General features: G+C 42.7%; 3 protein-coding genes across 4 annotated transcripts in view; 1 reads left to right on the plus strand and 2 right to left on the minus strand.

Moving 5' to 3' along the window:
* The window catches only part of BATF3 (basic leucine zipper ATF-like transcription factor 3), a 15,097-nt gene extending 2,373 nt beyond the window's left edge, over nt 1-12,724 (minus strand). The window contains exons 1-2 of the mRNA XM_081904549.1: nt 12,569-12,724; nt 7,391-7,495 (exon numbers count right to left, since the gene is read on the minus strand). Of these exons, the coding sequence (XP_081760675.1) occupies nt 7,391-7,495; nt 12,569-12,634 (171 nt within the window). The 5' untranslated portion in view covers nt 12,635-12,724. The remainder of the gene's footprint in view (nt 1-7,390; nt 7,496-12,568) is intronic.
* Nucleotides 12,725-19,820: 7,096 nt separating this feature from the next.
* Nucleotides 19,821-40,259, minus strand: NSL1 (NSL1 component of MIS12 kinetochore complex). Its single transcript, XM_081904413.1, has 6 exons — nt 39,978-40,259; nt 35,340-35,418; nt 32,800-32,930; nt 30,723-30,777; nt 21,091-21,158; nt 19,821-20,190 (listed from the first exon to the last, which is right to left on the minus strand). Exons 1-6 carry the CDS (start codon nt 40,158-40,160, stop codon nt 19,915-19,917), a joined length of 792 nt encoding a protein of 263 aa, XP_081760539.1. The 5' UTR covers nt 40,161-40,259; the 3' UTR covers nt 19,821-19,914.
* Nucleotides 40,260-40,280: 21 nt separating this feature from the next.
* On the plus strand, nt 40,281-52,360 carry TATDN3 (TatD DNase domain containing 3). Of its 2 annotated transcripts, none has more exons than XM_081904407.1 (10): nt 40,281-40,415; nt 42,073-42,105; nt 43,416-43,489; nt 45,042-45,126; nt 46,771-46,833; nt 47,901-48,010; nt 48,918-48,973; nt 50,633-50,745; nt 51,157-51,237; nt 51,961-52,360. In XM_081904407.1, exons 1-10 carry the CDS (start codon nt 40,365-40,367, stop codon nt 52,096-52,098), a joined length of 804 nt encoding a protein of 267 aa, XP_081760533.1. In that variant the 5' UTR covers nt 40,281-40,364; the 3' UTR covers nt 52,099-52,360. The 2 variants fall into 2 exon arrangements, with proteins under 2 accessions (XP_081760533.1, XP_081760534.1); XM_081904408.1 differs by having other exon boundaries at nt 51,160-51,237.
* The last annotated feature ends 9,361 nt before the right edge of the window (nt 52,361-61,721 follow it).

The following is a 61,721-nucleotide window of genomic DNA, read 5'->3' on the forward strand; positions in this document are numbered from 1 at the left end:
CAGGATTTAGAACCAATCTTGATAGAACCCACCATGTTGAGGATGAGCATGAATAATTCCCGACTGAGAAAAACTACATTTTTTGTGTGCTATGAACAAGATTAGTGTGTACACAGCCCTCAATTACTGCGGCCTTCACTAATGCAAATCTACTGTTTGCGTATCAGAGGCGTTGGCCCTTTGCGTGTTGAGTTCCACAGTGCCACCCACCAAATAATTCACACTTCAATTTTTGTTTAAGGTTTTTGGCATATTTTTGGCCACAACTTTATTCAAATACAAAATTTGTGAGTGGTTGCTTAGGCATTGGTTATGACTATCTGTCCTTGCCCCCCAAGGACAGAGCTGGTCCCTTCCGGACACCACCGGAAGCCAGCGTGGGAAACAAGTATTGGGTGAGAAAATGAAGCTGGGACACAGACCCTCACCTCTCACCCTCATGTTCCGGTGGGGCTTGCACGGCCCGAGTCCGGCTCCACGGACAAGGACGAAAGAATGGCAAGCCCCTGGATTCCTTTAACGGAATTCCCTTTCACCTCATTTGGAGGGGTAGGCACCTTACCCCTCCAAGCACCAATTAACCAATGCCTAACCGCCAACCTTACAAGTTGTGACGATTTGCTACGCAGTAGGCAAAAACCAAATGGCACCAGCCAATCAGCCAAATGGCAAAATTCCTACCAGGCCCCTGCACCAAGGCGAACGACCCCATGACAGGCATAGCAAGGTCAACTAAGCAAGACCACCCTAATTAAAGGGAGGGAGGGCGGGTGATCCGATCCAAAACGGCCAAGAGGACGTCCCTTCGACTGGCCCCTATATTTAAAGCCTCTGACCCCTCCTCCAAATTAGCAACATCAAAAAATCCCCAGCAACCCATTTAACCTTTTAAAGGCTGTGTTCTACCAAATTTGCCTAATCATGCCAAGGTGGCCTGTTCCCCAACCGCAACACGTGCTCTCTGTTAGGGAGAACACGCTTTGTGGTAGCTCAGAGGGGATAGACACATTCATGGCAGACAGACCTATCCCCAAACTATTAGCCATGACAGAGAAATGACGATACAGTGGGAATCTACCACCCAAGCAAGAGAAGACGCATGAAGGCACTGATTTGCATTAAAATGTACATGTACTAATTTATACATGTAGAGCAGCCTGCACAATCTGTGGCCCAGATGCCGCTAACTGTTGATGTGCAACTTCAAGATTCTTCCTGCTCTCCCTTCTTATCTTGAAACTGGACTAGGACCAGGCGGCAGCCCTTTAAGACAGAGGACACCTTCAAACGGAGGCCAGTCCTCTTCAAGCAAGAAACACAGCCCCTCTACATCTGTCCACATTACAATAGTCTTATGAAAATAGCTGTGCACACACTGCGTTTCCAGTGCTGGGTTTTTAATTCACATTCACACATGATGGCCATCAAAACACATATGGATCCTGTCCTCTCTTATTTTTCTTTTTTCTTCTTTTTATAGATTTTCTTGGTTTACAAAAGTACACGCCTTGCCTCTTTTTTCAAGTTGCACAGTCGTTTCTACAGATCAGTTGCATTTGTTATGAGACATTAGTGTTGAGTTCCTGTCCCCTCTTATAAAATAATACAGTTTGATGCACTCTCAAATTAGCCGCACATCAATTGGATTCCTTAAGCTGTTTCTACTTTGCCTCTAGTCAATGACCCCGGTGCATTCATAAACAGAACTGAATCTGACACTGATGAAGCTGTGCTGATGTGAACAGCCAGGGGAAGAGCTGTGAAACAAACACAGACACTGATCGCAAAATACAACTTCGTTGTGCACTAATGGGAACACACCCCGAATCAGACCATTGGCTCATCTAGTTCAGTGTTCCCTACACTGGTGGACAGCAGCACTCCAGGTGTTCAGAACATGCCCTACAGTACGTAGTGATAGCTGGGACCTTCTGTATGCAAAAGCAGATATTCTCTCACTGAGTTATGACCCTTCCCTTTCAGCTGCTGGAGGGGGAAAGGCAACAATTGCTGTCCTCCCATGTTCTGAAAACCTAGCAGTTACTTAGATCTGCTGCCATCAGAAACTGGCGCACACAAACATGTCTGTTATGAGCAAAGGAACCAACTGGAAATAAAGAAATACTCATAACTGTAGAGAGGCTTGCAATCAAACCAAACACAACCCAATATCCATCTCTTGTGATCTGTCAGTTTTTGTGTTGTTGTTTTAAAAAAAGAACAGGTGAAAACCAGGAGGCAGGAAAGTTTATTAAGCCCCCTGGTGAGCTCTGCACATAGCACTCTCCTCTTTCAAATCCTTCCACAAAACCCACATCATTTGCAAACCCTTTCCTGGATCATCACAGCTTCCATTTTTAAAATGAAACAATCTTAATAATCTGCACTTCCTGTAGTCTCCCATCCTCTCTGCTCCTTTATCAAACATTATCTGCTTTCTTCATCGGTGTGCTTGTCAAATGAAACATAGACGCAAAGCTGCTTTTTAAATTATTATTTTTTAAGTGCAGGTGGGGAAAAGAGATGTGGTTTAGGCACCAATGCAAATGTACAGCAGGTTGCTGGTCCCCCCCCCCTGATTTGAATGTGGCTAGGAGAATTTATAGCAATACACCTTAAAAAAGAAAAGTAGATAGAAGCAGTTGCCTGGAACAGCTGCTATGGTCACTAAGTTCATTACCTGCTTGAAGCGTGCCACGTATCACACATGGAGGGGATGAATAATTTGCCCTCTTCTATGGAAATGTCACATTAATCTCTCTGGTTCTCCCCCCTAATTTCCTAAAATGCATTCAGGATTGCTCATAAGAAAGCATTGAAGCACTAAATGATAAAACTCACAGTAGTTGTTACGACCTCACTGAACACAGTCTTGGCCAACACCCTTCTTATTCTAGTTTTGAGCCTCTCTTCTAAAGAAAATCAGCTTTACAGTAATCAGTTACAGGAGTGAAAGGGAAAGGAGTTAAAAGGAATGCAGAAATGTACTCCAGGGGAATGTGAGACTAAAGAAACTACTACTCTAAAGTTGCAACATGGTCCCAACCGGGGGCTCTCGAACAACAGACCATTCAGGTAGTCTGCAGGAAGTTTGTAGAACAATGAAGAATAGATGTTCTTGGTCTGACATTTGATTGATTGACTTTTTCTGATAAAGGAGATTGGGACAGCTTTGATCAGGGACAGCTTATTGACTAATCTCTGTGATTTTCATAATATAGTGGTACCTCAGGTTACAGACGCTTCAGGTTACAGACTCCACTAACCCAGAAATAGTACCTTGGGTTAAGAACTTTGCTTCAGGATAAGAACAGAAATCACACAGCAGCAGCGTGACAGTAGCGGGAGGTCCCATTAGCTAAAGTGGTACCTCAGGTTAAGAACAGTTTGAGGTTAAGAACGGACCTCCAGAACAAATTAAGTTCTTAACCCATGGTACTGCTGTACAGTACTGATGCAGCCTTAAACTGATGAGGACCGCAGTACCTCAAGGACCACCTCTTCCCATATAAACCATCCCGGACTCTGCACTCATCATCTGAGGCCCTTCTCATAGGCGCCGACTCCATGGGGCCTGAGGGGGCCTGAGCCCCCTCAAAAAATTGTTTGGGGGGGCTCTGCCCCCCCAATAATTTAAGAAAATTATTAGTTATATTATGCTTTGTAAAATCACAAAATTATGTTGGTATTTTTTATTTTCCTTGTTTGACGATAGATAAAATACATTCAGTAATGAGTTAAAACAAAGCCACTCCCGATCTAGAGAGGGGGTGGGGTTGCGGGCTCTCGACCCATCAACAATCTCGCGGGGCTGGCGTCCCCCTAGCTCATTAATATTCACTGCCCACGGCAGCAGCCAATCGGCTGCCGCAAAGGGCGGGCACTCAGAGGTTCACTTAAGGTTGGGGCAGCCCGGGGCTCGCCCCTTTCGTTCCCCCAGCAGCAGCGGTTTGGAGGTCTTGGCCCCCCCCCAATATTTTTTATAAGTTGGTATGGGCCCCCGCCCCCCCAATATTTTTTATAAGTCGGCGCCCCTGGCCCTTCTCCATGTGCCTCCTACATGTGAAGCTCAAAGGGTAGCATCGAGGGCTGGGCGATATCAGCTTTTCAACATCGCGGTATATCACCAGTCAAACATCGTGGTCTGGTGATATATCGCGATGTTGAAAAAACAAGCTGCATTGGCCTCAGCCTGCAAGGCGCCGGGAGAATTTGTCGCAGCTCTCACTGCGGAAACTGAGACGGTTTCACCCCAGTGCCTAGCAGGCTGGGCCAACACAGCTTGTTTGTCTAGCTCAGCTGGGGCGCGGGAGGGTTCCCCAATCCCAGAAGAGCCATCCCTGGTCCTCCCCTCCAACTTGCGCAGGAGCCAGCGTTGGGCTGGGGGATCCTTTAACTGCTCGGCCGAGGGGAGCGGCAACCACACACTCTTCAGCCAAGCGGTTTAAAGATGCAGAGAGAGGCACAAGCTGTATCGACGCCTCACCGATGCATCTGTTTTCTTCCTCTGCGCAGTATGAGGGCAGCGTGAGATAGCGGTTTCACTCAGTGATGCATCGCTGGTGAAACCGCCCCCGCTCCTGAGTCCCTCTGCTAGTAATGCTCACTGGAGGAAGTTGCTAGCGGAGGGACTCAGGAGCGGTGGCGGTTTCACCAGCGATATATCACTGAGTGAAGCGGACATTGCAGTCTGCTCCTCATACCAGTCCTGGGCGATATACTGATATATCACCTAGGCCTAGTGGCAACACAAGAAGGGGCCTTTTCTGCAGTGGCTCCTCATCTGTGGAATGCTCTCCCCCGGGAGGTTCGCCTGGTACCTTCATTATGTATTTTTAGGCACCAGGCAAAAACATTCCTCTTCAACCAGGCCCTTGGCTGATTTATATCCTACAGCCTTTTAAATGTTGTCTGTGAGAAGGGGGCCATTATTGTTTTGCTGCTTTATTTAATTATTTACATGTTTTTATCCAGTATTTTATTCTGTGAACTGCTCTGAGATCTTATGATGAAGGGTGGCATATTATTATTATTATTATTATTATTATTATTATTATTATTATTATTATTATTATTATTCCCCTTTATATGTTACTAGATAAAGGGACATTTTCATACCAAAGCAATTATTTTGACAACAATGCCAACATTGAAGGGGAAATGTTATTAAAATCTGAAATCTATGTTTTGATTTTTAGAATAACTAAATATTTACTAAATGGTCTCCTGAGGGGCCACTCCCATGCCAGTAAGTGGCCTGCAAAAAAAAAAAAAATGTTGGATAACTGCCATGACTCTGGTAAAAAATAGTTTCCGCAGAAGCTACACCTGTTGAAAGCTCCTTTTCTGTACACCAGTTAACGTGTAGGAACCCCGTCTTCTTCCGCTCTACTTGTTACATAGAAGACACATTGAAAAGAGCAAAGGGAAAGCCTTTGGCAATCGGGGCTTTATAGCCCTGAAAGACACGCAACAGCAAGAAGGGCTGTGGCACAGACTTCTAATATCATGAACATTGCAGAGAGAGTGAACAGTGAAAAACACACCAATTTTGACTCAAAACATGACACGCTCCAGGATCTTCTGAACCTGGCAGGGTGTGTAAGATGCAGGCCAGTCAAAACTGTACTTCATGTGGTTTGTAATTATTATGCAGAATTCACTGCCCCAGGCTGCATTGAGAACCACGAGTTTAAGCATCCTTGAAAATGTGTTTGCAGAGGAAAGAACCACCTAGGAGCCTCAAGGGTGAAGCATGGAACATCTGTGATCAGAGGCAGTCTACCACTGATCACCAATGCCCTGTTCAAACAGCTGGGGGTGTTCAGCTCCACTGCACCTTGCCTTCTGAGCATCCTGCTAGCCTCTCTGTCAGAAACAGAATGCAGAAATAGATGGGCCTGAGGTTTTCTGACACACCAAAGCTGAGCTCCTTCAGGAAAACTGGCAATGGCTAAATGCTACCTCCAAGATGAGAAGCAGTTTGCCTCTGAATGCCAGCTGCTGGGGAAGAAAAATGGAAGAGGGTTTCTGCACTCATGCCCTGCATCTGGGTTTCCCATAGGCATCTGGTTGGCCACTCTGGAATAACATGTGACAGACATTGCTCATCACATTATGGACTGCCTGGTCACAGGATTTACTGACTCCAGCTGCAGAAGCTGAAGTTGCTGAAGAGACCAGAGACCATCTTGGTTGTGAGTCGTGGAAGACCTGCTCCCTGCCTTGCAGGCCTTTTCCCACCTGGCCTGGGATGCTGGAGCCCTGACTGACTCCAGCTACAAAAGCTGAGGCTGCTGAACAGACTCTTGGGCTGGAGTATTGTTTTGTTGTAGGGAGGAGAGTGAAAGGTTGTTGCTGCTATTGATGTTAATTTTTGTATCTTTACTCTTCGATCTTGTTGTGATTTAATGTGGAAGTTGTTCAGTTTAGTTCTGTACTTTTTAATGTGTTTCGTTTATTGTTTAAGACCATTTTTATTATATTTGCAATTATGTAATGGTTTGAACACTAGAAATATGGCATACAAATAAAAGGATGTATTTATATATGAACATTTATAATAATTTAAAAATGTCATCTACTTCAGTCATGCAAGGCAGTGTTTGCCACATCGCCAAACTGCTAACACGGTAGTGACTGAACAGATGCAAATTGGTAGAAGGGGACCATGAATTCCACAGGTGTTTGCATGTGAATATCTTAAGAGTCCTAGAACTGGAAGGAACCTTGTAGGTCATCCAATCCGTTGCTGAAAGCAGGATCTGTAGTGCAGAATGCAATTGCTGCCTCCCTGACAGATGGCTGTCTACAACCTCTGCTACACTACCACCAGCAAAGGGGAACCCAACCCCTCCCAAGGCCGGCTGTTCCACTGTCAAACAACCCATAACCATTTGGATGTCTCACCTAAATGTTTAAGCCAAAATCCGCTTCCCTGCAATTTCCACCCATCAGTTCTAGTGCCACCCCTTGCAAGTAACAGAGAACACACCAGCTCTCTCTTCGGTTTGACAGCCCTTCAGATACTGCAAGGCAAGTGATTCCCCTGCCTGTTCCTTCTCCATACAACACCTCCCCCTAGCTGCTTCTCTTCCAGACTCATGTTTGCTGCATCCCAGGAAAAAGCAGCAGCGTGGGGTGGGAGGACAGTAGTACCAGTAGGCAGAGAAAGGGTTAAGCACCCCCCTCCCACCAGCTGCTTTTCCGCTACAAAACACACACTCCCCTTTGCTACTTTACAGCTGCTCAACAACAAGCCAGGTTGCCCAGCCCTGACAAATGCTGCCATTTTGTTCAGCCCTTAAATAAGTATGAAGAGGGCCTTAATTTGCACTCAGGAGTGATATTAGTGCTCTTCCCTCCCTCAGGGATCCACAGCAATATTCACCTCGTGGAGTTTATCTGCTTTCTGTGTTTGTTTCTTTCTGCTCCTCTGGGCCGCAACTCTGTTCTTCTCTCTCCGTCGTACTTTCCTTTCATCGTCTTCATGACCCTGGCCAACAAAATCAGATTACTTAGTTAGGGTTCACCTACAAAGGAGTTTAATGTGGATTTGAAGCTCCTTGTGCCTCCATTCCCCACCCCCACCTGCAGCGTTCACAGAATTCATCCAACAGGCAGCCAGTTAATTTGGTTCTCCCGCCTCCAAGTTAATTAAGATTTTTCCAATCCACGGCTAATCCAGTTTGTAGAGGCTTCCAGTATAAAATCACATGCACTGACTATGGATGCAATGAAGCACATTGTGTAGGTGTGTGTGTAGTGAGGTTTTGCAGTGTGGTGCTGGAGGAGACTCTTGGGAGTCCCATGGACTGCAAGAAGATCAAACCAATCCATTCTTAAGGAAATCAGCCCTGAGTGCTCACTGGAAGGACAGATCCTGAAGCTGAGGCTCCAATACTTTGGCCACCTCAGGAGAAGAGAAGACTACCTGGAAAAGACCCTGATGTTGGGAAAGATGGAGGGCACAAGGAGAAGGGGATGACAGAGGACGAGATGCTTGGACAGTGTTATTGAAGCTACCAGCATGAGTTTCACCAAACTGCGGGAGGCAGTGGAAGACAGGAGCGCCTGGCGTTCTCTGGTCCATGGGGTCACGAAGAGTCGGACACGACTAAACGACTAAACAACAACAACACGCCATCTATTACTGCACCTTCTGCTTTCATTTGCTCCTTACCTGAGCACAGCTTAGCCATTCTGTTTCCATCAGCCAAAAGGAAAGGATATATCATGCCTATTTCCACCAACTGTGGCTGAAGGTAATCATATTATTATTATTATTTTTAAACTGCTCTTCTGCAAAACAGCAGTATTAATAATAAAATTAAAAATGTGCTTCAGGAGAAATTGACACATACAAGAGATGTCCTTTGCAGTTGCCGACACATTTCCAAACATGCCTACTTCCAACTACTGCATGCTGGGGGTAGGTTTGCCGAACATAACTAAACCTTTATATTTCTTAAATTTTAATACCAAGGCTTGTGTAAGAGCAGTCTTGTGCAAAACCTCCATACACACACACACACACACACTCAACTACAACATGTAAACATTAACTGGGAGTGAAGGGAAATGGGAAGGTGGACAGAAAAAGGTGAAGAACATGGAAAGAAGAAAGAATCACTGGAGCACTGGGGGCTAGATGGACTAGGATCTTGTTTATCTCTTAGTTCAAATCCCTTTCCCAATTCACAACTCTTCATTTTGACCATTGTGAAGTACGCCAGTAGCATTTGTTATTGCACACTTCCTGGTATGTGTCCTATTTTTAAATTTTTTTAAGAAGGTGAACTGGAAAAGAAACAAAAAAATGGGAATGGAGGGTAGATTGGCTGCTGCTGTAGCACCTGCAGCTTAACGTAAGAGGAGCCTGCTGGATCAGGCCAGTGGCCCATCAAGTCCAGCATCCTGTTCTCACAGTGGCCAACCAGAGACCTGTTGGAAACCGCAAGTGCAACCTGAGCACAAGAGCACTCTCCCCTCTGGTGGTTTCCAGCAGCTGGTATTCAGAAGCATGGCATGGCCCCTTCGCTCTGCTTAATGGGTCCTGGAAGGCTTTGGTGTGCTTAAAAAAAGGTAAAGGGACCCCTGACCATTAGGTCCAGTTGCAGACGACTCTGGGGTTGCGGCGCTTATCTCTGGGGTTGTGGCACCAAGGGAACCGGCATACAGCTTCCGGGTCATGTGGCCAGCATGACAAAGCCGCTTCTGGCATAGCAGAGAAGCATGGAAACACCGTTTATCTTCCCGCCGGAGCAGTACCTATTTATCTACTTGCACTTTGTTGTGCTTTCAAACTGCTAGGTTAGCAGGAGCAGGGACCAAGCAACGGGAGCTCACCCCGTTGCGGGGATTCGAACCGCCAACCTTCTGATCGGCAAGTCCTAGCTTAATGGGCCCTGAAGGCTTTGGTGTGCTTGGATCCCAGCAAAATCACTGAAGCAGACCTGGGTCTTCTCTCTGCTTTCCCCTTAAGGGTATGATCTGCTCGCTGAGGCTTTCCACTGTCTTCTGTGATGGTAAGCACTTTGCATGTGCACGGGGGTTCCCCCACTGAGAATGCATCGAATTTCCAATCTAACTCACTCCTTCTCCCCCCATTGCCCCCCACTCCTTCTCCTTCTCTTTGAAAAGCAACTTCAAAAAAAACACACAAGACGGTATCGCTGAGGGTACCTACTGCCTTCCGGCAAGGCATGACCAATGAGTCGCTTATGACCACTGGTGGGTTTTGATTTAGAGAATCATACAGTGGGTATACTGCAACAAAATTTTGCAGTATGAAGTGCAATTTTGTTCCGGGTTCCAGCCACTCCCCATGCCATCCCCTACCCCAAGATCCACTCCTAATAGACAGAAATCCATGCCCACCACGGATAGGGTTGCCATATTTCAAAAAGCAAAAATCTAGACAGAAAGGTTCTTTTGGTTTTTTAATTGCAAAATCGCAAGGAAATGGGATGTTCTCGAGCTACCGTATTTCTGAGGGAAATCTGCAAAAACGACACTCCTGACATGGGCTGCCATACGTCCGGATTTTCCCGGACATTTTTGATGATTTCCGCACAGACACAGCTTGTGGCCTTATGCCAACCCTAAGTGAGGATGCTCCACTCCAATGTGGTTTTCTACTCCCTGCTTTGGGAAGGGCGAAATGGACATGCTTGTGCCCGATCCTAGTTATATCAGATTGTTTAATTTCCCCATTGATGTCTATGGGTAATTCTAGCCTCCTTCCCTGGAGACGTTTAAAAATTAGCATTTCAGGATGAACAAGGATGTGGCCAATCTGGAGAAAGAGATTGTCCTTTCTGCCCTTCCCTGTTCCTTTCTCTTTCCATCCACTCTGATTCATTCCCTCCTTCCACCTCGCTGTCAGTTTATTTCTTCTCACTCTCTCAGTCACTAATCTGTTAGTTATTGTTATGCAATTTAAATTCAGGCCCATCTAAGCTTAGCATCCTCTTCTCACAGTGGCCGACCAGATGCCTGTGCAAAGAGCCCTCTCTCTTCCCTCTGGTGGTTTCCATCAACTGGCATTCAGAAGCATTGGTGCCTCCAAGCTGTGGAGGCAGAGCAATCATGGCTTGTAGCCACAGAAAGATAGGGCTGTTGTTCAATGGGCAAATTCAAGCTGCGTGCCTTTGCTCTGTTAGTGTCAAATGGACAAACAGAGCAACTTGTTCTAAGTTTGTTCTGAAATGTATAGTCCCATAGGAGATCCCTGGCAGACACAGTCCACCAGGGTTCCTTTCAGTGGTGCCAAGTGGGGTAGAGGGGTCCCGGTCGCATAAAGATTGAGAATAGCCAAGTTGACAACCTGTAACTTATAAGTCATAGACCTTAGAATCATAGAATTGCAGAGTTGGAACGGTCGCGAGCGTCATCTGCCATGCAGGAAACTTTCACCTGGAATTATTTCTGTGCACACCTGCTCCTCCGCCCTCACCCGCTTCACAGATTTCTTCTAAAACATACCCCATGCGATTTCATTTATTTATTAAATTCATATACTGCCCTTTGCCTGAAGATCTCAGGGCAGTTCACAGCCCAAAAATAGATTAAAAACACAAAATATGTAATAAAAACGAGGAAAAGACAAAACCCATAGCCTTTCCTGGTAAGTAAACCGCTCTACACACACCTCTGTCATTTTGGCTGCCCTGCTCCTCTACCCCCATATATTTTTTTGATCTGATTTTGTTTTTTGAGACTGCACAGCAGCACCAAACCTCTGCAACCCTGCTTGGATCACGGTGGTTTTATTTCCGATCCCTCAGAAGCAGGGGGCAGATTTACTACAAAGCTAAATGAAGCTCAAGCTTCAGGGTCTCAAATTCAAGAGGAGCCCCAGAAGTGACTTCAGTCCACTTTGATTAAAATTTTTGGGTCTAGTAGCACAAATCAGATAAGATATTTTTTTTTGCTGCATACAGTGGTACCTCGGGTTACATACGCTTCAAGTTACAGACTCCGCTAACCCAGAAATAGTGCTTCAGGTTAAGAACTTTGCTTTAGGATAAGAACAGAAATCGGGCTCCGGTGGCATGGCAGCAGCAGGAGGCCCCATTAGCTAAAGTGGTGCTTCAGGTTAAGAACAGTTTCAGGTTAAGTACAGACCTCTGGAACGAATTAAGTACTTAACCTGAGGTACCACTGTACATTTCAACAAAGTCTGAGAGTTAGTAGCACAGTAAGTTGGCTGTTCTGCTGTGGCTAATATAACCCCTTCCCTTTTTTGAAAAAACAGACCCTAAAGAGGAAACTAAGCTTAGGGTCTGGAAACTAAGTCTTATGAGGAGCAGGGTATGTTTAGCCTGGAAAAGAGGAGACTGAGAGGAGATATGATAGCCACCTCCAAATATCTTAACGGTTGCCACATGGAAGAGGGAACATGCTCGCTTTCTGCTGGAGGGTGGGACTCGAGGCAATGGCTTTAAAGTTACAAGAAAGGCCACTAAACATTCGGAAAAACTTTCTGACAGTCACAGTGGCGTAGCGTGGGTTGTCAGCACCCGGGGCAAGGCAAGTAATTTGCGCCCCCTAACCCGTGGATTTGCGCCCCCTAACCCTAACCCCCAGATGTTGCGGCCGGTGCAGCTGGCCCCCCCTGCACCCCCCACGCTCACCACTGGACAGTCAGATCTGTTTGGCAGCAGAAGAGACTCCCACAAGAGGTGATGGACTCTCTTTCCTTGGAGGTTTTTAAGCAGAGGTTAGATGACCATGCTGTCCTGGGTGCTTTCAGCTGAGATTCCTGCACTAGATGACCCTGGGGGTCTTTCCCAACTCTTAAGATTCTGATGATTCTATGAATTTTGGATACCCAAAAACGCAAATTGTGGTGATCTGTCCATGGGAGCAACCCCATGGAAGAAGAGAAGCGTGGTTAGACCCCGTTGCTGGTTGTGAAGGGGCCCCCATAGCAGCTCAAGCTTCAAGCTCCCCCCCTCAATGTAGGTCTTCTGGGAAGGAGCGCGCCAGGAGGACTCGGCGCAACCTTCCCCCCGGGTCCCCTTTCCAGCCCACTTCCCGGCCCCGGTCCCTCTCCCTGGCTTACCTGCTGCGTCCCCTCCGAAGAGGAGCTCCTTCGCAAAGTGCTCGCCGCCGGCGCGCCCTGAGACATCCCGCCGAGGCGGCGCTGGCGCTCCTCCTTGTGCGCGCAGCCGGCAGGAGGCGGCGGCCAAAGCGCATCGGGGGAGCCCCGGAGAGGTGGAGCGTCGTCGTCGCCGCGCTGCGCCGGACGAATGCCTGCCTGCCTGGCTTGCTTGCTTTGCCTCTCAGCCTAGGCGGAAAGCCCAGCCCGGGACATCCCGGCAGCTGCCGGCAACCGCGAGGCGCGCGTGCTTCCCCGGCCGCTCGCCGCCTTCCTGGGGCAGAACCCGGCCGGGAAGAGAGCAGAAGCAGGCAGGCGCCCGCTCCCGCTCCCGCGCTCGCCTGACTGGGGCGCCCGGGCTGCGGCGGCGGCGGCGCCTTCCGAGGCGGGCTTCGTGGAAATCACGTGGCGCCCCGGATGAAACTTCGGAGGGAACTGGCTGCGCGACCACAGGCCGGGGGGCGGCGAGGGAGCCGCCCGAGGGGGAAGCGAGGCCACGGGGGCTTTTCCCTCGCCCTTTCCCCACTGCCGCGTCTCGGCCCCAGCCAGAACCGCTCCCCGCCCGCCTGCCTGCCATCCCGGGCCGGATCGGCGCGGAGGGGTCGTGTGAAACCAGAAGTTCCTCAGCTCGCCACCACACGTCGCTTGAAAAAAGAATCGCCGTGTTATTAATTTCACGCTTCCAGTACTTACAGACTTATATTTCGTATTGCACCATAAATTCAAGTTTGTTTGTTTTTTTAAAAAAAATCTTTTTGTGATTATATATTTTTTCTTTCACTTTGTATTCGCACCGAAAACTTTCAACGAAGACTCGTATTTTATGCAAACAGCAGATGGAAAATTGGAAGTTCCTCTTCTGTATTTTCTGCTAATGTCTTCCATTTATATTATATATATATATATATATATATATATATATATATATATATATATATATATATATATATATAATTATCTTATTAAGCTTCAACTTTTTAAACATATGCAATTAAAACAAAAACACAATTCTGTCTTTTCTCATATTTTTGTCGACTTCCCACCCCTTTCCCCATGGAGTTGTTGCTTCTCCACTTCTGCTGCACCCTGTCTTTTATCTATCAAATCATAACCACAATATTACCATCTAATTACTTTTGTTGCTCATAGCTCGAATCCTGCTAGCGAGTTCATCATACTATTTCTTTAAATAGTCAGAAAAAGGCATCTTTATCTTTTTTATTCCCCTCCCCCTCTTCTTTTTCATCCCGCTAATTTATTTTTCCCCCTGCTTTGCTCTTGCATAAACTCTACTCTGGGTTAAGGAGGAAATGACGCGCAGATGAAGGGGATGAATGGTTGGTGCAGGACCCTGTGTGAGAGGCAGCGAAAGGAAGATTTCCCAGGGTAAGAGGCTGGGATAAGAAAGGGAAGGTCCCAGGTGAGAGCCAGGAGGGTCCACCTCTCTCTATGTGGGATAAGAGTCCTATCAGAGAGGACTTTACATTTTCCTTTTTTCTATTTGTTTAGCTTACCTAGATTTTTACTGCAATGTATTCTGAAAAGTGTCCCTAAAACTTTCCAAAAAACAGAAGGGAAAAATTTCAATAAAACATAAATATTAAAAAAGAAAAATTGCCAAGGGTCTTGGCGGACCACTGAATGGTTAACACCCCCTTCCTTTTGTTTGTTTGTTCAGTTTATATGCCTCCCTTCATCCAAAGATCACAGGTTGCCTTACAGCAGAGACAGATCTAGATGACCCTCAGCGTTGCCTCCAACTCTACAACTGATGCAAAGATGCAACACAGGAACCCATCTTATACCAATATAGTGCATTTGTCCATCTATCCAAGTATTGTGTACACTGGCTGGTCTTACCCAGCTTGGGGATGCCAGGGATTGAACTGGGAAACTTTTACATGAAAAATTCACTCCCTACCACTGACCTATGACCCTTTGCCAAAGTGATGAAATAGTGTCACCTATTCTTGTTTTCCCATCTATAACTTGGTAATTCCAGAATGCCGTATTGTGTGAATGAAACAAAGGCATAATTTTCCATTCTATACTAGATTTATTGCATGCAACACTGTTTTCTTTCCGCTGCAGTTCATTAGTCTTTCCAAAGCACAATCCTCCTGCCTATTTCAGTCTCGGCAATGTACCACACTATCAAGCCCAGATGCACACAAGGATCACGCAGCCGTCTTTTTATTAGGTGTCCCTCGCAGAACTTGATGAGCTATATTAAGAAAACAGCCAGACGCCTTCTGATGCAACACCAGTTCATGCCCAAGTTAAAAATAAAAATGTTGAATGTTGTAACGTTTCAAGTAAAAGGAGATTTTAGATTTCGCTTTTACAACAATAGGATTTCCTGTAAGTTAGAAGGCAAAATAATTACACATAGCTAAGAGATAGAATTTACTTAATATACCGTATTTTTCGCTCTATAACACGCACCCGACCATAACACACACATAGTTTTTAGAGGAGGAAAATCCGTAGGCATGCCACCTGTAGGCATTTCCTCCATAACACGCACAGACATTTCCCCTTACTTTCTAGGAGGAAAAAAGTGAGTGTTATGGTGCAAAAAATATGGTAATTCACTTCAAAAACGCAACAATTATACCACTGGACCAATCCATCATGAATGCTTCCAGGAAAAACTACTCTCCTTGCCTTATTTACAAGATCCTTAAATGTAAAGGACTGAAAGGCAATGCCACTCCTATCAAAAGTGGGACTCCTAGAGTGATAGCTTTAAAAAACCCAAAAAACTGAGCACAATCCTTTCCCCAAAGCAAACACTGCATTGCTTCACCTGTCAGCTTTATATTTTGTTCTCCAGAAAACAAAAAAAGTTAACTCCATTCTAAGAGTCAGATCAGAAAGAATGCCCATGCCTCAGTCTACAAAAACATGTCTTAAAATGCCACCCTGTTTACTCAGCATCATAAATCAGACTGCGGCAGTTTTGAGGGACAGGCTGCAATAAAGAAGGAATATTGTGTTTAAGGAAAGTGGCAAGAACTTCGTGAAATGGATTCCACCTCAAAACATGCTCATTCTGAAATATGTCTTACATATTTCATGCATTACATGCAGCTTCTCCAGCATTTAGGTGAGGTTCCTCGGTGTATCAGTGCTAGCTTCCATGGCGTTAGGTACCACCTATAAAAAAAATTCGAGGTGAGCTCTCTTCGTTTGGCTGAGATGGATTTAAATGGTGGCTTAGACCAGAGTTTGGACCATTGGGTAGTTTATTTCATATCCTTTGTCATGCTCCCATGCGTCTTTAATTGTGGTGAAGGAATTTGTAGTGTCTTGGAGTAATATACTGTAGATACCATTCCTTTGCTGTGTCCCTCTGCTGTCAAGAGGATCTTTCCAAAGTTAGTCAGTGGCCTAGTGGCTGCTGCCGGGTTGTTTAAGAAGGTGATGGATCAGCCAAGGCATTAGGGTGTCCTTTAGCTTATCTTGTTTTTCCCTTACTGGTATGAGGTTGCCATTCTTGTAGAAGTCTGTTAGGTGGTGTAGGACTTTGGTCTGCCCAATTCTTACTTGGATGCTTTGGGATGCATGGTGGAATAGTACGTTGTGAGCCAGGGGGATTAGATGAGGATGGGGACTGTTTTCCTGTTTTTCCTTTCCATGCTTTAAGCATAGACTGTGTCAGGGCTTCTTTTCCCCAGAGGGAACTCACAGGAACCATTGCCATTCTAAGAGAACAAGGAAGGTGTTCATGGTGAGTTCTGCCACCTGTTTTTCTAGAAAAATAGCACTGGACTGCCTGAACATGTTTAAGCATTGTGGAGGTTTCCATTAGTTTGTTTTGGAGAAATGGATACACTGAGGTGGGGGTGTTTCTGATTGTCTCCATGTACTGTACTGGAAACAACCTACATGTAGGCTGTTTCCTGCAGGAAAACCTACCTGTAATTCAACCAATTCTTGTTCACTGTGCTGACACTTGAAAGGAACTCGATATTATTAGTACAATTATTCTCAATGGCATTTGACACCTATAGAGACTACAGCTGAGATCTAAGATTAATCCAAGTGAGTGTCTGCTTGTAGAATAGGGCTTCTCCAGGGGCCGAACCCTCCGAATCGCTTTCTCAATCTGGCCTGCAGACAGTCCAGGAATCAGCGTAGTTTTACATGAGTAGAATGTGTCCTTTTTATTTAAAATACATCTCTGGGTTACTTGTGGGGCCTGTCTGGTGTTTTTACATGAGTAGAATGTGTGCTTTTATTTAAAATGCATCTCTGGGTTATTTGTGGGACCTAGGAATTCGCTTACCCCCCCAAAAAAAATAGTCCGGCCCCCAAAAGGTCTGAGGGACAGTGGACCAGCCCCCTGCTGAAAAGCTTTGCTGCCCCCGGGCTAGAGGGAAGAGAAACCAAAAGTCTTGTGCTGTGCAGATGGTATCATGAGTTGGAACTGTTCAGGTTATACAGTAGTACTAATTTTATGCACAGATGAGGGGCATCTCCATCATGTCAGAAATACTGACAAGTCATACTGCTCGTTTTCAAAATGAATGGGCACACAACTATATTGGACTCCAAGTTGTTTTGTTTTAGGCATTTTGAAAACAGAATCAGAATAAGTAATTATTTCTCCTAATTGCAGAAAGACAAGAACAAAGAAAAGCACCTAGATTACCAAATACAGGTCCCAAAGCAAACCACAAAAAACAATGTACCGGTATTATTAATAAAATTATGGACAAGAGAAATTACTACAAGGAGGGAAATTACTACTCTTAATGAGAGGACTGGTCGGTACTGAAAGTATGTTTTAAACGCTCATCCAAATGTAAAATGTAAAACTTCATAATGGGCTGATTTTAAACATGACTGGGTTTTTAATATCTACTTTAAGGGAACCTTGGTAACTTTAGCTATGATCAGCAAACCCCTATTGTCTAAAAATGTTTTAGACAGAGCTCCACTTCAAGAGATTTTCCATGTGGTATTGAGGGAAGAGAAACTCAAGCCAGCCACCTTGTATATGCATAACTAGTTTGCAGTTGTTTGGATCCTGACTATCCATTTCCTAATTTATAATGACAATTTCTTTATGCAAAAAAGTAGCACCAAGTCCTACTGCATATAGCATTTCAGATGCACTTGAACTGCAACTGTTTTGAAAACCTGACTCAGAACTGCTTTGCAAAAAACTAGTAAAGCAAGCCAAAAATCCAGAAATCTCATTTTGATGAATGTGGTGTACAAAAAATGTATTTTATATACAAATATACATTTTACAAAGGAGACAAGGCATGGGTACATGTTCACTGTGCAAGGCCTATTCCACAAGCACAATCTTTAAAAATAGAATTTCAAGAGCAGAGTTAAATATGTTTCTAGGGTGATGTTAAGTATGTTAGACATACTTAAGAGGAGACCTATTGACATTAATGGGCATGTCTAATGACTACCAACCATTCAGATACCACTCCTAGTATTTTGGCCAGACTGTTTAATGAATATTTTTTTGAAGAAACAGGATGGACTCCAACTAGGTCATATTTAGAGTAAACCCATTGAAATAAACATGATTAGCTTAAATCCATTGATTTTAATGAGTCTACTCCAAATATGATTTAGATGGATTCACCCCACAATAATTAACATTGAGGCAAGCATTCCCCCCCCCATTTTCAGAAAAAAATGTAATTCTCAGTAAATTTCAACTAGGAAAAAAGAAAATACCTGATAATAACATTGATTTAGGTACTTCATAAATAAGCCTCACCAATGTAGTCCTGTTTTAAACTGTACATATATTGTCTCCGAAATGGTGGGAATTTCACAGGCGGGGGAAGCTAAGTAAGTGTAGTAATGTATTTACTAATGTACACACTGACCAAGCATTCTGTGGCAAAGCAAGCATGCATACAAGTCCTGTACCCCCAAATTCAAAATAGCTTTTTTACAACTCTCCTTGAATATACGCTGCCAGATTCAGAACAAACAATTCTGTTTCAGCTCACTCCACTCCTTTCAGCAGGCAGATGCAACTCAAAGGTACATTCCCCTCTGGCTTTAGGTGATCAGCAGTCAAACTGCCCATCAAGCAAGCACCATCTATGATCAGGCACTGTGTTTTAAAGAGACCCCTAAAAGGGGCCATCTCTTCCACTTTTTGTGAGAGAGGCAAACATAGATGTACTGGCAAGTTTGACAGAAAAGCAGCATGGCTCAAAATTAATTTATGAGAATTCTAGATTTATACTGTGATCTAAACACTTTCAATTTACTAGATGGATTAGTAATCCTAAACCTTGTACGCTTGAGGTACAGATGAGGGAAGTACTCAAGAGACCATAAGAAGGTTAACGCCAGACGTATATACACACCATAATGAACACTGTCTCAAGATGTCACAATACATGCAAGCCAAGAATTCCCTTACAATTCCAAATGTTGCATATATTCCAGGTTACTTTTCAGGACAAAGCAACACATCTGGTGGCAGACCTATGTTTTGGTACCTGCGTTGCCATTTAAACAGTTTTGGAAGGAAGAAATTGTGGGCATGCAACAGATCCTTAGTTGTTTCCTCACTTGCTATTTGTCCCCTACATAACCTTTGCCCAGCAGGAATCCTCAATGCATTAGTTCTGCAACTAGGAGAAAAGCAGCTGGGAAAGAGAATGCAGAGGAGAAGACGCAAGTGTGGAATGGCTTAAACACTCCTGCCAACCTCCAAATTGGATCCTTCCTCCATCATTTCCTAGATGTTTAGCGGAGACTGATTCTGCAACCAAACATCCAGTTCTGCCTGCATCTATCTCCTGATGTTCGCAACAAACCTGTGCAAATAAACTAAATGCTGAAGCAATACTGACAGACAATTGCAAACTGTTGCTGTGATCCACCAACCCTTTTATGCCAAAAGACTTGGACATTTGCAGCAGGGTTTTGTTTTTTTAAGCTTTCTTCTTTGCTCCCCCATGGCATGGAGTCTTCTGCTTGAACTGAGCTTTACTAGAGCACAGCTTCCTGCACGTATGCCCTGGAGATCCCTCGCCATTCAGACGTTGTAAGCAGCTCAAGATGTTGTAGCTGGATCAGTCTGCTATAATACAGCAAAAGTATAGCAGCCTCAGGTTTCAAAGAACAATGCTCAGAATTAGTAAGAAATGGTCCAGCGAAGTATTCAGAGCTATATGAGAGGACCCAACAACAAAACTTCCAGTTAAGATCGGTTTGGCGACATCAATATTGATGCTTTTGCGAACCAGTCTATGTTTATGTGGACAGATTCGGGGGCAGGGGAGGCTACACAGTAGTCCCCCACAAAAAAGTTTTCATGTATCAAGATTAATTACCCCTGCTCGAAGTGGGTAGTGTTTCTGTGGGGAATAAGATCGTCTCTTTTTTTTCAGTAGAATGGAATTGCTGGTACCACTTTCTGGGGGTGTGACTTCCACTTGCGACAAAAGATCTTTGACTTCAATGTTATCCGCCTTTTTCACTTCTGAGCCAGAACAGATTTCTTGATGGAGTTTGCATAATCCCAAAGTTGGTTGCATAGACAATGCTTTTGAGAAACCCTCTGCTTTTTCTACAAGGGATGACAGAGACTGGGGTGGGGAGAACAGAACAGGTTTTAAGTTAGTGAAAAAGGAACGAGTATGAATTGCAGTACTACAAACTCCACAACAGTCGGATTCAAATATTAACGCGCCCACCATGGATGCCAAAACCTTCAATGATACTGATTCACAATTTCAGCATTCCTTTACAAGGCTCAAAAGAATATTTCACATCTTCCAGAGTTGCAAAAACGATTGCCTACTTTTATCTTTGACACCATTACCTTAATAATGTATCTTAATTCCCACACTGCACTACACCATGGTCAAACAACAAGAGCACAGAGGCCCTGCTATAAAACTCTGCTCAAAACATTCAAATGTTTAAAGACAAAGGGCTTGTATCCAATGTTATTCCTACCCCAAGTAAACTCAATGACATTAATGATATCTGTTAATTTAGGCTCATTAATTTTAATGTGTCTACTTCGAAAAAACCTTAGTTGGATACAACCCAAAACATGTAAATTCCATTTTGCCTCCTACAAATTACATTTCATCTACTGTTTAGTGGCAAAGAGCTAAGCCAGAAGGGAGTTAATTTAGTTTCTATTTTTTAAGACAACTTTAGTGTCTAGCTGAAATGCTAAATGCAGCAGGGAGAACAGGGCCATTTTGGAGAACTAGAAACTACTGCAGGAAATTAATAAAATAAAGCTGTCTCCCTGAAACTCGGGAGAATTTGGAAGCCTTCTACCTTAGCTCAGTTGTGTCCAAATGAACAATCTTACCTTACCTAATACAATGACAGATTTGTACATAATAATTAAATAGGTCAGTCTTATTTCCTAGGTTTCTGCTTCAGCACTGTTCTACGGCGGTGTCTGAAAATAAGTATAAATGCTCCTAGCTGATTGTGTAGCTCTTGCTTCCCCTTCCAGTTCTCACCTTAAACAACTCCCCAATGTCCCTGGATGCAGTTTTTGTTGAAAGCCTCAAGTCGGCCATACGAGAATCTGCAAAGAAAAAAAATATTTCATATCCTATAAAAGGGAGAAAAAATTCATTTGCCCACAACAAAGTACAAAAAAGGATTACAAGAGCACTATTACAGGTAGTTTCCACTATTTCACATCATTTTAAAATACTTTATTTCACTGAGAAAGCATCAAAAGTTTTTAGCATGAAGGAATGGTACCAAATAGGTTTCAGCAGTGATCTTTCTACATTGGCCAGATTACCGAAAAATTTAAGAGGAAAAAAATCCATGAATATGTACAGGATGCATCTCTTGAAACTGAGCAAACTCCTATTCACTCAGCACATAAGTAAAGAAACAATGTGATATAGCAGTTAGAGAGTTGTACTAGACCAGGGAGATTTGAGTTGAGCCATGAAGCTGACTATGTATCCTTTAGCTGGTCACAGTATCTCGCCTGATTGCTGTGAGGATACAATGGACAGAGAGAGAGCCTGGGCTCCTTGGATAAAGAGCTGGCTTAAAATGTAATATATAAAATATACTGTATATAAAAAAACGAAAGCATGCTTGTACATGGCTATCTGTGATACGTAACTATCATTTCCAGTTGTCCAGACAGGAAACATTACAGACTGCTCACAGTCACAAATCACAAATGACTAGTCTAAGTACAATGTGGACAGGTAGGTTGATTCAAGTTTTTATGGGTTAGTAAATTATGTGGGTTTGTTTACAAGATTAGGCATAATAACAAGTTTAGGTTTGTTTGCTTGCTTGCTATTTGAAAACACTCCGAAAAGATTCTCTGAATCAAGTCTGTGATATTAAACTGTCGTGTTATAAATCTAGGTTGCTTACTTCCTGCTTGAAATCATACTTTCTTTGCCATAAACACAAAGCTGCTTAATCCAACTCTAGTATAACCTTTGTACTAGTTGTATAATCTAGTACAACCCTAACTCTTCCCACCAGCTCATATAAGATCAGCACAAATAGCTAAGACTCACACAAATAACACAAATGGGAAGAGTTGGAGCCTGGTGCACACTTAATGTTCCCAACCCCTACAGTTATAATTTGTGGGTTGCCATCTGATTTTATTCTGATCTTAATTTGATTTTAAGCTGTATTTTAATCAATTGTTCGGTTTTGTGTTTTTAATGTATTGTGTGTTTTGATGTTAGCCATCCTGAGCCCGGTCCTGGCTGGGGAAGGCGTGGTATAAATATTTCTATTCTATTCTATTCTATTCTATTCTATTCTATTCTATTCAAAGCTTTTAAGACTGAAAAGAGGGGAATGTTAATTGAGTTCCACTAAATGTCTACCTGCAATGCAACAGAATTGTAAAGACTGCTTCACAATTATGGTTGTGGGGTTTTTTTTTTTTCATTACTAGAGATCATTTATAAGTGCATAATTACTACATGTACAACACATAACAGGCACAGAGGACCTAAACTCAAAACGTGTACATAGGAGAAAACTGAGTAATGCATAAAATAACTTGTGCCCCAGAGAGCATTCAATCCAAGCAACGTTTCAAATTCCCCTGTGAAGTGGCCTGTTACTACTGTGCAGGTAAAGTTAACATATGAACAAGGCATATACAATTCTTGCAAAAGGCCCCCTCACATGATTTCACTCAGGCAGAGAAAAGTCATGCAACCAGGCCCCTGGGGAATCAGGTATTGGTTCCTAAAGATATGAGCCAGGGCTGCGACTTATTTATACTAGCAATGCAATTTATGCAAATCAGATTGCCCCATTTGCAATATTGGGTCAGCTTGCCTTTTATGTGGAAAGTGTGTTTGCATCAGGAAGTCTCCTAAAGCACAGACGCATGTTTGTAAGCTCGCTGACTGGAGGTGAACAGGTGCTGGGAACTCTGATCTACAGAGGTTCCTCAACACATGTCCGCTGAGTGTTTACAAATGCACACTTCACACTTAATGTTGTTAATGCTGCAAACATGTTTGCTGTACAAAATGTGAATCAGCTCTGACTCATGAATAGGTAAAGGTAAAGGGACCCCTGACCATTAGATCCAGTCGTGACCGACTCTGGGGTTGTGGCGCTCATCTCACTTTATTGGCCAAGGGAGCCGGCGACCGGGTCATGTGGCCAGCATGAATAAGCCGCTTCTGGCGAACCAGAGCAGCGCATGGAAACACCATTTACCTTCCCGCCGGAGCAGTACCTATTCATCTACTTGCACTTTTGACGTGCTTTTGAACTGCTAGGTTGGCAGGAGCACAGGTACCAAGCAACGGGAGCTCACCCCATTGTGGGGATTTGAACCGCCGACCTTCTGATCGGCAAGCCCTAGGCTTCTGTGGTTTAACCCACAGCGCCACCCGCATCACTGACTCATGAATACCCTTTCCCAATTCACAGAGTAACTTGCGAGAACAGTTCTGTGAGCAAATGCTGGGCAAAGCATCCTCAAGTGGCAGAGATTGTGGTAAACAGAAGGGGCAAGCATCACAAAACAACCCCCGAAATACAGCCATCAGCTGCAGCCCTGGACACTGAGCAACAACATTTGCATTGTCAACTGGTAGACAAATGGATTTCACACAAACCCCTCAAGAGGGCAAATCTTTGCAGTTTTCTTTGCAGGCAAATATAAGCCTGTGCACTTGCAGCTTTTTGGATAACAGCTGCCCTGTTCAACAGAAATCAAGACGATTGCCATAATTGCAACGGGCTCTTTTCTTAAAGGCCCTCAGCTGCGTTTTGTGGGTTTGGTGCATTATTGTGCTGAATCTTGCCCTTTCAACAGGGTGGACCATTTCTCTGAATCCATGAAGAGGCTCATGAACAAAAAATGTTTGTGCCTCAAGACTCCCCGAGAGATTTGGCCGTTTCCCAGCTAGCTAAGGGACTGCACAGCTCGCTCAGCTGACCTCAGCAAAAGCAAAAGCATGCAAGAAGTTCCAGCTCAGCCCTAGTTTTCACTTTGTGAAGTTGCAACTACATGCTTTCCTGTCAACAGAAACCTAGCAAGTGAAAAAAAGCTAAGCCAGAAACAAAGAAGTGGAAATCCCACCTGCTGCAAAACAAGAACTTTCACTGTTGGGTCAAACTCAGGAAGAAATAAGAAATTATAAGAAATGTGTTGATTACGTTAAAAGCATTTTAAAAAGTTGATATTGTTGTAATAATAAAAAGAAAATGAAATTAGCTAGAAATGACTCCTTGAGTACTTTCCCATACATTAACAGTGCAAACACACAAAGAATTGACACAAAGGTAACACTTCACTCAAGAAAGAATACTAGGAGTAGGAAACTTATAAAGACAGTCTGCAGTCCACTAGCAGTGGAGAAGGCAGACAGGACATAATCTATGTGGGACTTAAATTAAATGAAGGATTAACATCGGAATGGTTTATTGACTAACTAAGAAATGCAATGTGATATTAGATGATCAGCACTTCGTGAAATTCAGAGCATTGGAAGTCACCCAAAGATATATAATTTGGCATGTATATTTGGCTTTTTTGATTGTACTGTAATTTGGAATGTTTTAATGTAGTTTTTATTGGATTCCAATAAGGAGCCTTGATAGGACAATACAATGTAGTGACCTTGTGGGCAAGTATGCCACAATTCCTCCACAAGTTCTGAGCCAGAAAACAGCAACAGTTACTGGAGAGGTTTGATGGACTGGCTCCATGTGTCTGGGAGGTTGCCACAGAGTTGGAGTACCCTACTAGGTCAGCTCACATCTTCTGATAGTCCTCTGTGAATTGGGCAGGAGTGCCAGTATTGCATGGTTTTTGCACCCCATAATTTATGTGGGAGAATACAATCCTGCCTATGTTCTTCATACCTTTGCTCTAGTTACAGCAGCTTCAGCTGTCTCATAAAACACCTGCATGGCGCCACTACTCTTACCGCCTTCAAACCCTTCATCTGAAACATACACCCATTCTTCATCCATTTACCCCTGCCTCTATCTCCATTATTTTTCTCTGTCCCTCCTGCTCCTCAATAAGCTACTCCTGTACCATGTCATTTACATAACATCCTCAAGGCATGTTGTACGTTACAAACTCCAGCTCACCCACGAGCCCCTTGAGTGAACTTATACACCTTTAGGTGCCAGGCAAAAACATTCCTTTTTAACCAGGCCTTTGGTTGATTTGATTGACATCCTATGCCTTTTAAAATGTGGGTTTTTTTCAGGGAGGGTATTGGGTTGTTGTTTTTATTTTGATTATGTATTTTGTGGTTTTATATTTTGATTTTATTCTGTGAACCGCCCTGAGACCTCCAGGTATAGGGTGGTATGTAAATTAAATTAAATTTAAAAATATTCCTTCTTCTCCTCAGTTTACAATCTGAAAAGTGGTACCACTAATAACAGGAGCTGCAGCAAGCTAGAGCAGCAGTGGGCAGACTTCAGGCTTACAAGATCTACTAGGTATTTTTCTAGCACCCCAAGATCCACATACTTGAAGCTGGAGCAAGATTGAATAATGTAGAGCAAAACAATTTGTTGTCAGTACCAGAACTGAATAAATCTTCCACTGCTTCCAGACAGTAATCCATTCCTTGTTATCTCCAGCTTTCTTCATTTTAGAGTTAAAGCTATGGTTTTCCCAGTAGTGATGTATGGAAGGGAGAGCTGGACCATAAAGAAGGCTGATCGCCAAAGAATTGATGCTTTTGAATTATGATGCTGGAGGAGACTCTTGAGAGTCCCATGGCCTGCAAGAAGATCAAACCTCTCCATTCTTAAGGAAATGAGCCCTGAGTGCTCACTGGAAGGACAGATCCTGAAGCTGAGGCTCCAGTACTTTGGCCACCTCATGAGAAGAGAAGACTCCCTGGAAAAGACCCTGATGTTAGGAAAGATTGAGGGCACAAGGAGAAGGGGACGACAGAGGACGAGATGGTTGGACAGTGTTCTCGAAGCTACCAGCATGAGTTTGACCAAACTGCGGGAGGCAGTGGAAGACAGGAGTGCCTGGCGTGCTCTGGTCCATGGCATCATGAAGAGTCGGACACGACTAAACAATAACAACTTAGGGTAGCAGCAGAGTGTGCAAGGGATTGTTTTGTTGCTACTATTGTTAAACAGTTTGGTGCTGGACATTCTTGCCCATCACTGCAGAGACTGAAGTACCTGTCTATCTTGGCTAGAAACTGGAGTACAAGTTTATTACAAACAACTAAAGGTTGCGAACCTCTCAGAGGCATCCGCCTGGCTTCTTTTGAACAAAGAGAACTGCATCATCCGAACTGATCCAGCCCAACAGTTCCTATATGATATGATACACTGGAGAGATTGTTACTTGACAGTATATTAAAGGTGCTTGATATTTAGTAAGAGAAATACGTTCATGGCTTTCAAAGCACAGGGAAATGAAAAAAGGAAATGAGAGGTAGTGAGTAATCTAAATATCTTTGGTTTCTGGCCACCAGTTACTAAACAGGGATGCATGAACATCCCAGAAACTATGCAAATAAACACTTTGAACACAGTGCATAATTCTGTATGATATTTTTTGTTAGTAATTTGTATTTCTGCTCTGCTAAGACACAAAGTTAAGAAGCACTCACTGCTGGGCACTGTCTGTGATATGCAAAAAAGGACTCAAGCTTGTTACTAAAACATATTTATAGTTCTTTTCATTTTGAAAGTTATTCACAATTCTTCTAAATACTCATCCTTGCAATACTTTGCAAGTTAAATAATTAATATTGACTTTTTACTGGTGAGAGACAAAGAGTCTTGCCTCAAGTCACCCAGTGAGTCCATAGGATTAATGCAGTTTGTATGCAACTTCTGGAAACATGTGCAACTTGCTAGCACAAATGCACCCAAAGCCAGATATGGGGGTGGGGATCCTTTGCTGCACAGGAAGCAGCAGCTCCTCTAAGCCAGAAAAAATGTCACCAGAACTCAACCCAAATTTGATGGGGGGAAAACTTTATATTTGTCTAAATCAGAGGTTCTCAAAGGGCAGAGGATGTCAAGGGTGGCGAGAAGATTAACGGATAATCAAAGACACATTTAAACATTTCAGTGTAGTATGCATACACAACCAGAAGCAGTATCTATGCCTTTATTCAACAGCATTGGCTATTCTTCTACAGTTCTCCACGACTTAATTTTTTGAACAGGGATTTTCAAATCTGACAAATATGAAAGATCAGAAAAGAGAAAGGCTTCTTTGTGTTGATGAGGAGATGAGACTGAGTTTGCCTCAAATTAGACCTAATCTAAATGAGATTACCCGAAAAAAAAACAGCTCAAGCATGGAGTTTGTGTACATACTTAAGGTACATCTGTAATAAGCTTGTTTATAATTATATATTGGGAATGATTCATGTTCTTATTTAGCTGCATTGTCCTATACTTTCTGGATGCCCCATGATCATGTTATAAAGTAGTTGTGATCTATGCTACAAATCAAGCACTGCTAGGAGTTGTTTCCTTTTGTTTTCCAATGCTTTTCTTATCAATAAAAATAATTGGTGTGGGGTGAGCAATTTTTTATTCTCTGGCCAGAGAAAAAAGTTTGAGAACCCCTGGTCTAAATTAAGGGTTTGTTTAACAAAGTGTTAATGATAATCACCTGCTGGGGTGTCAGAATTTACACCGTCTACTAACCAGAATTCACACACAATCTACTAACCAAGGAGATAGATTGTAGCTCAATGGTACCACAATGCTTTGCATGCAATGTCCGGACATCCCAGACTCAATGCTGAGAATCCCAGAACAAGTAGCAGGGGATGGGAAAGACCTCTGCCAAAGATTCTGGACAGTTGCTGTCAATAAGTGGACCAAGTAAGTGGACAAAGAATTTGGCCTGGCATAAGGCAGAGACTGCTATGCTCCTAGCCTGCGTTCCTGTTTAGTGCCCTACCTGAAGAGTTTTGAAATGAAAAGCCGTGCCTCTGAAGAACGGCACACGGGCTAGAAAAAAGGGGCAGAATGACTGCACTGGAACAGTAGTCAAAGTGCTCCGAAATGTCAATGGCTTGAAGAGCTGCAGCCAAATTGCTGACTGGGGCTGGTTTTACAATTGCTCCACTGGATACCAGTGTGTTTCTGGGCACAATTAAGAGTTGGTGTCCAGAAAGGGCTGGTGCTATGATGTTTTTATTGTAATGATCTGTATGTCATATATCTATATCTACGTATCCATATCCATCCATCCATCTATCTACAGACACACAGATACACACACACACACACACACACACAAACACTACATATATATATATATATATATATATATATATATATTCTATTAATGTTTAATTGTTTTTTAATGATTGCTTTTTATCTATGTTTTTAGCTGTTTCTATTTTAGCTATAAGCCACCTTGCGTCCCTGTCAAGGAAAAAGGTGGGATATAAATAAATATTATTATAATACTAACAACAATTACCACAGCCTCTAGGGAGCTTAGCACAGTAAAAACCACAAAGAGATGGTTTCCCAAACATTTAAATAAATTAAAATATTTAAACAAAGCCACTACTGCCCACAGAGAATAAACAAGAGGCTTTAGTGACTTAATGTATTTATTATGGCGTTAACTTCATGGAGTAGAGGACTTCCGGGTCGGCGCCATCGCCGAATGGCGGGCTCCCTCCGAGCTCCGGAGGGAGCCTGCTCGGCAGGGGCTGGGTCCTACCGCACCGGCGATGCGGGGACCCTCAAAAACCACGGCCAGAGTGAGGCCGTGGACATGGAGACTCGGCTGGCACCGTTAGCGCCATCCCGGCTCGTGAAGAGCCTTTTTAAAGGCTACGGATCGGGCGCCGGGGAGAAGCGTGGTGCTTTGAGTTCTCTGCTATACCTGCCGAGCGCAGCCGCAAGCCATCCGGCGGAGAGCGCTGGCTTCTTCTATTGAAAATTTGGACCTAAAAGAACCCGTGAGTAATTGGACTATGGATTAAAAAAAAGAGGGATAAATTTTTAAAAATCTGGAGCGAACGGGGGAGGTGGAAAAAAGGAAGTCAGCCTACCCCTCAATTGTAGAAGAGCTAAAACAAAGGATTTAACGACTAAGATCGAGCGTATCTTTATCTTCATGAATTGGCAACTTTGCGAGGGAAAATTATAAGACTGTGCTGGAGGAGAAAAGTGGAATTTGTATCAAAAAAAACAACCCCCCCCCCCGAATCCCTGGAGCGATCCGTGAAACTACCTGGGAAAGAGCATCGGGAGTTTTGACAGCTGTCAAAGGCTGTCAAAATGGAAGAATAAAGCAGGGACTTCGTTTTGAGGACTTTGCCGGTTAAATTGTATATAAATTGTTTCAAATAAGGATTTATAAACTAGTTGGACTAATGGATTTGATTTGGAAGGGAACTCAGTTACTGCGATCCACCTAGAGGAGCTGAGCGACACTGCATGTGTTTTTTTCAGGAAACCTGAACAGTTGTAACTTTTAATCTCCTGGGAACTGCAGAAATGGAACATTGTTTTGTCTACAGAGGGCTACAAACTACAGGAAACAATGGACTTTTCAGTTGGAAAACGAAAGGGACATGACGCTTTGCTTCTGAACAACAAGCCTCTGCAGAAAATAAGAAGGTCATGGAAAAAGAACATTTTTGCGGGAAAATAGGGAAATAGAAGGAAGAGAGAGAATGACAAGAATATGGAAACATCATGAACTGGACAGAGTTGGGAACATTTGGGACATCCAGATTTGACAAGCTTATGGAAATTAAATGGGAGTTTTTTACTCCTGGATAGAAAAATCTGGAGAGAAAAAATGGGCCCCTTTTTGAGACAGACTCCTTCCAAGATTGGACATTTGTAATTAAATATGACTGGCAAACTACTAGAGGGATATGGATGAAGCGGGTAGGCACCTCAGGAAGACACTAGGAGGAAGGGATAGAAGGAACACAACAGGGAAAGGGGGGAGGGAAATTTGGAATCCAAAGGTTGTAAAATTATTTTCTATCTTTATATCTTTTTTTCTTTCTTTATAAAATTTTGAAAGGGGGAACTCGTGGAAGGGAAAAAATCGATCTTAGGGGATGGGAATTTGGAAAAATTGGGTTATTGATGCTAAGTGAGTTATGGGATAAAAACTTGTTGAACTTAATTGCTTATTCGGAAGATTTGGAACACAACTGGGGGTGGGAAGGGGAAGTCCTGGTTTTGGTTTTGGAAGAAAGTGTATGAATTGGATCTAATTTGTTTTTAATTTGGAAAACCTTAATAAAAATTATATTAAAAAAAAAAAAAAACTTCATGGAGTAGAGTCCAAGTCAGGTGTACCAGCTAAACTGGCAGGTACACACACACAAAGAGAAAAAAATAAACCCCTACAGCTGTGTGTATATATGCCTGCCAGTTTAGGATAACACTTCATGCATCCAATGATGTGGACTCTAGTCCATGAAGCTTATGCCTTAATAAATGTGCTATTTGCACTGTTTTTTTAGCAATAGATTAACATGGCTATCTGGAAAAGAGTGAACAGAGCAGTGTGTGTTTTAAATTGTAACTGTCAAGAATATGAAAAAGTGCAGCATTTTATTTTTATTTTTGCAATGGTGACATTTTCAGGCTAGCATTAAACTATGATTTCATCATTTCAAACCATTACCTTGAGAAGGTTCTGCTTTTATCTCTTGATGATTCGCAAGAGGTCGATAGCAGCCCTGTATGAACAAATATATTATTTAGAACCTCCATTGCTAAGTATTTGGCTTGCTTTCAGTTTTATTAAGCTTACATTAAGTGTCTGATTCTTTTGTATGGAAAATGGAGAACTGAATTCATTCTGATAGGCATGCAGTAGGATTATCCAGTAGCATCCAGCATTCTTGTTCCAGTACAAAAACTACCAAAAGCAGTTCCATTTCCCTCATTTATCTAGGCTGCCTAAATACTGCCATGATAATACACTTGACGTTTTAATCTGAACTATCAAACAATTGCATTTTCAAATTCTAATGCAATTTAGAAGAATGACCAAACACTGCCCTCTGCTGGTAGGCTTAGGAAATGGCACAAAAAACTTAAGTGAATGTAAGAGCAGCCTGCTGAATTAGGCCAACCGTCCTTATAGTCCAGCATCCTGTTCTCACAGTGGCCAATCAGATGCCAGACGGAAGCCCATAAGCAGGACCTGAGAGCATGATCACTTTCCCCACTTGTGTTTCTTGGCAAGTGGTATTCATTCAGCGGCATTCTGCCTCCAACAGTGGAAGGTGAACATCATAACTAGTAACCACTGATAGCTTTACTGTGTGTCACCTCCTTCTTAAAATAAAAATCAGAAAACCACTGCAGGCATCTTTTCTGTCCCACAGATCACTTCTTGGTCACCAAGATTTGACGACACAGTTGTGCACTATCTCATACACACTGTTTGTGCTTACAGTATAGCAGTACAGTGGTGCCCCGCAAGACGAACGCCTCGCAAGACGAAAAACCCGCTAGACGAAAGGGTTTTCCGTTTTGGAGGCGCTTCGTAAAACGAATTCCCCTATGGGGTTGCTTCGCAAGACGAAAAAAATCTTGCATCCCCCGCTGGTTTTTTTCGCTTTTTTCGCCCTTTTCTTAAGCCGCTAAGCCGCTTATCAGCTGTTCCGCTGATAAGCCGCTTAACAGCTGATCGCTGGAAGCCGCTTGACAGCTCTAGCGCTAATCCGCTAAACTGTCAATGGGCTTGCTTCGCAAGACGAAAAAACCGCTATACGAAGAGCCTCACGGAACGGATTAATTTCGTCTTGCGAGGCACCACTGTATGATTAGAGCCTGGTGTAAGAGGCACACAGAATCTGAGCTTACAACACGTGCTGATTAAAAATAAATAAAAATAGAGAGTGGAAACAGGGAAAGCAATGCTCAGCTTTTCTTTACTGAAAAGTAGCTTGCACACAGCTGGCATCTGAGAGGTTAAAATAGTTGCAGCAGGGAAACAGTAAGGAACAGAAAACACAGTGCAACTAGGATCTACCTATTCATTATTAGGTCCATCTGGTAAATTTAAATTTGATGGCATTTCACTAGATACATTCTTGAGAGCAACATTTAGCCAGACATGCTCACCAGTGGAAAAATTGCAGGATGGGTGCAAGGAGCAGAATCAGATACTGTGATAATTTATAACTCATCAATACCTTCAATTTAAGGATTCGACTCAGAACTCAATGGCAAAGTTGGGACTAATGTTTATACACTTTGCACTTTTAAAAATTAGACTCAGGATAGAAGGACTGATGTGCCCCAAGAAGATGCAGAGAAAGAGAAATTAATTGCAACCATATCCTGGACATGCTAAACCATATCTTTGGCCCTATGTGCACTACCAAAAGTGGTGTCACTTTACACTTGATATCAGTACAACATTTTCCCCCAAGAAGCATTTAATATATTCTGGTGGTACAAAAAAACCCTTGCATTGAAAAACCAGTTTTAAAGATATTATTCTAAAATACATTTGTAGGGCAAGTGTGCACTCAGCACAAACTTCATCAATCCTCACAGCAATTGTTGGCATGATCTCCCTAACTAGAGTACAGCGAAGTTAAGGGAGAGGAATTCATGTAGTCTAAAAGCTAGAATTTACATTTTCTTTCTAACATTCAAAAGTATCTGCTGGCCTACTCATAAGCAACAGATGAACAACATTCTTTTGAAATGAATCAAGTGAACTAAGAATTAAGGATACTCACCAATAACTCTTGCTTTCTTTTAAGTGCTTGGACCACATGCACTTGAATTTTTCTGGGATACTGATTGCGTTTGGATGCCACCTCCACTATTAACTCATCAAGCTGATCTTCAAGGAGTTTGATATCCGTATCTAATTCACAAGACAGATATGAATATACGGTATGTAAAATTATTTGGACAATCTATGTGAAAGTCTTGTTTGCAATATCTCTGAAAAAAATGTTTCCTCTTCCAAGCCCAGTGGTCTTAAAGATCCCCCAAGGAGCTTTGAGAAATGCATGGCTGAGGTATCACCCTGCCCCATTCCCTGAGAAACACAAGGTTATCTTCAGTTACCAGGTAAGATCTAAAAATTGAAAGATGTATTATACAGTGGTACCTTTGTTTAAGAACAGCTTAGTTTATGAACAACTTGGATTAAGAATGCAGCAAACCCAGAAGTAGGTATTTTGGTTTGTGAACTTTGCCTTGGAAACAGAATATGTTGAGTGTGTTCCATTTGTAAATTGAGTCCCCTGTTGCTATGGGAAAGCACGCCTTGGTTTAAGAATGCTTTGGTTTAAGAATGGACTTCTGAAACGGAGTAAGTTCATAAACTAAGTTACCACTGTACTTGACTCCATCTTAATCAGGGATATGTGGAACTATGAATCATAGAGTTGGAAGGGATGCAGGTCAAACCGTCCAACTACTTGCTCAATGCAGGAGGCATCCCTGAGAGTTGGCTCTTTAGCCTCAGGTCAGATACCTCCAGAGTAGGATAGTCCATCACCTCTCAAGGTGGCCTGTTCCACTGTTGAATAGCTTTTGAACAATGTTGAACTACTCTGAGAAAGGTTCTACTAATGAGCAGCAGAAATCTGCTTCCCTAAAATTTCCACCCATTGCTTCTAGTCCTGTGCCTTGGAGCAAAGATGCAATTCTGCTGCATCTAAAGAACATCAAAAGAGCCTGCTGGATCAGGCCAATGGTTCATTTTGTCCAGCATGCTATTCTCACACTGGCTCACCAGATGCCTGTGGTAAGCACACAAGCTGGACCTGAACACAAGAGCACCCTCCCTTCCTGCTGCTTTCAGCAACTAGTATTCAGAATCATTACTACCTCCATCTGTGGAGGCAGAGCATAGCCTTCTATATGACAACCTGTCAAAAGTTTGAAAGACTGCTGTCATGTGTGTCTCCTCTGCACCCCTTCATCTTCTCCTCTTCAGGCTAAACATAATGAAACATTTCAACTGCTCCTCATAAGGATTTGGTTTGGTTTCCAGATCCTTCACCATCTTGGTTGCCCTCCCCTGAGAACACTGCAAATGGTCAATGCCCTCCTTGAAACTGTGGTACCCAGAACTAGAAACAGGACTCTAGGTTTGATCTGATCAGCACAGTATAAAGCGGGGAAGGACCAGAGAAGATGGGTACACCAAGTTGTTGAACTGGGCAACTTTAGGTACAATTAAAGTTGCAGTTCGCAACTACCACAATGCTGCAACTGCTAATTGGGGTGGTGAGAGAACTGGAACAGAAGGCTATCTACCTCATCTGACTAGAAAACAACAGCTTCAAAAGGGAGATGCCATCAAAGTAAGTTGCATTAAACACACACACACCCTAGTGACAGCAAAGTTTTTAGCCAAAGGTATTTCTTGTTCCCAGCAGGTGGTAGCAGGTTCATAGCAATGAGTGATTAAATTAAGACAGCAAACCTTTAGCCGTACTTCCATTCTAAAAACCAGGCATCTAATTTAGAAGATTTACTCAAAAATTAAAATTATTTGCAAAATTACTGCCTAAAGAAATAGCTAACAGACCAGCTTCTAGGTAAGGAAGATGCATAAAACACACAAAAAAATTATTATTATATAAGCCAGAATCTACTTCCTCAAGTTCACAAACCTGTGGCATAATAAGCTTGTTCGTCTTTTAGATGCCACCAGACTTTTTGTTGATTTTGCTGCAAAAGACTAACTTGGCTATCCCTCTTAAATAGAGGTACTGCTACTGCCAAGGATGTATTTTGAGCATCCCCTGCTGGACAAACATAGTAACACCAAAAAAATAATATCCTGGGAAAATGAAGTTTGGGGGTTTTTTTTAGTTCTACAAATAGTCCAAATATAGTAATAACAAAACCTGACAATATTTTTAAAAAACACAAACTTATTATTATTATTAACATTGTATTGTACAATTGGTTATAAAAGAATATCAAAAGATTCATCAATTGCACACAAAAAATTAATGCAACTTCCATGCAGATGTTCCTATTGCTTCAGGTACACTTAAAAATTATAAAAAGTTATTTTTGAAGTGTGGCAGCTTACACATATCCTTTCGCCTCTCCTAAAAATATGGTTCCCAACCATTGTTAGAAACTCAAGATATTTAAACTAGGTGCCAAACCTGCCAGGGGACTGATATATTGAAAGGCACCTGCAGATGCCCTTTGTTCACACATTTGTTGGGGTTCATAGGCAGAAGACTAAAACATAAATAAGTCAGCACAGAAATAAGAAAAATATATTCAGAAGTTCACATACCATTTTGAGGATCATCTGATGACTCCTGCCATGGGAGTCCGTTAACGGTAATATTCTCTTGTACAGCTGTTTCGAAGTTCTGTAGAAAATGTATACATCAGAACTCTTAAAAATGCTAATTAATCTACTGATGCAATATAACACTCAATAAACTACTTCATACTGTCATCTTTTTTTCTACTTCTGTGTAGCATAAAGTAACCAGCTATGGAGAAAAGCTGGCTCACATCACTCTGATGACAGAGGCTGTGATGGACAGACCTTGGGTCTGCCTCCTGGTGATCCAACAACCAGTGGGAGATGGCTGGTAGTTCAGCCACTCAGGAGAGAGTGTGTGGAATAGATGCTTACACTTAACAATCCGAAAGGGACAGGGACCTGGGTTTCAGGTTAGGGACTTTCTGTTTTGGTGGGCAGAAGGAATCTCTGGTTATTTGAGTAGACTTAGGTTTTATCTGTCAGTGGAAACAGACAAAGATTATCTGTGGGCACACAAAGATCTACCTGAGGGGAAGGTTTGGACTATAGGAAAAGCAGGAAGTGTTTTATGGATAGTGTAAAACAATAACCATTCTAGAAAGAATTTCTCTACCCAGTTACAGGATGAAAGTGTTAAGATATTTATTAACCATCTCTGTTGAGAGTGTCTATTTGAAACAAAGTATTGTGCCTTGCAAAAGTAACCACTAAGCTATAACCTCTTTATGTGTAGACAAATAAACTACCTGTTTTGTTTTAAAAGTGCCTCATTCTTTCTTAGTTCTTCTGGGCAAGGACTCTGGTCACAGAGTCCCTTCACAAGCATGCTTCCACAAACAGTTAAATCAAACAGTTAAATCAAAGTCCCTGCTGTGGGACTACAGAGAGGGATTTAAGCAAAAAACACACATAAATAGCAGGCATGTTATCCAGTACCCATCCTAAGTGAGGATGTCTGTCATAGAGGCCCCCCCCCAATAATAGGCCAACCGTACCATAGGAAAAGGCCTTCATAAACAGATAAGGCTGAACAGAGAATATATTTCACATCCTTTTTACAACCAATTCATGCAGACTCAGAAGAATGACCCAAAACATTTTGGAGCCAAAAAAATGCAAACAGTGCCTTTATGTTGGTAAGGGGAAAATATTAGGGGAAACAGCAGAGAGAAGTGGAGACAGAAGTAAACACAGAAAAAATATGTGACTATTTCAGCTGAAGAAACATTTGGATTGTTATATCCAAACTTGGTAAACTGTTGTTTGTTTAAAGCTGAAGCTAGATGGGGAGGGGGGTAGAAAACACTTCCTTTTAATCTTCACAAAAGCAAAAGGCAGTATTTCTCCCAGCTGTGAAAAGACACAGTGCCCTCTCTCTCTCTCTCTCTCTCTGTGTGTGTGTGTGTGTGTGTGTGTGTGTGAGAGAGAGAGAGAGAGAGAGAGAGAGAGAGAGAGAGAGAGAGAGAGAGATGGTCTGAGAGAGAGAGAGAGAGAGAGAGAGAGAGAGAGAGAGAGAGAGAGAGAGAGATGGTCTGATAATAAATGCTGGAAGTGTAAAGAAGCTGAAGGAACATTCTTTCACCTCTGGTGGACCTGCCCTAGAGTGAAAGCTTTCTGGGAAATGATATATAATGAGCTGAAAAAGGTATTTAAGTATACCTTCCCTAAGAAACCAGAGGCCTTTCTTTTAGGCATTGTCGGCCAGAGGGTGCAAAAGAAGGACCGAACCTTTTTTATGTATGCTACAACAGCAGCAAGGATACTCATCGCTAAATGCTGGAAAACTCAAGATTTGCCCACACTGGAAGAATGGCAGATGCAACTGATGGACTATATGGAACTGGCGGAAATGACTGGCAGAATCCGAGACCTGGGAGAAGAACTGGTGGAGGAGGACTGGAAGAAATTTAAGGACTATTTACAAAAACATTGTAAATTGTATGAATGTTAAGAAAGATGTAAGATTAGTAATAACATGGTTCCAACAAATTAGTTATAAGGAATATGAATCTAAATGCAATTGAAAGAAAAGACAAATTTTGGATAAATAGTATGTTAAAACTAAGTCTCCAAAAGAGTGATCTAAATTTTCTAAAATTTGAGATTCAATATTGGAAAATTACATTACATGAATTGAAACAAGTTAATAATTTGCTGGCAAAATTTATGAGTTTGGAATGCAGGAACAAGAGTTGTGAGGAAGTCCAATGATGAGAATGAAATGTGGATATTGGAAAATACTATGTTACTATGTATGTCTTTTATTGCTTAAACAAAATTTTAATAAATATTATTATAAAAAAAAGAGAGAGAGAGAGAGATGTGTATGTTTGTACGTGTGAAAGTGTGTATGTGTGAGACTGTGTGTGCTATATGTGTGGTCTATATACGGGGAGGGGGACCAGTCCACTGCTTTTTCAAATTAAACCATAGTTTATTTTACACTGGTATAAAGTTACAGTACATGCAAATCATGCTACTGTTACTTCACCAGCCTGAGACTCAGCACATATACAATGCCTAGGCAATTTTTAACCACCAGGCCAAATACTTCCCCTCCCCACAAAAAAAGCTTGATAAGCTTATGCTTTTCCTGCCTTTCTCAGGTTACAAAAACAAGGATGCCAAGGCAGGAATGGTCCTCATCTCCATGCAAAGGTAATGTTCAGCTCTATTTTTAAGGCACAAGGTAGTCTGCATCATTTATGGTTTAACATTCTATTTTAAACTTTTTTTTTAGACTATAACATACTTCAGTTCACTCTGAAGAGAAATAATACAACCCTGTAATATAGCGATAGTACTGGCCTAGTCAATACGTTTGCTGCAAGAATCACAAAGGCTGCACTCCTAAAGTAACCTACTCAGCCAGGGTTAAGCCTCATTTAACACAACTTGACTTCCTAATAAACATGTATACTTTCACTGTAATACGCTGTATGTGAACAACTTTAAACATTTAGAAAAAGCAATTTTTAATAGAATTATACAATAGCCATCTATAATATCACTATTTTAACCAGATCCTGGAACCATGAAAATTTACGGGGGCTGTTTTTCCTAGCACTAAAAGGACTCATGAAACTTCAGCCATTGAATTATAACTTCATTCATTTCCAGAATTAATGTTATATATTGGGTTAACCTTAACAGGCCACCTTCATCCATATGAGCCTCCAAGCGCCTTATGATCAGCAGCAAAAGTCCTGGTCTCTGACCTGTTTGCCCTGGAAATCTATTTAACAGGTACCAAGGACAGCACCTCAGTCCCTTCTCAGTTGCAGCACCCTACCTGTGGAATATCCTCCCTGGGGAGGTCTGATGGGCTCCCTTTCTTGAGAACCTTGTTATTCAAACAAGCATTTTCTGCATGTTTTCCGGTTTCATCCATGTTCATACTGTTTCAGTACTACTGGTTGTTGATTGTCAAAATTATGTATTTAAATATATATACACTTATCTACTTCCCTCCCTATCTATATCTTTGGCTGCTTTTACAGAAAAAAGTGGGGAAATGAACCAAAAACAAATAAATAGATTCTTTTTAAAAAAACCAAAAAACCTGTAATGCCATATTAAAGATACCAGAACCTTGTCAGGAATTATTGCAAATACAAAGATAAACCCAACTCCTTTGTTAGTCTTGTTAGGAATAATGGGTGAATCAAATCAACGTGTAACTCATTAGGAGATATTAACGTTTTGTTGGTTGCTGCTCATTTAAAAATTGCTAAATGCTGGTGTTCTGCAGCAGGCCTGTCAATAAATTCCTGGTACTCGCAGGTATGGTCTTGCCAGAGTCAAGATGAATCCTCTATACTTTTACACCTGGCATCCATTCATCTCCTTATGAGATGAGAAACAAGAAATCAAGACAACATCCTCAGACCAGGGCTTTTCTTTCAGCCAGAACTCACTGGAACTCAGTTCCAGCACCTCTCAGGTGGGCACCATTGCCATTATAGGAGAAAAAGGGAGACGTTCATTGTGAGTGCCAGCACCAGTTTTTCTAGAAAAACAGCACTGCCTCAGAGGAAACATCTGGAGAGACTTATTGGATTGGAGCCTTTAACATGCATCTAAGTCATGGTTCTAATTTTAAGCAGCCAATACACTTCCCCTGTTCCTATTGCAAAAAATGACAAGGCTAGCTGCTGTTTTGGTTTAATGCATTTAAAATTATACTTAAGGAAACAGCTAGAGCTGTGATGTTTGTATTGCAACGATCTGTTTCTCTTTTATCTTAAAGCCGCCTTGACCCCCTATCAGGACAAAAAGTCAGAATAAACAACAACAAGAACAACAATAATACTTTATTATACATGGAGAAGTTAGTTTTTTAAAAAGAAATTATTGCACCAAACATCTTAGCACCACAGAACAAGGCTCCACAAGCAATTCAGTGACATGCAATTTGCCATAGCTGTCAACTTTTCCCTTTTCTTGCGAGCAATCCTATTTGGAATAAGGGAATTTCCCTTAAAAAAAAGCGAAACGTTGACAGCTATTATGCAATGGAGATAAATGATTTTGGACCCGACACGCCTTAGAAACTGGGCAACCCGCGCTGCCCCAAATCCAGAAAGCTGCGGTTGTGGGGGTGGTGGTCGTGTGGGCCTCCCCCTTCCCAGCCGCCCCCTTCAGCTCGGCCGCCCTTACCCAGATCGCTTCCCCCACGGCCTGCTCCAAGCTCTCGGCCTCCACCGGCTGGCCCTCCCCGAGCTTCCGCACGAAAGGCTGGCAGTAGCCCAGCAACTCGGCCGTCTGGCGCCGCGAGCAGCACCGCACCCGGCAGTCCCGAGGGGAAGCAGCAGCAGCCGGCGGCGGCGGCGCCTCCTCCATCTCGGCCTGCCTTTTTCCCGCTCTCTCGGAGAAACCGTTCGTTGGTTTTTTTTATCTCCCTCCCTCACCCGGAAGCAGTGCTAAGCCGAGCCCTATTGAAAGGCGGGTTAGCTGTGCGCGCGCGAGAGAGAGGGAGCTTCGGCAAAATAGGTCCGGCTGGAAAGCGAGGCCCCCTTGGCGTTCGGTTCCGCGCGCGTCGTCGAGATGGGGGCGGTGGACTGCCATTGCCACCTTGCCGCGCCCGAGTTCCGAGGGGTGAGTGGGCGGCACGGTTTACACCCTGCGGTTGGCCGCCGCTTATAATTCCTTCTCCCTCTCATCTCGTAAGAGTTTCCCTGGGTGAGATCGAGGACCTATCTGGTCCAGCGACCCGTTTCCCACGGTTTCCTACGGTGGCTAACCATAATAATAATAATAATAATAATAATAATAATAATAATAATAATAATAATAATAATAATTTTATTATTTATACCCCGCCCCTCTGGCTTGGTTTCCCCAGCTACTCGGGGCGGCTTCCAGCAGAATATAAAAACATAATAAAACGTCAAAAACTTTCAGAATATCTTTGGCGATCACTCGTAGCCGAGTGAGATTGTCTACCATAAACACGGTTTTAACAATGAGTCCGTAAGTGACTGTAGAGGCCAATTCTGGATCCACACGTCCTTCCACAGTGGGGACATTGGGTCCCTGGCGGGAGTTGATCACGGTGTGGATTTGCCAAGCGTGCCTTCCTCTTAGCTCGTTTCTCCCTTTCGAGTGTCTTCAAAGTCCATGACACCTTTGGAAAACGCTGTTCTCCAACTGGAGCGCTCACAGGCCAGTATTTCCCAGTTGTCGGTGTTTATACTACATTTTTTTAGATTTGCCTTGAGACAGTCTTTAAAGCTCTTTCGTTGACCAATATAAAAACATAATAAAATGTCAAATGTTACAAACTTCCCTATACACATGCATAAAGTCACATGCTATCTACTATTAGCTTCCTTAAGTATGAATTACTTAATGTCTGACATTAACAAACCATATTTCTTTTCCAGATTGAAAGCAGTATTTGTTTACCAAGTAAAACTACAATTAACATGCCTCCTCCCCGGGGAGGATGTGCAGGCGAAATAGCTCAGTCGGTAGAGCATGAGACACTCTTCATCTCAGGGTCATGGTTTCGAGCTCCGTGAGGCCTTCCAGCTCTGATTCTGTGAAAAGCCCCATCTCCTTCCGCAGTTATTCATCCCAGCAAGACCTCTCGGTCTGGGACATCTGAATTTACCGTACTTCAGTCCCCATGTGAAAGGGGATAGATGTCTCCATACTGATCAGTAAAAATGTAAACAGCTCATCTAGGGCCCATACTGTATAACATAAAACCAGGGAAAAAAATTCATTTTACTTTTGCAAAATGAATGTGCATTTGTTTGCCTTTATCTGTACCTGAATATATGAATTGAAAAGGAAAAACACTTTCATGAGTAGTTGTAGTAGTAATAGCTTTCCTTCTGTTTGAAAGAAGGGACAGTGGTGGTTTAAATAAGTAATGTTTGCCAACTTTTAGGAGCAAAGAGTTATTGAAAGAGAAAGCAAAAAAAAAAAATTCCTTCCAGTAGCACCTTAAAGACCAACTAAGTTAGTTCTTGGTATGAGCTTTCGTGTGCATGCACACGTCTTCATGCACACTTCTATGGTATCTGAAGAAGTGTGCATGCACACGAAAGCTCATACCAAGAATTAACTTAGCTGGTCTTTAAGGTGCTACTGGAAGGAATTTTTTTTGTTTTGACTATGGCAGACCAACACGGCTACCCATCTGTAACTGAAAGAGAAAGGACACATTTGCCATTTCTACTGCTTTCTCCCCTTCTTTACAAATTATTCTGCTAGCATAATTACGTATATTTTTATTATCTTCTAGGACATTGAAAGTGTATTGGAAGAAGCAAAAAAGGTTTGTAGTTATATCTATATATTTTTTGCAGTTAAAGTTTTATAGGCAGTAGATCTATAGATTTTGATAGCTCAAGGGCTTAGTTTGTATACTAAAGTAAATTAACTTAAGGAAGTTAATTGAAGCAAAGTTGTCTGTCCCCACCTTTCTTCTGCAGTCCTCTGCACCCCCTGAAATCATCTCTGAATGATCAGGACCCCTCCTGAGCAACAGGGAATGAGTTGCTGGGGAAAAGAAGATTCTACCAAAATCGAGTTTGGAGCCTAAGATAAGTGAGGATGTTCAAGGAGCCCCCCAGCAGCCCCCCCACTCCATCCCACATTGTTCAGGAAGCCCCCTTCCCTTTCTGGAAAGGCTTTTTGAGGAGTTTCAGGTACCTGTAGCAGTTATGAGGGGGATGGAAAACTTTTATTCCATGAACTTCCTTGAGTTAACTTCTCCTAAAGGCTGAGCCATTTTAAGGTAAGCTAAGAAACAGGAATCACATTTATTTGGAAGGAAGATATGGCAAAATCAGTAATTTCAAACAGATGTGTTTATGATCAGATTATAAGACTTCTCATTGTTATTGTCAACTCATTCTATCCAGATACAACCTACCTGAGTTTAATACTCTCAAATTGTGGAGCCCTGATAAAGTTCGGGAATGGATCTTTGAAAAAGACGCCTTTTTGGACTCCACTAAGATAAAAAACTCTGGGTTTTCCTACTGGTTCCCCCGAGTAAAAGCAGTCAAAATCTGTGCCAACTACTTTGTGGAGATCACTGATCCCACCCTTCGGAGAGCTTTCACTATGGCACGGTTTCAAACATTGCCAACTGCTTATCTGACTGGCAGATACACAAAAACCCCAGTAGAACATCGTTTATGTCCTTGCCTTATGAAAATTAAAGAGGATCTTACACATTACTTCCTCTATTGCCCCATTTACTCGGGCTTTAGAGATGCATTGCTGCAAATTATACCCAACTCTATAACCAGTCCTGAAGATAGAGTAAAATTTTTGTTAGTTGATGCAAACCCACGCATTACCCATGTGGTAGCGGTTTTTGTGATGAAGGCCATGAAAGCCAGGGAAAGATTTATGGACGACAATGTAAAGACCCCTTCATCGTCTGTTTAACTCGTTGCTCATTTTCCCTCCTTTTCTATTTTGTGGGAAGAAGGTTTTGTTGGCATAGTATGTAATGAATTTTAATATTTTTAACTATTGTAGTGTTGATTTTTGTGCACAGGCATGGTCATCACAATAAACGGATTTGTTGTTGTTATTGTCAACTGTAGCTAACATTTTTCCATGTTGTTTCAGTGTAAAGTTTTGGCTCTGGTGGTAGTTGCTGAATACAGAGAAGATTTTGAAAAAATTATTCAACTTTCAGAAAGGTAACAAAGTTTCTAGTTCTTCAGTCTGTTTCACAAGGTAGAAAATAGTTACAGGCTAGAATCCAAAATGATGAACAACTTGTTTAGCACATCCAGATTCTTTGGATTTTGCTTCTCATATGACAGTTCTGTCATGCTGCATGGTAACTGTTTTTGATCTAAGTCAAAATTACATTATGAGATGATGATAATTTTATTATTTGTACCCTGCCCATCTGACTGGGTTTCTCCAGCCACGCTGGACAGCTTCCAACAGATATAAAAACATAGTAAAACATCAACCATTAAAAACTTCCCTAAAAAGGGCTGCCTTCTGATGTCTTCTAAAAGTCAGATAGTTGTTTATTTCCTTGACCTCTGATGGGAGGGCGTTCCACAGGGTGGGTGCCCCTACCAAGAAGGCCACCTGCCTGGTTCCTTGTAACTTCACTTCTCACAGTGAAAGAACTGCCAGAAGGCCCTCAGAGCTGGACCTCAGTGTCTAGGCTAAATGATGGAGCTTGTGTTTAACGACCGTGTGCTGTTCAAAGAAAAGAAAAAAATCTCACTTGACTTTGGAATGCCCGGAGTGTTCCAAGCAAAAGGAACACTTCTGGAGCCTTCCCATGGTATTTTATAAATTTCAGCAATTTGATGTAGTTGATTCTGTGATACTTGAAATATTCTTTTTTTAAAAAAAAGATTCATAGTGATATAATGAAGTATAGAAAAACAAAATAAACAAAGATATATCTAAAAACATAATTCATACATTATTAAAAGCATTAATACATACTGATCAAATTAAAAAGAAAATTTATGTTGCAAAAGCCTGTGTAAGCAACAAGAGACATCTGAATGAATGCAGGATGCAGGGCCTGCCATTCTAAAGGCTCAGCCCTAATGATGGCAAATTGAACCTCAGGAGTGTAGGAAACCACCAGAACTCACTGCCCTATCAGAGGCTCTCAGTGATCAAGGTGGAGCACAAGGAATCAGATGGTCCTTAAGATACTTTGGGTCCGAGCTGAATTAACACAACTACCTTGAATCTGGCCCAGTAGCAAGCTGGCAACCAGTGCCAGTGCCATGTTGCTAGTAATCTGTTGCTGTGAATAGTCTTACTACTGCATTCTGCACCAGCTGATGTTTCTGGACCACATGCAAGGGTAGCCCTGCTTAAAACACATTACAGTAATCAATCATAGCAGGTGGAATATTGAACTTGGACCTGGGAGAGAATGTTGAACCTTGATGAGATCAGTAATCCCACGAGACTCACTGAATGCTCTTGAGCTTGTCACTGTCTCATAAAATAAATGTATTCTGGTCTTGTTTTATGTGGAAAATGTTATGGTAAATAAAACAATGGTGCTTTAAGAGACATTCACGGTCAGAGTGCAAAATTTGAAAATGCTATTGCTCATAAGCAATCAAAATAGGAGCAATAAAATCTTAGTGGTAGTGTTGATTGGAATAGCAAAAGCTGTTACCTTTTCAGTCCTCTTTCTTTTTTATTTAACCATAATACATGTCTGCCCTTTCCCATTACTTAACACATGTTTGTATCCAGGTACCCAGGATTTGTCTTTCCATGTCTGGGCATCCATCCAGTTCAAAGTAGTCCAACGGGAAATGATCGCTGTGTTACGTTAAAGGTGAAATGGCAACCAGTTACAATTGCAGCAGTTAACAATTTCTGTACTGTTTTTCAGTTTGCCAGGTAAACTTATCGGTTCCTATTGCATGTGGTCTTGCAGCACTATTTTTGTATACGGACCCCTTCTTCCCTGTCTCCTGCTCTCCCAGAGCAAACTAGAGGTATCCTCAAAGGAGCATCAAAAAGAAAATAAAAATTGGTGCTGGGCAAAATAACTTCCCATCCTTTTTCAGGCATCTAAGCAAGATCTACAACTTAGCTGTCATCAATGGAGGTTCACATAATTCCAAGCTAGATGCATAACAAGCTTACTTCAGAGCAGGGATGTGTTGTCAGGAGGTGATTTTCAACAGTACCTCAGAGAGCAAACAGTTAAGACATGCTTTTTAAAAGTCTGGCTAGAGGTGATGGAGTGTAGTTCAGCAGCATCTGGAGAGGGGAGCACAGGTTCCCTATAATAATTTTCATTGGGGAAACTAGTGTAGGGTACGGTCCAGATAGGAAGCATGCTCCAGGTGGGGGCCCGTACCTGTGTCTTCAAAATAAAAGTAACCAATCTGAAGCATCCTAGTGTGATTAACTACGCACATAGCCTGCCTCTTAATCATGGATGGGGAATCTGTAGTCTTTCAGGTGTAACAAAATAAAAAATTTCCTTCCAGTAGCACCTTAGAGACCAACTAAGTTTATTATTGGTATGAGCTTTTGTGTGCATGCACACTTCTTCAGATACCACGCGAAAGCTCATACCAATAACAAACTAAGTTGGTCTCTAAGGTGCTACTGGAAGGAATTTGTTTATTTAGTTTCAACTACGGCAGACCGACACAGCTACCTACCTGTAACTCTTTTAGGTGTAGTTAGGCTCTAGCTCCCCACAGTCACAGCCAGCATAGTCCATGGCCAAGGGTGCTGAGCATTATAGTGCAGCCACATCTGTCAGTAGGTGTAGGGTACAGGTTCCCTGTCCCTGCTCTTAAGTAAACTTACAATGTGTTTAGCTTGGAATGCTCGGCTAAAAGTCCCATTATCCCTCACCATTGGCTATTTGGGCTGTGAGTCCAACAAGAACCGGAGTGGGCCACGTTGACTATCCCTGCCTTAAGTTTATATGCCACAACCCAGATTACGGGGTTTGCCAGGCTGACGTCGCAGACCTAACTTAAACAGGACAAGGAAAAGGCACTGCCTACAGCAAAATGGCATTGCTTTAGCTATACAGAATTGCAATTAGCAAAGAACAAAACTATGATCCAAGAAAGATGTGTTAAAACATCTGTGGTGTCTTACTTAAATACTGTAGGCCCACAGCTTGCGTGGGGGTTACGTTCCAGGGATCACGCATAAATCCCAAATCACGTATGGTCAAAAGCCCACTGAGTTCAATGGCAGGTGGGATTGCCAAAGTCATTTTCCCCAGAGCCCTGCCCCCTTTAAAAAATATATTTAATTGCCACACACATAAAGCTGAATGCGCACAAGTTAAATGTACACAAGTTGCAGGAATGTATGAGGAAAAGTGGGTTATAAAATAGGAGTATGAGACAGAAACAGTGGTGGGAAGTGAAGCAGACATCTGAGTCTACTGTAATTGTTTGAGGCCTAAGTGTTCATTTCACACTTACACAAGATCTTTGTGCAGGATCTGGACGAAGCATTGCCACTCATAGAACTCTATAAGGACCGCTTGTTGGCTATCGGAGAAGTAAGTAGAATCTTTATAGCTTTTGGTGTTCAGCTGCCAAAAGCACTGGGCAGCACAACCCTAAATGTTTTTACTTGTAGGTCCCTAGGATTACAGCTGCATAGCACAATCCTTTGCATGTTTACCCAAAAGTAAGTCCCGTTATGCTCAGTAAGGCTTACTCTGAGGTTCGTGTGCATAAGACTTCAACCTTAGGCTACCCTCCTATGCACATGTAAACTGGGAGTAAATCCAGTTGAACTCAGTGGGACTTATTTCTAATTAAGCACTTAGAGGATTGTGTTGACGATTCACAAAAAATGTGAAATGCTTGTTGTGTAGATATTTGCATGACGAAAAACCCCACATGTAATTTGCTGAGTACAGAACATGTTCTGGGAAGCTGTGATGGGTTATAGCAGGCTTCCTCAACCTCGGCCCTCTGGATGTTTTTGGCCTACAATTCCCATGATCCCCAGCTAGCAGGACCAGAGGTCAGGGATGATGGGAATTGTAGTCTCAAAACATCTGGAGGGCCGAGGTTGAGGAAGCCTGGGTTATAGTGTTCCAGAAAGTGTGCACACACTGAAATAATGTATATCTGTGACAATCCTATATAATAATTTATATTTCATATAAGGATATAAAGTGGGATATAAATATAGAAAATAAATATTTTTAACATAAGTTATACATGTTGTTTCTTATACCACCCATATATGCAGTTGTCACATATGATGATCTGCATGTCAATAGCACAGTTTTTCATACAAGGAAATATTTTTGATGTAGAAATTGTGTCGTGTCAGATGTAGCCCTTTAAACTTTAAGCAAGTTCTTGGCTTTTTCACAACAGTCAACATATTGGACTGCTGATTAAATGCTTGATTAAGGACCTTGGGTGTTTCACAAAAATAGCAGGTCTTCAATAATACGTTTCTTGTCAAGTGTAAACTGCTATAGGAGACTTTGGGGTCAAGTCTGCTTTTATTAGTGCTCCTAGCTGAGTGCATTTTGTGCTGATAGACAAAGTAAACCAACAATTTCTATCAGTGTTTTTGAATTCCCGTCTCCCATTTTTCCTGCAGGTTGGTCTGGATTTCACTCCCAGATTTGCAAGCACTGATGAGCAGAAGGAAGAGCAAAGACAAGTCTTGATCAAGCAGATTCAGCTGGCAAAACAACTCGATTTGCCTTTGTAGGTCTTGTGTATGTTGCAAGAGAGACAATTAGTTTTATTTTTGTGAATGAAAACATCATTTGATGTGATTGGAATTCAGTTGCTAATTAAACCAGAGCATTGTCTAAAATGTTAGGGACGCGGGTGGCACTGTGGGTAAAACCTCAGCGCCTAGGACTTGCCGATCGCATGGTCGACGGTTCAAATCCCCGCGGCGGGGTGCACTCCCGTCGTTCGGTCCCAGCGCCTGCCAACCTAGCAGTTCGAAAGCACCTCCGGGTGCAAGTAGATAAATAGGGACCGCTTACTGGCGGGAAGGTAAACAGCGTTCCGTGTGCTGTGCTGGCTTGCCAGATGCAGCTTGTCACACTGGCTACGTGACCCGGAAGTGTCTGCGGACAGCGCTGGCTCCCAGCCTATAGCGTGAGATGAGCACACAACCCTAGAGTCTGGCAAGACTGGCCCGAACAGGCAGGGGTACCTTTACCTTTATTGTCTAAAATGCAGTGGTCTAATTAAAATTATTAATGCAATTTATTGTATTATCTATTCCTCGTATTAATGGAGGAAGTGTTTTTGCTGTATTTTCAGGGTTACAGACTGTGTTGCTGTATAATCTTTGCACAGTTCTTTTGAGATGTTTCCAGGCACTCTGCAATAACTCTTCCTACCTATTTTGCTTTAAGCAGCAATTCAGTGGACCATCAAAGTGCAATTTATTTGTTTACATAATTTTTAATAGCCCTTTTCTGAAGGCTTCAGGTTGATAAAAACAGAGTTAAAAAATGTAACTTGATTCAAGCTTAATCACATAAAAAATGCTAAAACTTCACCCAGGGAAGTGGTTTATCCGGCCATGAAAACCCAGCCCACAGTTTTGCTAACAACTCCTGCTGATATCTTTTGTTCTTCTTGTTTATCCTAGAAATGTCCATTCCCGCTCAGCTGGAAGGCCAACCATTAACCTCTTAAAGGAACAAGGTATAATGTTTTGTTTTATTTACATTCATTCGGTTTGTTTAGTTTTCTTGCCAAAATACACAGGGCCTGTTCACTGTGGGGGACAGTCAGGTTTTCCTCCTTTGGATGTTAGAACAGAAACAAGAAGGAGACCTGAAATAGGATCATAGAATTGTAAAGTCCATGCCAGACTATTCAGATGCCCCATACAGGGATCGAACCTGCAACCTTGACATTATCAGCACCACGCTCTAACCATCTGAGCTATCCAGGCTCAGCCAATCTTACACATCTGTTTTAGCATAAGATCCAGAGCCTTCTCAATTAGAGGCACAAGTGTAGGTTTTTGAAGGCCCTGGGCACTGTACTTTAGAAGGAAGTTATCTTTAGATGATAGTATTATTATTATTATTATTATTATTATTATTATTATTATTATTATTTATTATAAATACCATTATTTGACTTACTAGTTGCTTACTCCAATAAGGTCTGTAAGCAATTGGCAAAGGCTTAAGAGACAAAGACATAGCATAAAACCAGGGGGAAATGCACTAAAGCCATCACAGTGACCCATAAAGCAACCCAGCAACCCAAACGTCATCAGCGGAAATCAGTTCAGCAATAAGCAGCAGGACATAGTCGGTCAAATGCCTCGGAGAGGAGATACATTTTTACCACAGGCCGAAAGGGTGCTAATGATGTTGGCAGGCAGACCTCAAAAGCATTCCTCAAACTGGGAGCCACAACTAAAAGTGCCCTCTCTCTTATTGCCACCTGCGCCGTTTGCCCCTTCTTTTGAAAATGTCTGTACAGGGGGAGAGAAAGAGTTAATAGGTAGCCCAATAGAAAAGCAGAGGCGGAGCCTACCTGTTTATAAAAGGGCTTAGCTCAAGGTTTAGACTGTTGGTTAGTAGTTAGTTAGTTGGTTGGGAAAAGGAAGTTGGGAAAGCAGTTGGCAGACAGATGGAAATAGAGAGACAGTTAGTGCAGTTGGTTCTTGTGTGAGGGGAGGTAGAAGAGTTAGAGACAGAATAAAATAAGACTAAGAGGATAAAAGGTAACAGCGTTTCGAATGCATTTAAAGTTTATTTGTGTTTGCAATAAACTACAATCTTCGTTGTTAACTTAAGAACCTGACTGAGACTAAGTGATTTACCGGGGAGGACCTGGTTGGTGGCAGCGGATTAGTGGTGTATGGGTCAATAGTCTGTGAGACGACTGGGGGCTCCGTACGAATGCCACACCACCCTCTGAAGGGGCACCTAGAGGAGGGCCTCAGATGAAGAGAGAAGGGTTTGGGCAGGTTTATATTGGGGGCAATGCCCTGAAAGATATTGGAGTCCTAGGCCGTACAGGGCTTTGCAGATCAACACCTGTTCTGCGAAAACATACTGGCAACCAGTGCAGCTGGGCCTGCCAGCAGTCAGCTGGCTGCATTTTGGGGTTTTGGTCAGAGTCATGCCAGGCAAGTCAGGAGATCACACAGCCAAATATGAAATACAACATTAATATATTGTAAAGGATATAAACCCATTTGTAGAGCCGCATTCCACAAGTGCGCCTCTAGCTTTTTGTAGAGCCCTGTGGATCTTTGGATCACATTCACTGCCTGGTCTGCGCTTTGATGTTTCTACAGGAAGCAAAAGTTCTTTTCCTGATTTCTGTCGTTCTCCTTAGGTGCTGAAAGGGTGCTGCTCCATGCGTTTGATGGCAAGCCGTCGGTGGCAATGGAAGGGGTGAAGGCTGGGTATTTTTTCTCCATTCCTCCATCTATTATAAGGAGTGAGCAGGTGAGATTCAAGAAGTCCTGGCTTCTGGCTATAAGGTTCTTTGTTCATATCTCAAATCTGGTACATGGAGCCAAAAGGATTCCCCGCCTCTGATGGATCAGTAGGAGATGAGGACACTCTAATTTTTGCAAGCTATTTTGGTTCTCCTGCCACTGAAATAAGGAATGGAAAAGAAGACATTAACAACTGCTTCCAGTTATTGGCAATATACAATTTAGTAAACAAAAATTTTTTCGCTGTCTTCAGAAAAAGCATTTGCATTCAAGATCTGGCAGTATTAATATTTAATTATTTGGGTAAAGGAGGCTCAACTAAACAGTTATTTAATCTGTGGACAGTTCAGCTTTTTAAATGTTTATTTTGGCTGCTTGGAGAATCATGATGCTAATTGCTTTCCTTATTTTGTTCAAGAAGCAGAAACTTGTGAAACAGTTGCCCCTAGAAAACATTTGCTTAGAAACTGACTCTCCTGCGCTTGGCCCTGAGAAACAGGTAAAGTATCATAGAATTGTAGAGTTGGAAGGGACTCTGAGGGTCATCTAGTTCAGACCCCTACAACACAGGAGTCTCAACTAAGCACCCATGACAGATGGCCAGCCAACTTCTGCAACACAGTTTATGATCACGATCCTGTTTGGGAAGAAGTGGCTTGAGATGTCGAGTGATGGTGTGGCAAAACAACTACAGTTTGGAGGAGGAGATCTCAAGAGGTCTTGACAGTGTTGGGAAAGGGCTGGGTAGAGTAAATGGAGGCTTGAGTGCAATAGGCTGACCTACTGGGCCTCCACCTCTGTAAAGGGCTCAGTCATGAATATCATAAAAAGGTCAGTTTCAAAGGTGGATAAAAAGAATGGTGCCGTTAATAAGAGCCAGAGCACAGCAAGGTAGCCCAGTCAGTAGAGCATGGGACTCTTAATATAAGAGTCAGGGGTTCAAGCCCCACGTAGGGCATTTCAGGATGCCCCTGTATTGTTGTCTAGATGCCTAATGCTGTCTAGATGCCCCTTTAATGCTGTATTGTTTTTAATACTCAATTGGAAGCAGCCCAGAGTGGCTGGGGAAACTCAGCCAGATGGGTGGGGGTATAAATAAATAAATTATGATGATGATGATGATACCTTCCAACTCTACGATTCTACGAGGATTTGAACCTAAACAGAAACTGAGTTGGCCATAGATGTGGCTGGAGACTAATGTCACTTATTTGTATTTCAGGTGAGAAATGAACCAAAGAACGTCTTCATTGCTGCAGAATACATTGCTAAAATAAAAGGGTTTTCAGTGGAAGAAGTTATAGACATAACAACCCAGAATGCACAGAAACTGTTTCCCAGACTGAAGAACTTTCTCTGAATATAACTAATGTTCTGCTGTCCCTTAATATATTTGTGTGACCTGGCTTCAATATATTCATAACTTCACAAATTTTTAAGACGTTATGATGTTCCCTATTGGTTGTGTCTGTAAATTGCACCAAATATAGAATGATGGTATATACAAACTCTCCTTAATTTGACATTGGCATTTTCCTAATAAAAGGACCATAACCATTGCATGTTTTAAAAAATATAACATCTTTCATTTTCTTTGTGCTTAAAAAACAATAAAAAAACAATTTATATTGATTTGTTTTTTTAATTTTTTTATAGGCATTTATCTTATTTGTATGTCTTCCCTTTCTCCATGGAGTTCTTTGCGTTTTAGTTCTGGCTATATAAAAGGGGAATGTTGATATCCTATTTACTTCACAGGAATGCATGAAGGACAAATTAGTAGAAGACTGTAGCATAGGAGGGATAAACGTTATGTTTGGGAGTGAAATGTGGCCCTCGAGGCATCTCTCTCTGGCCCTTGAGACACCCTACAGGCCACTCCCCTCACTGGCCCTGCTTTGCGTCTTGGACCTTTTGTGCATTTGCCTAGCTGGAACGTGTCCTTGAGCTCTTATAATGCTTTTTCCTCGTCTTTTTAATGGTGGTGACTCTTACACACACACACACACACACCCTTCCACGGTGCTACCCCACTAAAAATGTGGGGGCTTTGCAGGTATCCAGTTGGAACCCCAAAATGATGAATACCCAATCAGACTAGGTAAAAGGTAAAGGATCCCTGGACAGTTATCTCCAGTCAAAGGCTCCTATGGAGTTGCAACACTCATCTTGCTTTGAGGCTGAGGGAGCCGGTGTTTGTGTACAACATGACGAAACCGCTTCTGGCGCAATGGGGCACCATGACGGAAACCAGAGCGCAATGAAACGCCATTTTCCTTCCCGCTGCAGTGGAACCTATTCTCTACTTGCATTGGCATGCTTTCGAACTGCTATGTTGTCAGGAGCTGGGACAGAGCAACAGAAGCTCAACCCATCGTGGGGATTCGAACAGCCAACCTTCTGATCGGCAAGCCCAAGAGAGTCAGTGGTTTAGACCACAGCACCACCCACGTCCCTTTCAGACTATTTGCCCATTTTCTCCATATATTGTGCACTCTGACTGGCAAGGTGACCTTTTCTGAGGAGAGGCCTGCTTGATCAGACCAAAGAGTGAGTCCCAGCTAGGTCTACACGCTGTTCTCTCAGGAACCTGTCTATGCTTCCTACCTGATCCTTGGAGAAGACAGAAATTGGACATCAGCCTCTCTGCATGCAACACATGTGCTCTGCTACTGAGCAATGGACCGTCACCCGATGTGACTGCTAGATTATGGTCCAATCCAGGAACGGGGAGATTGTGGACCTCCCAAGGCTGTTGGGAGTCCAGTTCCCATCATGCCTCACCACTGTCCACACTGGTTCAGGGGGTGATGGGACTGGGAGTCCTGCAACATCAGGAGGGCCACATGTTGTGGAATTTGTGTGAGAGCCAAATTCCTGTGATAACCGTCCTCTTGCTTGCAGCGCTGAAATTAAATAAGACGGGGAAGCAGAGACCGTTTTTCTAGCAACCTGGGGCTAAGCAGGAGTTGTTGCTGGCCAGGCGTGAGGGAAGGAGAACGCTGCCAGATTCATGTTCCTTCCAGCAAACTCCCTGACCTCCCTTTACCTCAGCAGCTGCTGTGGGATCAAAGGGGTAAGGAAGCCAACTTCTTCCTGCTTCCCTGCTCTCCTGTGGGGAGGAAGAAAAGAGGGAAGCAGCATGTGTGTGTTTGTGTATGCGCAGGCGCGCACACACACAGATATTGGAGAGCAATTTGCTTCAGCCTGAAGCTGTGCCATTAGCCCTCTCCATTAATATAACAAGGTAAGGTAGTTTGGAAAGGATTTGAAGCACAGATTGCTCTCAGACGGTGTGGGGCATCTGCCATAAAACATGGGAGCAGATGGCAAAAGGCAATCTGAGGTAAAAAAATAATAATGTGCACCTAATGCATATATATATATGATCTGCCACCCTCGGCTCCTTAGGGAACAAGGGTGGGATATAAATTCAATAAATAAAATTTTAAAAGAATATATGTTAACTCATTTATTGAGCCTCCCCTCCTGATTTGTTTGCTGGGAGATAAGGCAATGTTGTTGGCTATTCAATTAGCATGAGTAGCATGCCTTACATACTTATTTCATAAAATCTATACACCGCTTTTTAAAACAACAACAACCCTCAAAGCAGTTTACAAAGACAATAAGACAACCAAATCATCAGGTAAAACTGTTAAAAGCAACTACTTAAAGCTTTTTTATATTTTAAAAAAACAGAAATAAACTAAAAACAGATTAAAACATAAATCAACATTTTCCATGTTTTGTTTTGTTAAACAAAAATGTGTTTTGTAGGCACCAGAAAGAGTACAGTGAAGGGTTTGTGTGGGCTTCTGGCTTCTGGATGGTGCCTGTCAAATTTTAGGCACTTTATAAACGATTAATAAAATGCCCTTGCTTTCCACTGTATGGGCATGTATGAAATCAAGATATATCTTCCTTTATAGGTACTGAGAGGGGAATAACAAGTCTAGCTCGTTTCCTTTCTAAGACAGAAGTGGGTGCCCTGTGTATGCATCCCTAACAGTGCTTTAGAATACAAATAACCTCCTGGTTGTTTTTCAAATCAATCACAGTTCCAGAAAGACATAGCGGTCAAAGGAGCTAAAAGATGTCTGCTATGCTGAAAGAATGGGCATGTTAAAGCAGAGACAAGCATGGCTGGGTTGGCAAACAGCCAAAGCTGAAATAGAAAGAGTACAGTAACCTGCTTTTCCAGCTCCACCCCAGGGAAGTTTATTCTAATAATTAGGGGGAAATATTCTAATTACTATGTGAGAACATGCATCGCTACCCCTTTTGGGGGCAGTGGGCACATATATAATTTTGAGAAAGCGCCGTGGGCACCAGCCACAAAATGGCTGTTATGGGGGTGAGGCCTAACACAATATGGCTGTTGTGGAAAGTGTGGCCTCACACAAAATGGCAGTGGTAGTTGGTGCCATTTGGGACTGGCAGAGGGCAGGATGACCCAACACTTAGGGGAGCCAGAGCCAACTCATTCTAGTTTTGTTCATATCCTCCTCCCTACAAGGGCAACACTGTGGCTAAGAAACTAAAAACTAAGCCCTGGACTGGATATAAGTATGTTATGTTATGTTAAAACAAGAAAAATTCCTTCCGGTAGCACCTTAAAGACCAACTAAGTTAGTTCTTGGTATGAGCTTTCGTGTGCATGCACACTTCTTCAGATACACTGAAACAGAAGTTTCCAGACCCTTCTATATAGTGAGAAGGTGGGGAGGGGTATTACTCAGAAGGGTGGTGGGAATGGGTGATTGGCAGATAGCTGTGATGAGCCTGTTGACGACTCTTAACGACTGCAATAGGTCTTACAGGAAAAAGCAAGAGGTGAGAAGGTGAAAAATGGCTTTGTCATGTATAATGAGATAAGAATCCAAGGTCTTTGTTCAGACCAGGTGTCTCCATGGTTTTAAGTTTGGTAATAAGTTGCAATTCAGCAGCTTCTCTTTCCAGTCTATTTCTGAAATTCCTTTGTAGCAAAACAGCTACTTTGAGATCTTGTATAGAATGTCCTGGGAGATTGAAGTGTTCTCCTACTGGTTTCTCTGTCTTGTGATTCCTGATGTCAGATTTGTGTCCGTTTATTCTTTGGCGTAAGGTTTGGCCTGTTTGTCCAATATAGAGAGCTGAAGGACACTGTTGGCATTTGATGGCATACACAATGTTAGACGATGAGCAATTAAATAGTCCCGAGATGGTATGTGTGATGTTGTTGGGACCAGTAATGGTGTTGTCCGGGTGTATGTGGCAGCAAAGTTGGCATCTGGGTTTATTGCAGGCTCTGGTGCCAGTGTCCGTGTTAAGTCTGGTTGTAGTATTATTGTAGGTTAGGAGTTGTTTAAGATTGGGTGGCTGTCTGTAGGCAATGAAAGGTCTTCCTCCCAGAGCTTGAGAAAGAGAACGGTCATTGTCCAGGAGAGGTTGTAGATCTCTGATGATGCGTTGTACTGTTTTAACTTGGGAGCTGTATGTGATGACTAGAGGTGTTCTGTTATTTTCTTTTTTGGGTCTGTCTTGCAGCAAGTTCTCTCTGGGTATCAGTCTGGCTCTGTTGATCTGTTGTCTAACTTCATCTGCTGGGTATTTTAGTTCTAAAAAGGTTTGCTGTAGATCTCTTAGGTGAGAGTCTCTGTCTGTAGAATTGGAACAGATACGGCTGTAACGTAGTGCCTGGCTATATACAATGGACTGTTTGGTATGTTTGGGATGGTAGCTAGAGGCATGTAGATATGTTTGTCGGTCAGTTGGTTTACGGTATAAGGTGGTGTCTATGCGCCCATCCTGTATTTTTATAGTAGTGTCCAAAAAATGTATTTCTTGCATAGATTGATTCATTGTTATGTTATGTTGTTATGTTGACAGATTTTATATTAGTCTTTGTTCAATCTGATGGCAATTAGTTTTAGCTTCCATTGGGGGTCTTAGATTTATAGGATTATTCAGGTGTTGTGGGGTTTTGTTTTACTGCCAGTGCTGTTTTGAATTGCTTGCATTTTGCTGATATTTTGCATGCTTGAATGTTTGTTTTGCATTCTGGAGGTTTGTTGCTTGTGGTGAGTGACAAACAATACATAAATAATTGGCTATAAGGATTTCTGCCTGTTTCAGAAGCTTCACCATAGCCGTTTCAAAGGTCTTTTAAGGCTTTGAGGTCTAGTAAGGTTTTGCTTGCCTTGGCTGGAACTTGCTGGCTGTTCCACATATGAGAAGCATGATAATAATTTGATCACTATTGCAAGTGAAGAATGTTTTGATTTCTTTGTTACTGTGATTTTTTTGGCTTAACTGCCATGCTGTTAATCAAGGCACATATGCCATCTCTTTACCTTAATGTCTTTGTGAATTTCAATAAAAAAATATTTGTTGAGATGATATGCCATGAAAATTAACCCTCTGAATGAAACAACATCTCCTAAACTTTGAAGCCATCCCATTCTGAGGGAAACATTCTTTTCTCATACAAACATGGATTCTTCACCTCTATCACCAAGTCTCTAGCAGATAATTTTCTAGAACTTTGCCCAATGTTTTAGGATTGGGGTTGAGCTGAATGTCTTCTCAGGATCCCTGCTAGCCCAATAATTTTATCATTGTAAGAGGCGGGTCTGCAAAAGACAGGGGCTGTTAAAATGGTCAAACCAGTTTAAAAGCCCTGGACAAGTCTGTCAAGTGTCCTCTTTGGTTTTGTCAATAAACACAATGCTGCTAAACAGAGAAAACATTTCCAGTGACTCCTTCCAAAGGAAACCAAACCAGAATTAGTACAGCACCCCTGGAGCATCTTACTGCTCTGAGAACTGAGGTGAGCATTAACAGCAGCATCGCAAGTGTTTCCAATGATCACTCCAAAATACTGTATGAATCAAATCCCACATTGCTGCATTTTAAGCCACATAACACTTTGCATTCATCTAGCGTTGACACTACCTATTCAGTGGAAAATATCTCTCTCTGTGTGAATTAACTTTCTCCATCCTAAGTTACTCTGTTGGACCAGCTTTTAAGAGAAACAAAGGGAACTTTAACTAGCAACTCGACCTTCAAATTGCTTTTCTGGCAGGATATAAATGGGACTTCTGTCAAGAAAAGCATTGACAGCTGGCACCTCTGAACTTCATTGTTTCAACAAAACTCAACATTTTCTTGTGGCTGGGTTCCACACACACCTCTCAGTTCAGATCAAATGTGTTTTGTTTTCAGGAGCTGAAATCAGTGGTACTGTCAAGGCAGCACTTTAGGGCAGAAATCCAGGGACCCACTCTGTAGGCTAAGCTGAAAGGCCTCAAACACAGCAGGCCTGTAGCACATCTTCCCCTCAAAGAATCCTGGAAACTGGAAACTCATAATGTGCTCAGAGCCACTCTGTTTTTTTATTTTACCTATATGCCTTTTCCACCTGGTCCATCTTGGAGGTCTAGAAAAAACAAACCTCAAAGCAGATCCCAAAAACTTGAGGTCTGCCTACCCCAGTAACCATACTCTCTTAGCTTACTGAATTTTAAGCAGCTCTCAGATTTGTGTGGTAGAAATTGAACTAAGCCTGTCTGTGCTTGCAATTGGCCAGAAGTATCACAAAACTGAATCAGTTTGGCTGAGAGACTTTATCTCTCCTTCTCTGTCTCTCTCTGTGCACTGAATTTTACATTTATTACAGACAACATATTGCTGCCAGTGCTCCTTTGCCGTAAAAAAAAGAGAGGGAGCCAGCAAAACCATTTACCTACTGAAATGATTCTGCCCTTGCCCATTCAAGGATCTCAAACTATGTCAACCTCAGGCTGCTGTAGCACCTTAGAGTAGACCAGCACTAGATATGTGATGGCTGAGCCAGCTATGTAATTTTATTTACTATTAATTTTTATCTTGCTTTTGTATTGCATATATTTTAACTCCATATGTGCTCATCCAATCAGTTAGGTCTGTGGAACTGGCACTTTTACAAGTGTTTGCACCCCACTTGCAAGAAATTGGTCCTTCAGCCCACTCTTTGGAACTCCTTGCCCATATTAGGCAGGTACCTTTGTTGTACATATTGTTGGAAGGTACCCCGTAATGCAGGAATATGCAGCTGTCCCATATGGGGATCAAACCTGCAACCTTGGTGCTATTGGCACCATGCTCTAACCAACTGAGCCATCACTGTTACATTTCAGCAAGCCTATCCAGGCATGTAATGTTAGCATGCAGTTTTAACAGGTGGTTTTAATAAATATAATGGTTTATAAATTACTTGTTTTTTAAAATATTTTTTAACAAGTTTGTTTGTTTGTTACCCACCCTTTACCCTAAGGTCCCAGGGTGAGTTACAGCATTAAAAGACAATATAAAAACAATTTTGAACAACTTGCAACCATGAAAATGAGGTGTGTCCTAAAAACATAATCTCAAATGTCAAAATGTATGATAACTTGTTATGTAACCAAATGTTATCTAACTTGTTTTTAATGTTTGTCTTTATCTGCATTTTTAAATAAATAGTTTAGGCTGTCTTTTGCAAACCTCTTAGCAGCCTACTATTTGAGTGTTATATAATTAAATAAGTAAATAATGAAGTATAATAGTATCATTTTATCATAATATTTAACTTAACGTGTAATGAATTGCTGTTCCAAACGCATTGCTTTATTGTGATAATTATCTGATGTTTATTCTCAGGAGCTTTGGGCACGGTGGAAAAGCAGCTTATAAGAAAACTAAATTAACCACTGGTGCTTGACTGGGTCCAAAGTGAATGTAACATCAGTGAATAATCTAGGGCAGCCTTAGCTGATCTGGTGCTATTATGAACTACAACTCCCATCAATCCAAACATAACTAACAGTGGCGTAGCGTGGGTTGTCAGCACCCGGGGCAAGGCAAGTAATTTGCGCCCCCTAATCCCTAACCTGCCGCCGCTGCCAGCTTCTTCTTGCTGCTGCCTGGGCTGGGCTGGTGTGGTTCTCTCCCGCGCTCAGCGCTGCGCTGGGCGACCGCTGCACTGTCCCTCCCCCAGATAGTCCCTCGCTCTCTCTCCACACCACACGCCTGGCACCCACCCCCTCCACAGTGGGCAGTGACCCGGTGGCTTGGATCAGATTCGCACAGCCAGCACTGAAGTGAGAGAGAGTGAGTGAGCCAGGTAGGGGCAGAGAGCTGCGAGTGCGAGCGCCCCCCCAGATGTTGCGCCCGGTGCAGCCGGCCCCCCTGCACCCCCCACACTACGCCACTGATAACTAATGATCAGGGAGTTGTAGTCCACAACACCTCAGAGGAATTAAGTCGGCCACCCCGATCCAGGCATTTTAATGTCATCTTGGGGGGGGGGAGAGACGTAAGAGTTGGTCTGTGTTTAGAACAGGGGGCGCCAACCTTTTTGGACCAGTGGCCACATTTTGAATTTTGGGAAAGTGCTGGGGGCACCAGCCACAAAATAACTCCTCTGGGGAGGCATGTGGCATAACCCAAAATTAGATAGACAGCCATCCTCAACAACTTTACGCTCCTCATAAGTCAGCTACATTCTCCAAGTCCTGATTGTAGAGGTTGCACAAGACTGATTTTACACAAACAAGCACAGATGTTGTTGCTGTCTTAATAGGGAGGGAACATTCCTCACTAGCAGGAAAAATATACAAGGTGGCCACATGGCACCCACTCTCATTTCACAGAAACCAGTTAGTGTCATGAGGCTGAAAGAGAAATGCTGGGTTTCCGCAGGTCAGGAAAAGGCTGGAGGCTTGAAATGCAACTGACTTCTATTCACAGAAAGTAACATAGTGGGGCCTCTGTGGCTCGACTCCTTCAGCTTGAGACATTGCTGGAAAACTGACCTCTGGTCCTGCCTTTCCCCTCTAGCCTCTTACTCTGGAGACCTCCCCAACAGACAGAGACTGCAACGTGGGGATGGGCCTGCCTGGCCCTTTGCTTGGCAACATGCAGGGCTCTCCTGGAACCGGGTTGTGAGAGAAGGAGAGCAGCAGGATTGAGACTGCGCTGCTGTGCGATGGCAGGTGTACCTTCCGATTCCTCCTTGTGTCTGTGCTCACACTGAAATGCTCAGCCTCCAGCCCTGCCCTGGAAAGGCCTTCATCTTCTGACACACACACACACACACACACACACACACACACACACAACCTCGATCACTCCACCCTTCTGCTTCTATTACCTCCCAGCTCATCCCCACCCCCCAGTCTCCTCCCTGACGTCCCACCACTAGGACCATGGAGTGTCATGGTCCGGTTCACAGGCAATCGAAGTCCCGGCTGGGGACGTCAGGACCGGGGGCAAAATGGTGGGGAGAGAGCAGGAACAGGAGTTCAGGAGTCAGGAAGCCAAGAGTCCAAGGGACAGAGAGCCGGGAGTCAAAAAGCCAAGGGTCCGAGGATCAAGAAGCAAGGAGTCACAAAGTCAAGGAGCCAAACGCAGCAAGGTAGGAAACGTGTTGCTGTGGCAAAGAGCCGAAGGGAAATGCTGACCTTATATCCCTTCTCGGCTCTTGCCACCAGGTGCAGTGAGTTACCAAGCGGCTGCACCTTGCCTCTTCAAAACAAACTTAGGAAGGCCCCAGTCCTGCAAAGTCCTACTGGTCCCAGGGCCTGGCTCCTGCATGCACTCCTGACATGGAGTCTAAGTCCTCATCTTCCCTGTCCTCCCTGGGGAGTTCCTGGGCTGGGGGCTCCTACCACTCCTCCTCATCCAGCCAGTCCCTGACAGAAGGAAACTGCACATTTAGCCCCACAACTTTCTTTCAAGGCAGGCTAGAGATGTACTTTTCCTCTCCCTCAATGAAAGCTCAATGTCTTGGGCACCTGCTCAGGTGTTCCAGTGAAAGCCTTTGAAGGTGCCATGGTGCACAGCTGATCTACTCTGGAAAGCAATAATAGGAAAAATAACATCCATCTTCTTACATAACAGATCTGGGCACCTTCTGTTTTATTCAGAGTGGCATCTGCTGACTTTGGGGACCAAGCTACATTTTCATTCCCTTTTTAA

This window comes from Podarcis melisellensis, assembly GCF_964234715.1.
Source record: "Podarcis melisellensis genome assembly, chromosome: 3".
NCBI classification, from domain to species: Eukaryota; Metazoa; Chordata; class Lepidosauria; order Squamata; family Lacertidae; genus Podarcis; species Podarcis melisellensis.

Excerpts from the sequence above, each read along its gene's own strand:
- NSL1 (XM_081904413.1), bottom strand. The coding sequence starts at position 40,160 with ATGGAGGAGGCGCCGCCGCCGCCGGCTGCTGCTGCTTCCCCTCGGGAC. Across the intron at positions 35,419-39,977 it reads CCGTGGGGGAAGCGATCTGG|AACTTCGAAACAGCTGTACA; the intron begins GTAAGGGCGGCC and ends CATTTTCTACAG. Across the intron at positions 20,191-21,090 it reads ACATTGGGGAGTTGTTTAAG|TCTCTGTCATCCCTTGTAGA; the intron begins GTGAGAACTGGA and ends TCCCCACCCCAG.
- TATDN3 (XM_081904407.1), top strand. The coding sequence starts at position 40,365 with ATGGGGGCGGTGGACTGCCATTGCCACCTTGCCGCGCCCGAGTTCCGA. Across the intron at positions 43,490-45,041 it reads ATTATTCAACTTTCAGAAAG|GTACCCAGGATTTGTCTTTC; the intron begins GTAACAAAGTTT and ends GTTTGTATCCAG. Across the intron at positions 50,746-51,156 it reads CTATTATAAGGAGTGAGCAG|AAGCAGAAACTTGTGAAACA; the intron begins GTGAGATTCAAG and ends ATTTTGTTCAAG.